This window comes from Zosterops lateralis (genome assembly GCF_965231275.1).
Source record: "Zosterops lateralis genome assembly, chromosome: 3".
Classification (NCBI taxonomy): domain Eukaryota; kingdom Metazoa; phylum Chordata; class Aves; order Passeriformes; family Zosteropidae; genus Zosterops; species Zosterops lateralis.
In genome coordinates this window covers 6,183,551-6,255,639 of record NC_139764.1, presented here as the reverse complement: position 1 = coordinate 6,255,639, position 72,089 = coordinate 6,183,551, and the positions used below count along the sequence as shown (strand labels likewise).

Genomic DNA, 72,089 nt, shown 5'->3' with positions numbered 1-72,089 from the left:
GATATAAAGAAGCGTAATGGAAAGGAAAGAAAACTTGTTTCATGTAAGGACTTACCAATGCATTCTGAACAAGATCTGATGAAGATAGATTAACTTGGTTTCTTTGTTTGTTTGAGGTGTTCTTCACAGTCACTCCAGGCATGGTGTCCTCTCCAGAGGTATGAGAAGACCTAAGAGCTGGAAGTTTCTTTCTGTGAAAGTAACAGAGAAAATACACTTTTAAACATGGGAAACTATCTGAGCATCCTGATGACTTTGAATGTTTAGCAGATATTGCATCATGCATATACTCTATCATGTCATTCTGCTTTTCTGTTTTTATTAGGGCAGAAAGTTGAGTAGTTCGTTGCATGATAGTGCTGGAAATAAATGGAACAAAACACCCTAAAAATAGCTTTGATTTTCTGTGTAAATGTGAGCATTTTTAAAATGTAGTTCTTTCCATAGATAAAACACATTATCAAGGAATAAAAAAACTTGGTGAAGAATAAATCAATGGGAGTTTTTAATAACACACTCTGTTACTCACTGAAACATGGCACCTCATTTTGGGCACACATGCAACACGCACAAGATGGTGCTGATAGGGAACACCTATTTTTCACTAAGAGTAAATTCAGACAGGCTGTGCTGTCCAAAGCACCAACCTTAGTGACATAGAAGTAGGGCATCTCTAAAAATAAACCTTTCTTAAGGAAGAGGAAAAAAAAATATGAGTCACATCATCAATAAAGGATTACTAAAGAAAAAAATCCTCTGAAATTTAAAAAACAAGCTTATAACTAGACCCCTCTTAGTTAATGTTTTTGTTTTCCAAGGAAAGCTACTGAGGTAAAAGGAGTATCACTACAGAAGAGATTATTTTATTAGTTTATCTGCCTAATTAGAGGTCTAAGCCATGTGGACCAGCCACGTTCTGGCTTGAAAGGTCAAATGTGAAGCTCATGAGTAATTAGATTTGAGAAATCAGGCCAAAAGAAGTTCCAAAATTAGAAAGTGTTTTGATCAAAACTTTAAAGTATCTCTCAAGTAAAGCAAAGTTAATTAAATAAAATGTTTCATGACTGATTAGAGTGTACATTTGACCATCAGTTTCATCTCACATTCTGCTATGCACCAGCTGGAAAGCTGAAGCGCCTTTTTATAACTTCATTAGAGCTACCTTGTGGAACAATTTAATCATATAAAACCTTATAATGCAGATGCACAAATACAGCAGTACCAGCTGCTGGCTTCTATTCCTCTCTCCCTTTCCCTCTCCCCGTGCCATACACACTCCTCCACTGCCTGGGGATTGCCTTGAAGGAGGCTTAGCTGCAGGAGCAAGCAGAGTTTTCCTGCCTAACAACCAAAATGCAGAGTTGCTGAAGGAGCAGGAAAGTCACAGGGCTTCCTAGGCCCAGATCCCACTGAGGGAACCTCCTGGGTAAAGTGCTTATCTGACAATGAAGAGAATATTTTGGGGAGTGGGGAATAGGTGAGTTAATGCTGAGAGGACAAAAACCCACCTATCTAACTCCTTGAAATGATTATTTTGATTCTCTTTCTCAAAGAACTTCCAGGCTCTGGCACAGCACTTCCCTCTCTAGCGAAAAAGAGGAAAAAGCCTTGGCTAAATCAAGCATTTGGATTTTCAGGATGAAATAGCTCAGTGCCATCTTTTTGATTGGCTCCACAGTGAAGCAATGGAAGAAGAATGAGAAGAATTGCAGAAAAGTGAGGTGACACAGCTCATCAACATGCAGCACTTCATGCCATGCAGCACACTTGCAAGTGCATCACATTTGAATGCTATAATTTATCTTTATAAGCTTTTTATTTTTTGCTAGACTGCATTTCATTTCTTTCTTTGTCTGGCCTCCAACTCCTCTGTCAGAGGTGGTACAGAGAATATGCAGCAAGAGCAGGGGCAGAGAGAAGTATCAATTTATATCTCAGTCTTTGTGACTAATCACTGAGTAGCATATCTTCAGAACTAACAATCTCAGAAAAGTTCCCATATGTTCAAGGCTGACTCTGTGCATGTTTGCTAATCAGCTTCAAATTATAATCAGGCTATTAGAACACAACTTTGCAAAGCAACTGGCTGAGAAGATCAGCAAATACTCACCAGTGAGAAGAAAATAGAGCTTTGGAGGGGGGACTCTGATTCCCATCAGCTTCTGACTGATCATTCAGAATGATCTGGCTAATCATTCACACAGCCTGGGAAGGGACAGAGCCCTTGCAGAGGGACCACACTGAAGGGATTTCTCCCTCATGACTGAGAAGAGGAGCAGCCAGGCTGTGTCTCTCCTGTTTCCCTCCAAAAATAACCCTAAAATAATTACCTGCAATGCAGAATGGATGTTTTCCAGACAAAGTCCCCTTGCCATGACTGGTGAAAGGGATATATTTTTTTCTTCTGTGAGTAGCCTCACAGAGCAGCAGGGTGCTGAGTGATTCAGCTTTGCTGCACAGCAACAGCAGCACAATGTGCTTCAGTCCTGCCAGGCTGGCATCAAGCTGCCTTCTCCCCCTGCAGACCCACAGGGTCTGCCACAGGACTCCTCCAGCAGTCCCAAAGTGAAGCCCATGGTGCCATGGGCAGGCAGTGGCACAGATGGAGGGCAGGCACTCTGGGCTCTGTGGGCAGCAGCCTCTCCCACGTGTGCATTCCTAACAGGGCTGATGCTTTAAACCTCTCATTTCCTCCTGCTCTCAACTTGGTGCCCTGGTTTTGGTGCATCATGGAGGCCTCTGCACAGGGAAAAGCAGGTATAAAAGTAGCTTACAAGATCCTCACGAAGACCAGATTTTGATAGAGATGACAAGCCAAATCACTCCCAAACTTCTGCTTCTCAGCATTCAGCTTTAAGGATCACTTGATTTACTGCCAGATAAACTACCTGCAGTGATATTTCTGGGAAGCTAGAGCCTCCAGACATATTTAGTTTCCATTTCAGCTACTCTGCATTGAATATTCCCCTTGGAAATTCAGAGGGTAACTACGCTGTCTGTTACATGTGTTATATAAAGACAATCAGAATAAGCTATTTGGGCACTGACCTGCTTGATTTTATTTTCAGCATTTTCTCTTTCCCACCCCCCACATACATTTGTGAAGCATGAAATAAATTCAACCCTCCTGACTCAGTTCTATTCTTTTTCAATGACAGAACATCTGAGGTTGGTAAGCGAACTGTGCTGGGCTGGGTCATGTTTTCAAATGAAGAAAAAAACGCCTCACAACCCTGAAGCAGATTGATGTAATTTTGGTTTCATAGCTGACAATCATTTTTCATCATTGTTTCAAGCATGAAGGATTTAGCAATGGCTGCATAAAACTTCAGTGGCACAAACCTTTGATGTTCTGTCAAGCAGCTTTGCTTTTCTCCCTGTCAGACAGACTGCAGTCACAAATTACTCCCTGGCAATCCTAGGTGAGGATTATGAAGATTATTAGAAAAAGATGAGGTTTAAAACGTTATTGGAAGTACCTTTGGGTTTCAGCAACACGTGAACACGCAATTATATCCTTCACAAAAAAATCCTGATTTCCTTATTTTAATGTGCTGCTGTTTTTTCTCTCTCAACTGATCTCTTTGGTTGGGCATTTTCACCTCAGATTCCAAGTAATCAAACTGTCAGCAGCATCACCACCTAAGAGAAAGCAGTGAAACAAACAAAAAGACCCCACATTAGCAATCTGCTTGTGAGCTGCAAACACATGCACAGAAACTGAGCACAGCACAGATCTCTCTGAAAGGACAGTTGTGCTGCTTGGAGTGTGACTGCAGGATGAAACTGTGTGGCAATATAGAATTTGAATATAAATTCTATTTTATTTGAATCTACTGTCTTCACAAATGATATGCTGTCTGTTTCCTTAGTTAGGAATTCAGGATGATTTTTTGCCCTGGCTAGAGTTCCATTGGGCTGTCCTGAGTTTTCTCGTGGACACCCATTTAAATTAAGCAGGTCAAAATGCAACTGTTCTGTCACAAGGGCCAGTGCTTAAAAATCCACATATTATCCACTAAAGTCTTTCACCTAAACAATGTGTTCTCTTAGTTGGTTTTTTTTTTTTTTTTTTTTTTTTTTTTTTTGACTGGCAGTTTTACTCCATCAACAGCATCTACAGTTTGCTGTATTCTGTATCTTGTGACGCTGGATTCTTTAGATCCTTGGAGCATTCCCCTCACTACTACTGTAGTTTTGGGGATGCAGCTCTCAGATCTTTGCTCCATCATCCAAATGGGCTTTAGCTGTAAATTGGGGATAACAAAACTTCTCCAAGTAATTTATCTGCCCAAGGTTATACAAGGAGTGGACATTAAACATCAGCATCTTCCTCAGAGCTCTGGAAATTAATACTACAGATCACTACTGAGGTATTTGAATTTTAGAATGATGCTTAGGCTCTATTGCAAATAATTTACAGGAAACTGCCCTATTTCAGTAATCCCAAATGTGATGTGGAAAGAGCACAGAAGTTTAATGAAGGGAAGAGAAGGAAGAAGGGCAGTAAATAGTAATAAGTCAAGAAATAGGCTTAGTTGTTTGCATGAGATTTGCAGATGAGTGTTTCCTAAGTATAATCATGTACAGACAGATAGGTATGGAGATCCTCAAAACTGGGTAATTCACTCCAAATACCTCAGATTTCACACCTTACAAGATTTAAAGTGACCTCTTCAAAGACTAGGCAGTGATGAAAGTTCAAATCAAAGAAACTTTCCTTTACACCTTAAGAATTCATTGAGACTATACAAGCACCATTTAAGTGATTAGCTTTTGGTGTGCTAGAACTCTCACTTATTTCTCAGTATTTAATTATCAAATACCTCAATGAACTCCTCAGGATACAGCTACAACTCAAAAATTATTCACTGAAAAGAGCTGTTGAATAACATTTGACACACACAGGAATCCATTTGTAGATAATCCTCGATCAGCAAAATTCATTGACTAAATTATATGTGGTTAATTATTCACCCATCTCTCACCACACAACTTTCCCTCCTCCCCTTTGATAAATTCCTAAAATGATCAAAATGCTGATCACAGCCCAACAGTTTATGCAGCCTCTCGCCTCTGTCTCCTTTCCAGTTCCTTCCCTCCAGCCCTTTAGTAAGCAAATCCTTCTGGTTCAGCAATTTGGCAAAACAGGGAAATTTTGACTTGCAATTATATAAGTGCTGCAAGGCACTCCAGTCAGCAGGAATGCCATCCAGGGGATTCACAGCTGTAAAAGTGCAGAAACAGCCATCCTTCTCTACCATAGGACTTCTATTGGAAGTGCAGCCCTCAGTTCTGAATGCTTTGATTTATTGGAGGGAGAAGCAGTGTGAAAACACTGTCAGGCTTCTGCAGCCACTGAGATATGAGACTGATCCATTCCTGTACATCACGCTCAGGAAAAATGCAGGAATCTGGAAGGCTATAAATTAGGAGATCCTGGAGGTATGGGGTGGGAGGAGGAATCAGAAGGGTAAATTTAGCTTGTGATTAGCTTTAAATCCTGAGAAACATTAAACAAATTCTGGCTGCCTCATGAATTACACCTTGCCTTTCCCAATTGTTCCTTTATTTGTAATTCTCCAGCACAAGTGCAGACCCATACTCCCCCTGCTCCTGGCTTGCAGCCACCTGGGCCAGCAGGATCTGCCTGCTTTGTTGTGCTCCATTTCCCACGTATCTTCTTTAGAAACCCCTTATTAAGATCTTAGACCTGATGTATTTTTAATTCTGCTGTGAAATCCTTAGTTAGGGAAGATGCTGCTTTGGCTGACAAGACCTTTCACCCGCCTGTGGCCCAGATTGTGCTCTTTCCTTCCTTTCTCCTCCCATAATCCCACTTTTTAAGGGATCTCTTTTAGACTACAGAAAGAAACTCTCTTTTCCCACCCCATCTGCGCAGCGCCTTATACTATTTATAAACAGCTCTCTAACTATTAAAGGGTAAAACTGCAGCTACGAAATTCATGCTGCACAAATTTCTAAACCTGAATTAGCCTTCCCTTTCTGGTGACAATTTTTATTAAATTCCATGGTCCAAGGCTTTGCTGACCAGTCTCAGCCCTGAACTAGAACCATAACTTACTTCACATCTGATTCCTGAAGTACAAGATGCTGTGTGATATTATGTATCCTATCCTAATCCTGTTTGCAGGTGATCTTCCTCTGCATTGACTGATCACAATTAGCCTGAAAAGGTCTTCCTTTTGCTACTGTCCTGCGCATGAGCACAGAATCTCTGAAATTCCCTGGAAAAATATCACCATTCATACCTGTGGCTCCTCAGACAAAAAGGTTCCTCTGCCCAGCAGAGTACATTGGACTAGACCTTACAGAGTTGTCCTTCCAAGGCATTTTCTAGAGCTTTTTCCCAGGGCATTTCCTGGGTTGATGTGGGGAAGAGATGACAGGAGAGCCTCCAGTTTTGGGAGGGGCTATTGGCTGCAGCCCTTAACTAGTCATTTTGCAGCTCACCCTCTGTAAGGCAGCTCTGTTCCATGTGGTAAACAGGCTTATTTATTCTTCTCACATCTCATTACTAATGCTTTCAATGTATCCTAAGTAGACAAGCAACCAGCTTCTGTCCTTGGATACCAGCCCAGTTCTCCTTGACTTCACCAGCACTCACAGACTGTGTGAGGAAAGAATTCAGCTCAGTGTAGCACTTGCACTGCATGCTGGTTAATAAAACAGCCACTGGCTCCTGTTTCATAAGCAAAGATATAAATTTCAGGCTGTTACATAAAATGACTTTACAGAGCATTTACTTAGTTACAGCTACAACTTGCAGACCTCTGCCTTGGAGGAGGAACAGGGACAGCCCTGCTCCCCTCTCCTGTAGAGGTGCTGGTACAAACTAGGAGAAACATTGCACATCCCACTCACTGCCTGGGCCCCCGTGGGAACTTGAGCTAAATTCTGTGGGCAGCAGGTGAGGGGAGATTCTGCCCCTCTGGTGTGACCCCACCTGCAGTGCTGTGTCCAGATCTGGGGTCCCAGCACAGGAAGGAGTGAGGCCAGAAGAAGCCACCAAGATGATCAGAGGGATGGAGCAGCTCTCCTCAAGGAAAGGCTGAGAGAGTTGGGGTTGTTCAGCCTGGAGGAGAGAAGGCTCAGGGGTGACCTAATTGTGGCCTTTCAGTACCTGAAGGGAGCCCACAAGAAAGATGGAGAAAAATTCACTAGAGTGTGGAGTGACAGGACAAGGGGGAATGGATCCAAACTGACAGAGAATAGGTTCAGATTAGATATTAGGAGAAAGCTCTTCCCAGTGAGACACTGGCACAGGTTGCCCAGAAAAGCTGTGGATGCCCCTGGATTCCTGGAAGTGTTCAAGGCCAGGTTGGATGGGGCTCTGAGCAACCTGGGACAGGGGAAGGTGTCCCTACTCACATTTGGGGGATTGGAACTGGATGATCTTTGAGATCCCTTCCCACCTAAAGGATTCTGTGGCATGTCAGGAAAACCAATCAGAGATCTTGCAGCTGATCCAACTAACATGAAAAGGTGAGATGGTGCCTTCTTGTAAGACTGTGCTACAGAGCAGAGCAATTTCCAGGCCTCTCTCAGGTGTCCTGTGCCTCATTTCTTCATCTGTAAAACAGGGCTAATACTTTCCTTACACACAGGTGATAGGGAGATGAAAGATGCTCAAGGATTAACTATAGTCCATAAAAACACGACAAGCTTGATTCAGTATAAGCTGGCAACCACTGTAAGTTTCAAAGGCAATTCCATTCACAGATTTTAGTGTTGTTTTGGAACATTAATGTCTACTCTGCTACTGCAGTTTGCTTTGCAAACCCACAGCTGTCAAATAGAAGTCATTAGGGGAAGTGGGGAGAAGCCAGAGTTTTTGTAAGGAGTGATCAGGAGCAAATTAATTCATGTTGGCTATGAATTTTGCATCAGTAGATTTCAGTGTCAATCCAGTTGTTATAAACAGTTTATATTCCCCCTCTGGCTATTGTTTTGAGCTGTCTTCAGATGCATACTGACCTCCCTAAATTGCTTTACAGGCTGTTAACATTGCAGAGATCTTCTTTGCAGCAGATAACCCAAGGCTGGAACCTTCAGGCTAAAAGCTGACACAAGGGAGTTCATGTGTACCAGCTCACTGGAGCTGTGCTGATGGATAGCTGAGGTCTGATTTGTAATTAAAGAACAAAAAAATTGACTCCTGAAAAACACTTGTGGGATGAAGGTGGAGTCTGCTATGAACTCGATGGCCCTGGAGTTTCATCAACAGCTTTTAAATTTTTCTGTGCAGGGAAGCAGCCTGTCAGAGGTGTGTGCTTCCATCACCTACCAGTCACAACCCATTGCCCACACAGTTGTATCAACAAACAGAGCACAATATTCCAGGCTGAATTTAAAAGAAATTAATTCTAGCTAATTTACCTAATCCAGTCACAGCATGACAGCACGGCTCCAGAGACAATTTCATGAGCACAGTCAAAGGAACAGGAGTGTGTGAACATCCCTAAAACTGAGGATTATCTGAGGAAACAAACCCACTTCTGGTGGCTTTCCCAGCAACTAGCCCTCGCAGAAATCACCCTCACCTGATACCACCAAAAAGCAAATTATGAGAGCCCTTAGACTAAAAGTCAGTTGTAAAGAAAAAAACAAAAAGAAAAGGCAGATAGAGGCCCTCCTGACACTCACTGTACAGGGCTCCATGTCCATTGGTAGTAGCCAATAAAAAATTTCTTCCAGAAATTCTTTGTTCTATTTCCAGTGCCCTTCATACTGCTGGTTGGTGGCATGCTGCAAACCTCTTCCTGCCAGAGCTTTAAACAATGCACACAACTGACTCCAACTTAGACTTGACACTTTTCCTCAAGATTAAATGGACTAGCAGAGACAGACGACTCGGGAACTTCAAAGCTCCATGCCTGAGCTAACAAGCAACAAATTGCTTCCCCAGCGATGCCTCCCGAGGGAGTAAGGCAGGATAAACCTGTGATATTTGCATTAATTCATCTTTAAAGCAGAATAGATTCTATTTCTTTAATAAATTTTCACATTATTTAAATGTTATTGTTTTAAAAGCCAATAACATGCTAGCTTTGGGAATATTTTACATTTATATTTACCTCTTGGCTGTCAGCTCATTATCTGTTAGAACTAAAGCAGTTGAAGATTATAGCGATTCTAGAAAGGATTTACATCTGAGGCCCCTTTGTGATTTTCAGCAATGTTACTTTTCCCCATTTAGTGACATTTAAGGATACTGGGAATCTTTTGGTGACAGAGGGCACCAGCAATCCTTGGCTCCCGAGGAGAGAGGGGCTTTGCTGCACCTGTCCTGATTCCTGCTGCCTACAGAGCGGGTTTGATCAGCAGGTAACAAAGCACTGGTGAGGGCTGGGATTTCGTCCTCCCCTTTTTGCAGTGGGGGAAATAGGGATATGGAAGAGTGAAGGGAACAGCAGAAGAAGGGTAATTTTTTTCTTGTTTGCTCACAAGGAACACCACAGATAACAAGGTGCTCACTCATTCTGTCCTCTCCAGTCACGTCCAAGTGCTTTGAGACCATTTTTGGGGTATTCCTGCGATATCAAGTCTTGCTTTAGGATTCGTTATCCAGCTACCTACTCTTCCCTCTGCTGCCAGAGGAGCTCTGCAGCAGAGCAGGTGTGGAAGGGGTCACTCTTCTACACCTGCTTCTACACTCTTCTATGAAGGGACCATGTATGAGGGGACTCCCTCTATGGACCCCAGTGCACTGTCAGCATTTTAGTTTAACCTGACAGTAAAAGTGGACTTCAGTAAAATGCTGTCAGTGGAAACACCTGAGGCACAACCCAGTTCTGGATGGAAGAATGGATGCATTCACAAATCTGTGAGGCTGTGTAAGCTCAGATATCCATTAAAGTCAAGGAAACCCTTTCTGGGGCTCAGCTCCTCTTGAGCCCAAAGAGCTCCCCGGCACTGAGAGTGTTTGCTGTCCTGAGAAAACAGAGCTGCTGTGCTGCTCTCACTGTTGACCCAGCCCACAGCAGCGAGCGGTGTCACACGGCGTCAGTGGTGATACCCCACAGCTGTGTCACTCCCAGCCTTTGTTTCAGCCTCTTATTAGCTGCAAGAAATTAGCTGTCACAGAGAAATCCCACTGACTCACAATCCACGGCTTGGGAATGGTATTTGTGCAAAGATTCTCCTAAGGCAGACATGAGGGTCAGTATTTTTTAATAAAGTTCTGAATATTATGAAGTGGTGGGGGAAATCAATACTTTGGTCACTGGGTAAATACTTTTGAGTTCTTTACTGGCTTTAAGATTTACTGTTTAGTCATTCCAATTCCTATCATGTGCAAATGTTTCCTATATTAACAGGAGAAGAGTGATTTGTGGGCAGTAAATGGGAAACAGGACATCAGTTTAATGGGGCCATTTGGGGTTAGCATAAAATGACAGAACGGCAGGAAGCAGTTAAAAGCTTCCCTCCCAGCAATCAAAGCCCTGCAATTTTGAGTCTTTTTGTCCAATCAAGTAGAGTATTGATGAGAAACCAGTCCTGATAATGACCTTTGAAAGACCTCATTCTGGCCTTCTGGTAAGTAATTTCTCTAACTATGGTGTCCTAACAGGAGCTCAGCAAATTCATGTCATCTACACAATCACTTGAGATGCATGGGAAATGGCAGAAACCAAGGGTAAGAGATTTCTTTTCCCTTAACTCGGCTGATTTTTTTTCCCTTTGAAGGCTCCTGATCTCAGCCTGAGTTACTGGTGTTGCTTTTCCTGTGTGCTGCTTCCTCTCCTGTCCGCCCCAGCTCATCAAAATTATGGATAGACCATCCTTACTAATTCATCAGTCCTCCTGTGACTCAATACATGAGTTCCTTCCTGTGCTGCATATTTTTAAATCTCATTCTGTAAGGCTGCTCCTAGATCAAGTCACATTCACATTTCATTCCAAGCTTCATTTCAATTAATATCACTTTTTTGGTAGTGCTGGAAAGAAACTCTCATTTTTCTTTCAAAGGCAGACATGGAGTGCGGAATGCCAGATTTCCTAGATGGGAAATGGTAGGTGTTTGCTCCAGTCCTGCTAGTGTCAGGAGATGTATTTCATTACACAAAAATACACCTTCAACCAGTGACAACAAACCTGCCAGCACAGACCATGCTACTGGAAAATCAGAACAACACAGTAGCTTCCAGCTGATATTCCTGACCATTCCACAACCTGCTTTTAGAGCTCCATTTTTCAGTTGTGAGCCTCTGCCTTTTCCCATGATACCAGAGCCAGTGATACCCATGATCACCGTGACTGCTCTGCTGGGGAGTTCTGGCTGTAAAATGGGATGAAAAATGACTGCCATCAGCTGGTAGGAACCCCAACTTCTAAATATCTCATGTTGCACTTCAGTGGTTTTTAAAGCTCCTAATACCCGCTGAGAAATGCCGTGAAATGCTGACCTGGTATGAACTCCCTCTGTCAGTTCACATTTGTCCAAACCCTCAGCAGGCATTATGCCGGATCTGGGATCATCCATCCCCCCGCAGCTGGCATAAGGGTGACACAGAAATCAGAGGCCATCCCGTGTGCCACAGATAATTCACCACAAAGGCAGCGTGGTGAGCCTGTGCCTGGCTCACACTAAGTCACGACAAGTGTTTGATAAGGGAACACAGCACCCTGCTACTGCCATCCTGGAAACACAGCAGGGTGCAGGGAAAGCTTCCTCTCCCAGCTGTGTCTCAGCACTCCTGCCCTTTGCCATCTTATTCTGAGCCAACAAAGACCCTTTGTAGAGGGGTGAAGCAGAAGTGCTCAATAGGATAATTACAGACTGTAGCTGGAAACTATTTTCCAAAGTGGGGTCAACCAACCTGCTCATCCCCAGGCACTGAGGAGGAAAAACATCTTATGTAGCACATATTGTAAAGAAACTATCGAATGAAGCATGGAGGACAAGGGCAAAAACATGCATGAACTGTATACTAAGGCAGCAAAATAAATTCTCCCTTTGTAGGGTCTAGGGAAGTCTTGAACATAATCAACTTTTGAAAATCATTTAAATAGTTGTCATGACTCTATTCTTACCTTCTGTCTGTTGATTTGGCTCCCATGATGCCTGAATAGCTCTCCTGAAGCCAGTTTACTGTCTATTGTCTGTGCCTGATGAGAGCTGTTATTTCTGATTAGATACTTTCCCTCTGTATTCCAGATCTCTGCCCTTCATTTCTCTCGCTCAGCACATTTATCCCTCAGCACTAGTGGTGTCTGATGTGACTACCACTCCTGGCATGCCCTGGTGGGTAAGAACAAAATCAAGAACATGTCACACTTTAGCCTAAGGCTGCAACCAAGGGACCATAACCTCACATCTGGAAGTGCCTTTATGTTGTGCTACTCCCATGTTCTGGAAGTTCTGCGGGATTTAGTATTTCTAAGATAAATACATTTTCATCATTCTTTTATTCATAAAACGTCCCACTACAAAAACAAGCCAGACATGCCAGGCACCAGCTCTCTGTGAATTTATTTCATGGCATCACAACTTCCTACAAACAGGGCAGTAAAGAAAGAGATGGTTCCATGTATGTTCTTAAGGTAAACGTGACCCTTGTCTCCCAACATCTCCCCTGAGCCCACTGGGACTATTGACTCTGGAAAGGCAGAGGCATAAATTAGCCTTTGCAGAATCACAACTGTTATATCCTACCAAAAACCTGAATTAATGCTCATTTTCCCTTCTAAGCATAACCAGCAATTGGCTGGAGAAAACCAAAATACATTTGTACTCACAAAAGAATTATCCTGCTTCTCCTGCCATGCTAGGCCAGCATTCAGCACATCCAGGGCAGCTTGCAAGCAAATGCACAAAACACTGGGGTGTCCCACCCTCCCTCAGCCAGTCTTTTTCCACCAGGTGTTTCCAGCACCCCCAGTCTCAGCAAAAAGGGAATCTCTGGGCTTTGAGCTCATGGAAGCCTCTGGCACACAGCAGGAATAGGCAGCTCAGGGGAAAAAAAGAGCTGGAGAATCACCCAGAACAACAAGAAAGCAAAATGGGTTTCTCAACTGTGAAAAATCACAATCACATGCCATTCAGCAGCCCAGCCATAGCTCTCCATCACCGAGGGTGTTGTGATACAGGATCCCAGTTCTTTGGCTCACAAAATCACCTTGCTCACCACAGCTCCGTATCTGGGAGCCTCCACCACTGACTTCACAGAGGGGGTCCCCAGGGCACTTCAAGGCTCCAATCCCTCTCAGCTGCTCAAGTGTCTGACACCATGCTCAGCACGTGGCTGCTGCCAGCACGAGGCAACACAAGGTGCTCTGCCCTCAGGGAAGTGGAAACCCTTCCTCTCTACACAACCACAGCAGCCCCACTCAGATTCCTCTCCATGCAAGTCCCTGGTTGTTGTCAGGCCAAACCCAGCCATGGCTGTTTACGAAACGCTGGTGCTCCCCAAGCAGCACTTAACATCCCTGTGAAGCTTTAAAATGAGATCTAGAAAATTGCACTTGCTGCTATCTGTTCAAGTGTAAACCCCATTGGACCAGGGTGAAGGATCCCTGAAGGCCAACTATGTTATCTTTTTCTATAGAAAACAATTAGAAAGCTGATTTTAAAATGCTACAATTAAAGGCTTAATATAAATGCATTTCTGATGCTATCAGTGAGTGCACAGACTTCAAGAAGCTCTTTCAAAATACCAATGTCTTCAAGCAAAAAAGCTAGTTTTGTTTTTTCTTCATGGTGAAGGGACTATGGGCAATTTGCACACACTTTCTAATCTTAAAAGTACTTTATCTGTGCTATGCATCTCATGTGCTATGAATTCTATACACAGATTGTAAAAGTATACATAAAGCCTTGTACAAATTTACTGTTCTGTCTATAGATTCATGGCTGAAAATAAAGCATTCTAGCAGAAAAGCTTGGGGGCAGGCACACAAAATCTGATGAGCAGGAGTTCTGTAAAATTTAATGGAAACATTTCTACCTTTATTTTAGATAATCAGATTACAGTGGGATTTAAAAATTAATTTCCCTTTCTTTGGCAGTTTTATGTTGTGTTTTGGGAATAATCATACAAAATGAACACTACAAATGAAAACCCTGGGTTTTATTGAGGTCACTAGGGCAACTCCTACTGATTTCAATTGGGCCAGGGCCTCATTTTATGAGGAAGTCTTGGGGAGAAAATAAATTCAGACTTCTAGAAACAGAGCAGCATGCCAAAAAGCCTTTTCTTAATTTTATTTTGAACATGGTCACACTGCCATCTGAGAAAGCAGCTCCTTTCATTGCCTTCAGGAAATCAGCAGGTACTCCTGCTGCCACTGATTCCCTGCAAGCATGGAAGGACAGGCTGGCTTTCAAAACCACAGCTTTTTACTGTGGCCAAATACTGCTGGTGGGCTCAATTCCCCATCGTGTCTCACCCTGGGCCAGGATCTCAGCTTCCTCCAACTGCTGAGCTTGGGAGGTCCCAAAGGCTCTCTGAGCTTCCTTAAGCTTCTCCTGTGCTGTAGGATAGCTACTGTTGCTAGGCCAGGAAATACTAGGTTCCTACACTTGAGAGTATTCAGAGCCTGTTTTAGAGAGGAACTTGCCCTCATGAGAAGCAGCAGCCATGTGTTCCTGAGGAGTTTCCAGCTACATGGGAGCAGGGAACCTTCTCCACCAAGCAGGATATTACCTGTAAGACAAAACAACTGAGTGCACCTCTTGGGGTCTAATTCCTCTCAAGCCCAGAAAAATCCCAGACTTTTTCCTTCCATTTCAAGCTTCTTTTTTTGCTGGCACAAATACACATGTGATTCTCTGCCTCACTCTATCTGCAATAGATTGACACTGCTGTCCCTAAAATCCATTTCCAAAGCAAGTGTCCTATCACTCCTGTCATATTTCAGGCAGAAGCAAAGGAGAATGTCCCTTTGGATGAGATAGGCCATCCTTTATTCATCTTGTCCACTGAGTTCTGGCCTGCTTACCAAAGCATCTGAGGCTGCCAGCAGCACCAATCTCCTCTGCTGCACCGAGCTAGGCTGCTGCTGCCAGTGTGGTCCTTGCTGCACCAAATCACACTGATATCTACCACACATTTAAGAGCTGGTGTCATTAGTACAGTACAAGGTACAGGACAGTTCCTGCTTGGAGTCAGTTCCAAATGAGAAGTGCTGGGCATGTAAGAGAACTTGGATCAAGAATGGAGCAGGGTGATGCCGAGTATTGAAGTCAGAATTCTAGAAAGACTTACTTACCCAAAATGGCAAATTTGATGCCTGCAAACATGTTTCAGTCAGAATTTTGGATGAACTCTGAAGGTATTGATTTTTTCTGGGGTAGACTTCCTCAAATTTCCATCTCTCTCTATCAGACTGTATTTTTTTATCATTAGCCAGTCTCGGAGATGGACATGATGGAAGCGATGCTTCAGCTTCACTGACCTTAAAAGTCAGTGAAGTAATTTAAAATGAAGTCTCAAATCTCCTGGAAGAAAACTGTTAATACTCAGAATTCTCAATAATATTATATAATTAACTTTTCAGCAGAGAACAGCCTCTTGGCACTAACCATGTCCTTTCTGATACATCAGAGACTGAAAGCATGGCCTTTCCTGTGCCAACTGTCTTTTAGAAAAAACAAGAGACTCTCCCCCTTCATCTCCGCATGCTTAATAATATTAACAGAACATGAAAATATTAATGCTAGTAGACAAGGTCTTTCATAAAGCACATAAATGAATTCATTCACTCTAGCTCATTAGCTTAATCGTCAACCTTTTTACAATGTAACTGATTAACATTTTCATTGTTCTCCCTTGGTTTTTCCTTAGACTTCTGCTTCTTTGGGGATCAAAAGATCTCTGAATGCATAAGCTCAACAAATATCCCTGCACAACTGTACAACAATAGGAACTGTTAGAAGAGATAACTAAGGGCTTTCACAGCTCATGCTTCAAAGTTACTGCAGGAAACAACCATTTAAGAATCATTTTTATTTTTATGTTTAACGTGATTATACACATTCATGAGTCCAACAAGATCTGCACTGTGACATTGAAGATACAGTACAATAACATTCAACATGAGGTACTTCATATATTTATATATATCTGTCCTTTATAAATAATGCTGTAAGCCTGCTAAGGTTGAACACTGCTTCAGCACAAATGGGTGCTGGGACCTGAAGTGAGACGAGTTTATCACAACAAAAAACTCCAAACCAGTTCAGTGCAATAAGTGTGTAGAAATCAAAAAGGTTTACTTAAATACTATTTTAGATATGCAGAAAGTATATTACATCATACCCTCTTATCACAGATTTCTCTCACCAGTAAGTCAAAGATACAAGTAGCAAAGACAGCCAGGAACAATTTAGACAGAATCTGCGAGGTGATCTCTATTGATATAACATTTACATTCCAGGCTGATACGGCTGATGCTTGCAAAACATCAATCCATGTATTCAAGCTTGGGTGCTTCTGCTAAACCAACCAAATCCACATTCAGACACCGACTGAAGTGCCCTGATGTCCCAAGGTGAGTGGCACTGGTCACCTTCTTACATCCCAGTTCTTGTTAGCATCACAAAGTGCTCAGTTGTGCTGTGAGCATCAAAAGGTGTTTTGGGTGCCTTTGTTTGATCACCTGCAGTAGAAACCTTTCCCTGCACCAGCTCCTAAAACCTGGAACAGACTCGGGGGAATTAAGCTAGAGGTTGCTTTCATCCTACTTTGTCAAAAAGACTTCATAACAGAATCAAATAAGAACAATAATTAAATAATAGCTCATTTTCTACATATGACAGCTACAGAGTATTCTGATCTCTGAACTTCTCTCCCAGCCAGTGAACCTAGCAGATACGTCACCTTTATTTGCAGGTAAGTCAAAACAAATAATAAATTAAAAGTGAGAACCCGAGACTAGTTAAACCAATGCAGCACTCTCTGACTTGTCCCACCAGCTGTGGCACATTTTTTTTTTTTTAAATTAGAATGCAGCTCGCTGCTCACTACAAACAACCTGTCAATCTGCTCATCACTCAGAGTAATTACATCTGCATCAGCCACTTGCTGTATGAAAACTTAATCAGCTGATTACCATCTTTCTCTGCTTTGAAATGTATCTAAATAAATGGAACTGCTGCTCAGATGTTGTCTAGAAGTAGATGACTGTTACCTCACCACAATCTCAGATTCCTTTTTACGATCTCTTCGGCAACTCTTTCTCCACTCCACACCATCTATACTCTTGTCTATTTTCAGCTGCAGATCTAAATATAAATAACTGGAGGTTTTTTTAAAATCTCTCCCTGGGAGTTTTCCATGGAGCATTCTGTTTAGATTTCATGAACAGTCTGGATTATGTACATCTGTTACAAAAAACAAAACACTTTATGTCTTTTGAGGGTATTTACATTTCAGAAAGAGCGCTGCTTACACACACACGTATGGATGTATACAAAACATTAAACGCCAAGATGGATAAAAGGCATAAATCCTGTGGGGTACTTTTTTACCTGGCTCTCCTTTTATTACCTAGAGAGAAGATCTGGGCTTTGGCCATAAAGCGTCTGATGACTACACTCCTGTTGCTCTTAATTCAGATGGTATTTTGGACAGTGCAAAGATGAATTTTGGCACTTTCCGATGGCCGGGGGCCAGGATTCCAAACGTCAAGCAACACTTAGAGTAATAGTATAAAACCGGTAAGAAATCATATCAGAAAAACATTTTTATTACAGAACTGACAAGTGAATTTAGAGTTATGCTACATTAATGTGTTGATATAGTGTAACATTCAGCTTCAGCCGGTCTAAAGAATCACTTGGTCCTCTCAATTTGTTGGCAGGTACGCAACAAACAGAACCCACTTTGGAGGTGAAGCAACAAGGAGATGCTTTACAACAGGCAGTGTAGCCTTTGAGGAACAATTGAACCAGTGCAGTGATGAAGGATTTGCTCATGTTTCAATAGTACCAATTAGTACTTCTAATTCATGCTGATCTCCTTCCCCGATACAAGGAGTATCCCTCATAATTTCGCAAAAATGATACAGACATGTAACAGGAAGTTTGGGTGAAAAAACTCAGGCAAGGAAAAGGTTCTGTACCATATAATCCTCTGACTGATGTGTAGCCATAAGCAGTTGCAAGAGCTCCAGTAATAACCCATTAGAGGAGACTTCCCCTCACTGCTGTCTGATAGTATACACTAAGTGTAATTTGATCACAGTTGGGAATCTTCTGTCTTTGTCTAAATTTCAACTGGTAATAAAAAGAAAAAAAATCTTGTATTACAGAAAAAATAAAAGTCAAGATTGATACATTCTTTTGTTCCTCTAAAGTCTGCCTCTATCATGTTTAGGAAGAAGAAAAAAACCCATCCAAAACAAAGAAAAAATTATCCTGCGTCAGATGATTTATATAAATTCCCATTTATTTAGCAAGGGTTCAAAGAAATGCCATTTAAAGAGCAGATCAACTCCAATCCAACAAAACCTGGGTCATGGGAGTAGAGTTTCAAGAGCTGCACACACAATTTGAACACATGTAAGTACTTCCTTGCCTTCAAGGTGGAATTCCTAGAAAATCATCTCCAAGGGTAACTTGCCAAGCCCACATCCCTTCCTCCCTGTGAACATGTCCATGCACTGGGGACATGATCAGTGTGCCCTGGAGCTTCCTCAAAGATGCTTCCCACTCCCCATCTTCCCCTGGAGCCATCCCAAACAGTTGGCTGCAGGAGAATCTCACAGGGTGAAGGTTGAAACTTGTGCTTTTTCTGCTTATAACTGAAGGACTTCTTTCAGCCCCCATGGTCAAAAGCAGCTTGATTTAATGGAGTCTCTAAACTCTGCAGAGCAGACAGCAGAGACAGCTATAAAACAAGGCTCTTCATTTTCTATCCCTACCTCCCCAATACAAGCAGAAAGCAGAAAATGGAGAAAGAGAAAATGGATCAATGAAGACGGTGTTTAGTGAGATACAAGAGGGGGACATCCTCTAGTGATTCACAGGTGCATCAAAGAAAGAGTCAGCATCACCAGCAAACAGGCACCCCTCTTACAAAAGCCTTTAAAACTCGCTTGTTTCTATGAGCTTCCAGTTTAAATATTACACTTAATCACCAACGATGCTACAAGTACAGCAAGCCAGGAACTTGCCCACAGCATTTAGTTACATATTCCCTGTACTGATCACATATCTGCAGATAAAAAGCTAAGTGTCAGTAGGCCTGAACCAGACAGGTTCTTCATAGCAAAATGCTTTGTATCCACACACTCCCAATTCAAGCGTAAAATATGAGTTCGGGAATTTGTCCTCCCTGTACCCCCGTGCCATTTGTACTGTCCGAGGAGCACTGGAACTGAACAGTCACCTTCCCACACTGAACTTCTGTCATTCCTTCTTGCCCAAAATAGCTGAGTTCGTTACCATCCAGAATCACGCTCGCCGTGTAAAAGGTGTCGGGCTCGATCTGCACCGGGTACTCAAACCACACGGGAAAAGTGTTACTAGAACCATCCGAGAAGTATTTACTCAAGTTCTGGCCCAAGATAACCCCTTGGCGCTTCAGTTCAATCTTGGCACTGTACTCTGCTGACCCACAGCTGGAGCCGTAGAGCCCGAAGCCAGCGATAAACACCCTCTTATCCACGGCAAACTGGATGCTGTCGCAGCGGCCCCGGTAGCGCCACTGGTTGCTGCGGTAGGCGCAGGACTGGAAGCGGTGGCAGCGCTGAGGGACGAGGCCTTTCCGGGGCTTGCTGACAAACTGCAGCTCTGGCTTTTTGGCGGCCGTGTACCAGAGGAAGATGTCGTTGGTCTCGTTGAGGGTCAGAATCCCCGACTGAGCGGCGCCGTTGGCGAAGTCGTCGAGGGCCATGGTGGGGATGCGGATCAGGTAGAGAGCCTTGCCCAGCACCTTGCGCTTGTTCTCTATGGTGGCCGTCAGCTCTTGTCGCTGGCACTCCACTTCAGCCCAGTTCAGAGCCGCCTCGAAAACAACTATTTCTTTGGCATTCAGAGTCTCCCTTCGGAGAATGCTTTCGAGTGTCTGAAAATCAATGTCACAGAAGCCCTCAGACTTCAAAGCGAGCTCAGCTTGGGCATCAATCACTTCCCAGCAGCGCTGGGTCAGGTCGGGTTCCTCGAATAAGCAGCTCTGGGAGAGCAGCACGCAGGCATTCTTTGCACTCAGGCTTGTCTCGAGGAAGTTGACGCAGGCACGGGCCAGGTGAGGGACAATGTATTTCTTGGCAGCATAAAGAGTGGCCAGGACGGTGTCTGCAGCCAAATCGATCTCGTCACAATAGATGTACCTGAAATAAAGCACACGGGTGTAATGCTGCTGCTTAATGCAACACCAGCTTGTCGACAACAAACTCATACAAAATCAGAAACAAAGAATATTTAAATGGCTCCATATTAAAACCAAGCGGTGCTTTGGGGAGTATTGATTAAGCCCAGAAAGAAAGCACAAAAAAAAAAAAAAAAATCAGCACTTTTGTTAAGACCATGGAAGAGAACAGGCTCTGTGCTCCTTCCACACAGGCCTTGGCTCCCAGGCAGAAGCTCCTGCAGGGCTGTCTCACTCAGCTACCACAGGAGTCTGGAATATGTGTTATCAAGGCTCCCTGGACTGCATGTCCCCTGATGGTGAACTGTGGTTTGCTGAGGTGCATGCACAAACACAGGAATGATAACAAGTTTGTAGGGAGTAACTAGGTAATCTAAGAAGAGAAATGCTATTCAAATATATCAGGTGCTATCTATTTCTGTAACTACTGGGCCAGGTGTTTTTCAGAGGTGGCTTTTTTGTTTGGGCTCGTGTTTTTCATTGGTTTTTTCAAAGGGTGATGAAGCATATTAGAAATGGAAGATTTTCAGGTTTTTAATGCTCAAAACATTCTAACTCAACTAGCACAGCATTTTCACTCAGTCGCACTGCATAAGGATGAAAAAAGCTTTACTGCTCTGGTAGTGTGGTGGAAGAGATGAAGGTGAAATTCTATTTATGTGACTAAACTGCTGGGATTCATTGCTCAGAGAAATGAAGCATTGTACAGTTTGTTCTTTTCAATATCTCATGCTTCAGGGCCCCATTTGCAGCTGGTGAATGCAATGTGCTAAAGCCATGCCAAATGCAATTTCACTCTTCACAGGGACAAGCAAGTCTTGATGGTTATGGCTGATAAAAGCGTCTTCCTCCAGAAAAGCTAAAGTTGTATGCAACCCTGTACTAATTAAAATTTTCTAGTTAACAGGTTTCCCTACACAATGAGTTTTCTGCAGAACAGATGTGCCTATAAAGAGGAATTAGTACCTACACTGATCTGATTATAGTTGTAAGTAACTATTTGCATTTTTGCAGCTGTAAGATAGTATCCTCCATGCCACACTTGGAAAACACGCACAGAGGAGATACTGCTCCAGCAACATAAAATCTAAGAGGTTACAGAGAAAAAAACATACATAGAGCCAAGATTATTTTAGTCTTTACTACTTGGTTTCAGCTTATTTTTGAAACCAAAGAATCCATCTGTATATCAACAGTTACAGGCTTAGCTCCCTTATCGCCCAAAAAAATTCCATTTTCAATGAATTTGTTTTTATGATTCTCCTCATTGCTCTCCAACTCTTTCCTCCCGTCTATTACTTCTCTTTGCCTTCTAGTACAGCAGAGAGTGATGACATCTGTTTTAAATAGAAATAGTACAAAAGTTGCTATTTTAATATTCCTGAAAATAAAGAACTAATATCACTGATGTACAGCAGAGACAGCACAGATTGGCTGTCAGCAATACTCCACACCTCTCACTCTGCCAGTGCACCTCAGCTCTGGTCTGCAATTACTGATATTCTAGTTTCACCCTGTTCTCAAACACAGGATTCTGCCAGACCACAGGGTTTGATGGTTTAGTAACACATTCAGCCTGGGATGAGATGAAATCACAGTTCTAACTTGAACAGTCAAGACTGAGATAAGATACAATACATTAATGCACCAATTCAGTTTGGCAGCTAGACTGTGAGTTTAACCCTGTTTTTAAAACTGTAGAGACCAGTCAAAGCAGTTTTACTGGGAGAATAATTAATGTCTACCAGTCCTGGTATTTCCTATTTACACCTGGCAATAACTTGTTTATTCTCAGAACACCCACTGTGTAATAAAACACAAAAAAAATATTTATGCTATCAGAATTCATTGGCCCAAGGGAAGAAAAAAACCAAAAACACACCAAAACAGCAAGATGTCAAAACCAAAAAACCCAAGCTAAATGTATTTCCTGACAAAGTTTATGATACAGAAAGAAGTGTATGAAGGAGAGACTGCTTTGGCATAGCTAAAGCCTTTCCCTCTGTAGCAACAGAGCCTTGTGCCATGCATGGCTCACAGCAGTAGCAAGAAACACTCACAAGGATGGATTCCCAGAGTGAAGGGGATGCTGGCTCCCCCTAAGCTCCACATGCAGTGGATCTCATGATTGGGGGAGGCTGCACTGCTGAGCACCACCCCTGTGCCTTCCCTGCACCATCCCGGTGTCCGCAGACACCGGGGCACTGCAGCCTCAGGCACGCTGCATCAGGGAAGGCAGCACTGGTGGCAAGGTTACCTCAACAGCCACACACACCACAGACTTTTCCTACTCTTTTGAGTTTTTTTTAATAAAAGCTGAGTAGGTGAAGAATCCCACAGTTCTGGCCATGCTCTCTTAGATAGTTTCCTAAATTGCCATGGGCTAAATAATACGTCAAGACCTAGATGTCAGTATTGATACTCTCTTTTCTAGGCTTGCTTTCTACACACATTTCTTAATGATAAATTCAGAGAGCATTCAGTTTTTATATGGCATATCATGTTTAGCCACAGTGAAATAGATTTGCTGTTCAAAAAGCAAGGGAGGGCTGGAAGAATTCAAGTAACTTGTATTTGTGATTTGTAAAATTCAGCATGAAAGTAAAGCATAAGTCTGAGCTCTGCCACAAAATCAAGAAGGCCCAAAGCAAAGATCCATACCACACTTCCTTACATGTCATACCTTAACTTTATATTCCAAGTCTACAGAACATCTGTGGGGCTCTCCTGGCAGCTGCCAATATTTGCACAGAACACTCCTGATATTGATGATAACCTATAAAAACTCTATATGCAACTTTGAATGCTCATCTATGGTGCCAGTGAAATATTAAAAATGAAAAAGAAACTGTTCTGTAATCACAAGCTAATCAAAACAATCTATGAAATACAATAAATTGCTAGCTGGTGATTATATCATTACATGCAAGAAAACCTGCAGCATATTAAAGGGATCACTACCAGATACTGATGTATTTTCTCTACAGGAAAGCAACAGCATTTATTTAAGCTATAGGAAAAAGAAAAAAAAACCTCAGAGCCATAGCATTTCTGTGACAGAGCATTTCTTTTTGACAATCAGAGTTTATAGATACATTCAAGGACAATTCAGCAGGGAAGCTGCTTCATTATGCCCATTTAGGAAAAGAGAGCATTTCTTAGGCAGTTTGCAAGAAGAAAAATAATGACCATGTAAACTGACTCGTTTTCCTTGTTAGATAATGTTCATGTAAACAGCCTTTTATCACTTTCCAAACACATCAATATGATACATTAGGAGAAATTTATTTTTCAGAAGCTATACTGAATAACTTAGGGTCATTTTTCTAAGACAAGACCTGCATACTGCAGGTTTGTAAAAGAGCTGGAACCATGTCAATCTACAAACCCAGCAATTTACTGGGTCTGGGGGGGGAGTGCTTTGTGCATGCATTTTTAACTTTTCTCTATGCTTACAAAGTAGTTGGGGTTTTTTTGTTGCAGCTGACAAACCTTTTTAGTAACTCCATTCCTTTGTGTAACGTGTAGTGACAAATCAGATCGATAGGCATTACAGTACACAATGTGCCCAAAGATCCCCTGTCAAAGTCATTATTTACAACTGCCTACATTAGTCTAATACGTGTGTGCCTGGGAGGATGGGGGGAGAGCAAAACGAGCCGAAAGTTTAAAACACAAAAAGAGGAATATTTCAAGCGACTGCTCTCTTTCTGTTTATATGCAAGTCTAATACTTCAGCTGTGATACTGGCAGGGTATGTATACATCAGACAGGAACACGTATCCAGCAGATGAATGATGCTTACTTCAGCATTGCAAGAAAGGCAGCAGGCTCAACATCTGGTATACGGATCTCATCTTTGTCCTCAGCAAGCTCTCCATAAAACATCGCATGGAATACAGAGCTCCCAACAGCCAGGACATACTGTTGAGAAAGGGAAATCTTATTTCATGCTTTGAACTCAAAACACTGCCAACACAAACAATGTGGGAGAGCCACTCTGAGCATACTGGGCTGCACTAACAGGCTCTACAGACACAATTCAGTAAGAAATGAAGTCCAAGTTCAGAACAAATCACACATTTTCCTTGTATTTTACTCTCCTGGGCGTAGATGCATTAGCTACTGGAAAACACTCATCTCCACCACAGAAGTTAACAATTTCTAGGAAATCTCAAGAGCAGTATTAATCAACAGCACAAAGCAGTACTGCTAACTTTACTGCCTTAGCCCAGCAAGCGTGCTGTTTAACCCAAAACACAAAGAAAGGCCAGGGACAGATTATCCCACTGCATGTGGCCTTTTCAAACACAGACTGCTGCCTGTCCTAGAAGAGCTGAGCCTCCCACGCTCTGTCCTGCTGGAACCGTGGGAGCTCTCCCCGGCTCTCCCCGCCCCAGAGGATCGTGCAGCTGTTGCTTACTTTGTGTCCTGGCAGCCGCTGGGTCCCACCTGGTGGCCCGACCACAAAATGAACATCTGCCATCAAGTCATTGTTGAACATCACTGCATTTCTACAAACAGAGGTTGTATGTTAATTTGTGGCACCCAGGAACTCTCTCTGCATGCCCCCAGACCCAAGAAATTTGATTTTTTAAACAACTTCAAGTTGCTTGTTAGCAAAGAGTAGCAGGTCACGCTTTGCTTCAAGCTACTTTACAGATCATTGCACAGATATACCAGAGAAAATACTAAGGAGGAAAAAGTGTGTGTGGTGTCTGAGTGTGCAATAAAACAAACCCCCAAACTTCTGAGAACTTTCCAAGAAGTGGAAATCGAAGTCCAGAGCATGTATCACTGAAAATCCCCACTGAGGTCTAAAAGGAAACCTTTACAGATATGCTGCAGCTTTAAGCAACATTTTTATTAACTCAAACAGATGCACTGACTGGAAAAGAGATATTAAAATACTTTCCCATTACCAAAATTCTTATTTCACAGCCACAGGGAGAAAAAAAGCCCAAACAAATAAAACGTAATTGTGTTTTCTTAAGCAAATAAATGCATTCAGGACATTTTGCTACTTTTCACCTCTCCATTCAAACATCAAAAAAAGTGCTCTGAACTTACCTCTCTCTGATGGTTGGATAAAGTCCTTGCCAATTAGGTGCAGGAATAGTGTTGTTGTTATTGAGATTTTGCTGATGGTACTGCTGGACAGCAGTTGTATTAGTGTTAGCTGGTTTCTTTCGGGGAAAAATATCAGCAGCCATCTTCTTCTTCTTTTTGGTCTTCAGGGTAATGATTTCATAGCAAACTGGAGGCAATTTGCTGTTGCTACTGCTGCTGCTATTTCCTTTCTTAGAGCTCTTCTTAGACCTGTTCTTGACCGTCTCTGGAAGCATCAAGAAGAAGGTGAGACATTTCATGTTCTTTCCTTTCTCATCTACCATGAGTATACCCGTGTGTAAAGCCCGACAGCCTAACTAGCTAGGAACATTTAGGAATGTACGTGGAAGCTGTCACACCGAAAGCAGCAGAGCTGAGAGTTTGCTTCTTTTTTCCAGCAAGACAAGGTGACCTTCCCAGCGCACCGAGCAAGAAACTGACTTTAAGTTTGATCCAGTACTTGAATCGTTAAATACATCCCCATCATTCCTGCCAGCTTTCTCGATCAGGGCCCGCCTGGCAGCGCTACATGCCGGGCAGAAGGGCAGGAGGAGCTGCCGGCGAGCCCAAGTTGTGCGGGCAGGGCTGGCAGTGGGGCTGCGAGCGGAGCGGGACTGCCGGAGCCGGCAGCGCGGAGCCAATGGCTGCAGCCACCGAGCGCGATTGGGCTCGCACACAGTGACACCTATTGTAGCCTGCGCCGCTCCCACGTTAAAGCCACAGCGGCGCTCCCGCAGCTCCCACGCAGCCGGCGTGGGAATGAAGGAATAAATGGCACAGGCGGCTGCGTAAGCGCACGGCTGGCCGCGGGTGCGTATGTATTGTTCTGCGTGCGAGCTCTCCCCGGTGCCGCCTCGGTTTCCACAGGCGAAGCGGTAACAAGTTGAAATCAGGTAGAAAGATCTGAGTCTATTGCCGTGGGAGCTGTTTCCACGGGCACTCGATATTAGCACAGCTTCCTTTGCCTCTAGCACTCCCACAAATCCCCACTGTAAGAGTTGTTCAGCGAGTGTATGACAGATATCGGAACCGAATTAAAACGATCAAGCAGCAGCGCAGACAGCGATGCAGCCAAACAATCCCTCAGCGCAGCTCCTACTCCAGTGTAACATGAACAGGGATGAGGTCACAGCTTCAGCTTTAACTCCTTCTGTTTCCAGATAACATAACAGCCTTTGACAGGGGTCCCAAATCACCAAGCAGTGCTAATTAAGCCAGCTTACACCAGACATGGCTGCACCACATCAGAAGAAAATTTCTAGATGTGCAATCACATTAAAGCAAATCAGAGTGAATATATTTAATCAATATTTCAAAGCATTAAATGAAAAGGTCTGAATGATTTAGAGAGTCTTGGGCAAAAATCACTCCTTGACATGCAAACACAGTACGATTTTATCCACAAATACTTCCTGAAATAAACAGGATATAAGTTATGCCAACCAAGCCATTTAAATAGGAAAGAAATCTAATTTTTAGTCATTAGTTTATTCAGAACTTAAATTTATCAGATTTCTTTAATAGCAAGTTCAAATGTATAGAAGAACGACCAAGTAAGCATAGCCACTTAAAAACAAAAGCAGGGCACTAAAAAATACTTGGTATGTGTCAACATATCACACCTTAAAAACTGGGGAGCACATAATTAGAATATGATTTCATAATTACTTTCAGTTTTAAAGAAAAAACCCTCTGCTTTCAAAGCTAATTTAGCCACATTTTGCCTTAATTAGTTTTGCTGGACAAGAGCACAGTGGAGAAATTAAAGTGATAAAAGGTTAGCGAAGAAATCTCATTGAAGCCCCTGACAGAAACCTGCCACTGACTCAAACAGAAATATTACTCAGACTATTTATTCAACCTCCATCCCAACCACCTGAATCACAGCTGTGGCTGTGTAACACACACTCAGAATATCTTTAACCTGAGGAGTGTGCAGGTGTTTCAGAGATTACCAGGTCTCCTTGGGAGATGCTCCACACGAAGCACTCACTGCATGCCCCAGCCATCCAGAGGCTTTGCTGCACTGGTTGGGGACGATGCCATTCCCAGACACATCTGTCCTCTCCGTCTGAAAGCACTGCTCATGGAAGGGGGAAACACAGGGAGATGTGTCCATGCCTCAGCTGCTGCATCTCACAATCCAACACCTCAGTGCAAAATCTGCTGCTTTAAAGGAAGATGGTGGGTTATGCTTGGTGCAGCTGAAAGGCAGAGACACGTTCCTAAATACATTGAGGGGAGATTATGTAACTTCCAAAGAAATTATTTCTAGCAACCTTCTCTTTCTCCTCCCTGCTTTTTCTTTAGCTGCAATAGATTGATTAGAAGGGAAACTAAAAACCCAAACCATATTGAACTGTAGAGAGGGAAAAGAAGGGGTAAAGGAGAAGAAAGTCAGCCCACAGATGGGATGTTATAACTGCTCACAGCTATGTTTATAACGGGAACACAGCAGGTATTCCCAGCACAGAATTTGAGTTTGTTGAGTTTGTGTAAGTTTTTTTTTTTTCCTCTCCTTATGTAAATTTCCAGCCTTTCCAGTTACAAAAATAACCCTTTTGCCACTGCACAGGACAAACATTTCAAAAGGAAGAAATCTTAAAAAAAACCCTCTTAAAGATACAGAAAACCACAGACTCCAGAAAATCTGGTTCTCAGCATTGCAGTTGGCAGAAGGCAAAAGATAGCAGGGGTTGTGAGATTTGACTGTCGTTCCACAAACCCATTTTATAGACTCTCAAACTACATAAAAATCTCTGCACATTTCTTCAAACCAATGATCAGGACAAATCCAAAGATTTTTACACACACACAGCAGATAAGGTCACTGGGAAGCTACAGGAGACAAAGAGAATGAGGGATAGACTGACCAGTTAACCCCATGTGGGAAAGACAGATTGCAAATGCGAATCCACAGGAATCCACCAACCTTTGAGTTCAGGAACACATCACGCATGCACAGCATGTTGTGCTTTCTGGGAAAGGAGAGAGAAGCTGCAGCTGAAGCATGTTCTGCCTGAACTCAGAAATCAGAGAGACCTCAGTGGATGAGAATTATCTGCCTGACAGGATAAAAATCCAGCCCAGTAAATAAAAAAGCCAAACTGCCATCTTTGCCTGCTCTTAAGCCACACACCAAAACCCAGCCTGCTCTAACTGCAAAATAGCACTGATTCCAGAAGAGAGTGTAAATAGATTTAGATTTTCATAGAATTCTCATTAAAAACTACAAACCTCTTACAGGTTCATACCATCTTCCACTGCACTTCATCACCTCAGGAACTAAGTCTCATAAACCACTCATTAGATGGATGTGAAATGGGAAAAACAACCCCCAAAGAATCAGTGCTATTCTCACTCCCTATTCTTTCTATTTCGGCAGCAGCTTCCACTTATTTTCATACAATGGTGTTTTGTTCTTTTACTCTACAAAGACTGTTAATGAATTTAGAAATCAATACACTGGCAGTCAAGTAAAATCTCATGAACTGTTGCCTGTTGAAAGACCAGCCAAAATCCCCAGTTTAGATCAGTCTGTCTCCAACAAGAGGATCAAGTAAATTGACCTTTTCTGATGCACAGATCTATCCATTTCTGAAATCTTATTACAATGTGCTCCCAATCTTCTTCAGCAAGTCTCATTTTTCTTCATTAATTATATATTAACAGAACTAAACTTGATATCAACAACTGAGAAAAAGGGAAATACAGTTCTTCAAAGGCAGATTAATTTTTATTTTACAAGCAACGTAGTCAGACCAGAAATACTTCAAATTAAAGGGTGTAGGAAATTCCATGCTTAAATCTTAACACTGGCCTAATGGGTATTCAAAATGGCAGAAAAGAAGAATTAAGCAAAAGACAATATTCCCAGTCTGAGATACTACACACCAAATTACATGCCCCTTCCAAAACATTAGGAGCAGGTTATGAGCCCTTGAAAATCAGCTCCTGACTAAACATTGTGAACTGAAGCAGCAATTTTGCTGTTCAAACCCAAGTGTGTGCAACACACCTGCCATCCCAGCTTACTTATTCTTTAAGAACATGATATACCTTGTGCAGCACAGGAGTCACAGTAAAGCCCAGCTCTTGGTACAACTTTTAATAGCATGTTACTACTATAATTACACTTTTCTAAAGGTAACTTCCAATGGAGAAATCAATTTAATTTCCAGGGCTGATGGGAGTATTCTTCCTCATACTTCATCAGTCTCTGCTGCTGCAATAGCAAGGATACCAAAGAGTTTCTATTGTTTTTCTCCTAATAAGCTGAGTTTTTGTACATCGCTCATTTACAGGCCTGTTCCTCATGTAGTAACATGAGCTAGACAAATCTATGAAAAACAAGCTTTCAGCAAAATTCCCAAATGTTTGTTACAACCACATCATGAATAAAGGAAAGAATTCTTAGTAAGCAATGAGGAAATGCATACATTTCTTTTTCTGTAAAGTTGCCAAATATCTTCTTTGGCAGTTACTATGCCTATGCATTATTAACATTGTTTAAATTCTGAACTTCCCCCTACAGAAAAACAAATTTCATTTGACACATCTTGATTAACCAAAATAAATACACAATGTTACTGTTTAACAAATCTACCTGTCTGTCCACTGCTAGCTTTCACTGAATTTAACTTTAAGCACTCATTTAAAAATGGAATATACATGTTCAAAAACTAACTAAACAAACAGAAAACCTCAATAAACCCAACCCACACAGCTGCAGTGTCTTGTTCTGTTTACCTATCTATAAATTATTCAGTTACTTGGAAGAGTCCTTCCCAATCACCCAATCCATTCCAACCCTTCTGTTTGTAAAATCAAATTTGCAAAGGGGACTGATAGCTCTACCCCTCATTTCCTCAAGTAAGAAAGTGCATTGCAGTGGATAAAAACTTCCAATCTCCTCTCCCCTAAGTTTCTTATTGGAAGCACAGGAAAAACCAAGATGGCATCTACTTCTGTCTGCTGCATGGAAGAGCTGGCAATGAAGTCTTAGTAAGGAAAAAAAAAACCAACCAACCAAAACCAGGAAGAAAGATGGGCAAAATTGTAAAGACTCTCAAAGAAGCCAAAATAGAAGCAAAAAAAGGGCATTTAAATGCCAGAATAGCCAAGAGCTGCGAGACAGTAGAACAGTATCAGGATAGAATTGCAACTTGAACCAAGACCAGAAGCTTCAAAACAAAGTCCAAAAGAGTTGCATTGTATTTTTCTATAGAACTCATGCTAACTAGCAACATACTTGTTACCAAATATTCTTATCGGATAAGTGTTTATTAGGATTTAAACACTTTGCATAACATTATCCACTAAGATAGCTTTTACTTTTTTTCCCCCTAAATGTCCTTAATGCTTTAAAGAAAACAAAAGCAGAAAGTCCTGAGCAGGCTAGTCAAAAGGTAAACACAAACTCATATAAAATAGAAACCCAAAGAATGAGTATTCACAACTATTTTTTACTCCTGTAGTATTTGCTAGCACACAGGCTACACATGGCATTTGTTTTTAGTCTCTCTACCAAAGCAGCCTTTGTATTAAATCTTTCTAATAAGTAATTTTTGTAATTTAAAATACTTATTTTTGTTTATCTTTTAAGCAATATCCACTTTGAGACAAAGCAATCACAACAAAACATTTAAGATTAATATCTACTCCTATGTTTATTTGCAAATAAATGTGCACTTTCTTTCTGTGGATTTCAAGCCACTTTCCATGAACTTCTTCCAAATTCAACTGCAACATCTCCTCATTTTTTCTTGTTACTTTTCCTGCTTAGCTGCTTGAAGCCTGCAATTTACCTTCAGTGAGAGGCTGAATAACTTAATATTTATGCCCCAAACACTTTGCTATGCTGGGTTTTTTTCCTTTTAAAGTTTTGTTCCCTGGTGGATCAAAATAAATATAGCTAATGTATCAGAGTGAGAAAAGAAAAAGTTCAAAATTTTCTTTTATTTTCATTCTGATTTGAAGACCATTCCTACTGCAGGAATGACGGTCCACATAAACCACAACTGTGGCAAGGAAAGCCTACATTTAAACAACTTGCAGTGAACAATATACTTAATCCTGTTACAGTGAATTACCCCACGGACATTCTCTTCCAGGCATATGGTACAAAATAGTGTCAAATACTTCATTACAATGTAAAATATCTGATTTTACAAACCTGCTAAAACATATTCCCCAATATCATAGTTTGGGAGATGCAGGAAGAAAATATCCCAGACTAAAATCTGCAATGCATTCTGTGGGCATTAACTTGTTTCTTGATAGTTCAAAGTAAAACCAAGAATTATAAATGAACTCTCTGAAGAGAAAACCTGCAACCACAAAATGATAATTCAATTCAAGGTTACAGGAGATAAACTGTTTTGCTACTAATTTAAAAGAGACAAATTATGCATTTGTTCCCCATCGTGGCTACTCGAGCTTGTCCATTTCATTTCACGTAGAGCTTTGCTCTTGACAGTCTCTGGGGTCAAAAAATGAGTTCTTTCTTAGTGGCTGCCACTTATTTATTTATTTACAAACATGATATTGCAAACCTGAAAGCACTCAACCCTTTTTCTAAGGCAAAGGTCAACTTTAATTCTACTCTGCCTCTTACCAAAACTGACTCACAAAGGAAAGATCAGATAGCTCAGGAAATTGGTAATGAGATACAGTGGTTTTCGTCTCTAGGTCACTAATTCTAAATTGACCAAGGTCAACAGTAATCAAAAGTCATTAGCATTTAATGATCCTTCGGTGCCCTGTGAGAAAGAAGCTACTGATCTTAGTGCACTTCAGAAAAACTACCACTACAATCAGCACTCACATGCTGCCTGCTTCAAGGGAGAGGTCAGATCAGATGACTACAGACAGAACTTCCAACCTTGCAGACAGATCTCGCCTCTGTAGACAAACCTTTTACTAATTTTAACTTGGCTCACAAACCATTATTTTCAAACTGAATAGTTAAATTAATACGGGCTCTCTGAAGGGCAGGCTGTGAACTGCCTGCTCCTGCACATCACTGCTTCACAAATGTCTTTGCTGCCCTACACACAGAAAGTCTGAAAAATGCAAATGCAAACAGGCCCTTCCTCAGAGAGAAGGCTCTCACTTGTGAGAACCAATGTTACCACTCTATGAGTATCCACAGGGGAACTGCACCACAGCTGATTATGTTGGTGTACACTACACATTCATGTGCAGGTAACCTACACTCACCATGTCACAGCGCTGTGTTGAAGCTCCCAGTGGGACAGGAAAGGGGGAGAGGATATTGCTACAGTGCACAACCACACCTGCTCTGTGGCCTGCACACCCCTGGGACTGTCATGGCAACAGCACCTTCAACGAGGGTGAGGAACACAGAGGGGATTTTGGGAAAGCTTGGTTAGGTGCTGTAATGTACAGGTCTGTCATGGAATACCACATCGTGCCAATCTGTAGTTTTACATCTAGGCAAAGAATATTTAGCTTAAAACCTCACAGCAGATCAGCAACCTGTGTGTTTACAGCAGAGCATCACAGCTGGTGGCATTCAGTGTGTTAGATGGGAAAAGTCTGATACAGCTTCTTGGTCCCATTGCATTTTAAATTACAGAAGAGGAAGATCATGCCAGTGAAAGAGGAACAGGTCAGTGCATTGGTAAACCAAGCCTTTGATAAAGACATACATTCTCAGCCACAGAGGCTCTCACTTCTCAAAAGTGAGAGTAAAACCCGATGATTAACAATGCTTGCAGTGATTTTAGAATTGTCTATTAACCCCAATTTTCAGATATGAGAGACAGATTACTGCAAACTTGAGCCTAACCCAAACAGTTCAAGGAATGGAACCAGGCATGACATCCATTATACTGCACTGTCCTGAATGATTCTCCCCTTGCCACATGTTAGAAGCCATGGATTTTGCCCTTAACTGATTCCAGACTCTCTCAGCATGTGCAGCCTCTGTTTGAATCCACATGGAGATATGGATGTTCCAATTTTTTCCCCTATCCACTGCTTTAGAAAAACAGATTTATTTTCCTTTGCTGCCAATGGTTCAGTCATACTTGCCTTCCTTAGCAGTCAGTTATGCTTCAGTATTTCCATCAGCTTCTCCTCATCTTTACAAGTGAATGGTGGCTACTGCACCATCATGAATTTTCAAGAGAAACATGTACATACTGCTCAAATTCCAGTTTCAGAATATATTTTTGTGCTTTAATATGTATTTATCTATCAATATTAGGACATCTTAAATGTTCTTTACAGTAACTGTGACACATCAGGCTGTATAGATAAACTGCAGCAGATAAAGAAACAAAGGAAGGGGCAAGCAAACAAACAGAACAGCATAATTAAGAGAAATACCCATTAGTTTTACATATTATGAACTTTTAAATAAAATGAAAACCCTCACTTTTTCTTGGCATACATGGGGTAGTATCATTTGGTCTCGTAGAGGTGTAAAGGCAAAGAGCTCTAAGGAATCCTCACACCTCTCAGACAGGCAAACATGCCACCTGCCTGAAGAGCTGCTTTCTTTTCATACTCTCAGAAAACCCTTGCAACCCAGCAGAGACACAGGACAGCTCTAACTCCAGAGAATGCAGTTTTTAAAGAAAATTACTCCTTTAAATTGCTTTGGATGTGGAGAGGAGAAAGCGTAGCTAGGGTGGTTATGGAGTGTAACCTGGTACATAAATATCCTGTCACAGAAGGATGTTATCAGCAGGTCATTCAGCCTGGTATTGAAGTGGTACATAATCCTCTAGTGAAATATTTATTCAGGATATCAGATTATCTTAAGGTACAGGCAACAGGGTGATGTCTCAAGATACCTCCCAAACCTGTTTGTTGCCAGTCGGCACCCCACAGAGCCAGGACAGACAGCAGATACCCCAGACTGCCAACCAGCTCCCCAGTGTTTTAAAATGCAAACACTTCCCAGACACTGGACTTGCTTGATTTTCACAGCAGCTTGCAGAGATATCAAACTCAGAGAGGGCAGCAGGATCAGAAAACAGATGAGCCAGGCCCCTAAAAATGGGAAGTTTTCAAATCTGAATGATGTCTTACTTAAGCCTCCCTGCTCAGTTTTCTGACACACACATAAAAAGTGCTTTTGTAACCAAGGTAGGGGATTGGAATTTAACCTAATGGCAGAAAACACAACCTATGACAACTTCCACCACAAAAAGCTTGTAATCTTTTCCCTCTGATATTCTCATCTCTTACTTCCCTCTTTTGCCTCATCTCTCAGCCCTTTGAGATAGATACTGGTGCTTTATCCCTCATTTCAGTGCCTCACAAAACAGAGCTTCCACATCAGCTCAGGGACCTGAACATTTGTAAAGCAGAACAGCAGCCAGCCAAGTCTGAGGAGTTACCAGAGACAGTATCAGGGTAAAACCATTTTGAATTATCAGAGAGAGCTAATGCTGGGCATAAACAACATTCTGCTGCAAAACTTCTTTGCACAAGTTTCTACAACAGGTGATCTAAATTTCTTCTGACAACATAACACATGGCCTATCATCATCAGATCTCTGTTTTAAGTGAGTCTACCCTAGCACTGCTGCTTTCATTTTAACTGTTTGATAAATTTAGAAAATAAATTTTTTAAAAAATTGCTCACAAGCTCTAAAGAGCAAGTGCAAGTCCCATGTTGCTTCTGGAAGGTGTTTCCTCTGGGGCAGAGCTGAGGATCACTGGCAGGGAAACACAAGGGAAGTTATTGTGTAGTTAGCTGCAGTGTACTTACTGTGGGGGATTAAAAAAAAAAAAAAAAAAAAAAAAAAAAAAAAAGTAAGTACTGCAGTCAGCATTCAACTTCAACTTTGGGAATCCTGCAGAACTTACTTCAAATGAAAGGCCCTAAGAGATTTGATTTGCAAAACTAAATTACTGAGTAAACCCCAGACACTGTGCACTGTGACATCCTACACATACATTCTATAGGAAATGGTGAGACCAGTTCTCTCCCACTAAAATAAAAGCTATTTTGAGTCTCACTCTGGCATAAAAGTTTAAGCAATGCCAACTAAAGTATTGTACACCTAAAGTATTGTACACCTAAAACCCTCTATTAAAAAAAAAAAACAAAAAAAAACCCCAAAAAAACCCACTAAAAAAACCCCGAGTGAAGATTAAAATTTAACACTCACATCACACACTGAAAACAAAGTATGGCAAGGACTAAGTACAAGGCAAAAAACCTGAACCAGCACTTCTCAGATGAGAAAGCCTGTTGAGTTAGGCATGTTAGTAAACACAGGTTAGGAACACTTAGGTATGCCAACCTCAAACTTTTCCTCCAACTCAGAACAGCCCATTACTCCCTCCTGTTCTAAAATGCTTCAGCACTCAGGAAACACCAGGACGAACCGAATTTATAAACCTCCAAGTTCATGGGTGGCTTTCTCCAAACAAACAGGAAAATGGTGAATTGCAAAGGCGGGTGAAACTGCCGAACCTTCAGAGACAGGTACATCAGGAAGTTCGGCCAACAGCGTGGGGAAGGGAGGAAATATTTAATGCCAAACTGGGCGCAACTATTAATTGTGCCTCCGGGAAGTTTACCGAATTAATGCTTTTTACAAAAGAAGCTTTACTTTAAGCAGGAGAAAAGCCTCAAACCCTAACTTTTGGGCTGCCTCCCGGTGGAGGCTCCAGCCTGGGCACAGACGGGTCCCGGGGCTCCTTCCGAGCCCGCTCCGTGGGGATCACCGTGGGGATCACCGTGGGGATCACCGCGGGCACCGCCGCGAACCCACCGCACAAAGGGAGGGCGACCGAGGGGACACCGACACCCGCCTGCGGACACGCACCGCGACTCCGACCAGGCAAAGGCCGTGCCCGGGGGGCGCTCTTTGTGCAGACGAGCCGGACAGCTCCGCTCCGCTCCGCTCTGCTCTGCTCCCCTCCCCTCACCCGCTCCGCCGGCTCCGCGGCGCTGCCGGAGCCCAGGTGCGGCCGCCCGGCCCCGCCCCGCCCCGCCCCGCCCCTCACGGCGGCGGCTCCGCGGGTGCGCCCAGAGCCCATTCCCCGCCGGCACCGCCGCAGCCGGGGAGGGGAGCAGGATCCGCCGCCGCATCCCGGAGGGTGGCGGGTGTTTCCCCGGAGGCTGTTCCCGTGGCGGGTGTTCGCTCCCCCCGGGCGGGCGGCCCCTCCGCGCCCCCCCGCCCCGCACTGACCTGAGGGCGCTCCCGGGGCGGCGCGCGCGCGGCCCCTCCTCGCGCCGGCGAAGCGCGCGCGCCGCCCCACCCCGCCGAGGCGCGCGCGCGGCCCCGCCCCCGGCCCCGCCCCCTCCCCTCCAGGCCACGCCCCCCGCCTGTGCCGGGGCCGCGCCGGGAGGGATTCCCTCCCCAAAAACGGGGTTCAGGCGTGCCAGGGTCACTGCAGTCACCCCACACACACCAGCACAGGAGCCCGGCGGCAGCGGAGAGTTGGGATTTCACCTGCGAAATCCAACAACTTTTTTTTTTTTTTTTCCCCAGTTAGAAATCCCATTGGTGCCCGAAGTTGTAGCATATTCATCCAGCCCAGACTTATGATTTCACCTCGGAACTAAGCTGGGAGACAAGCTAACTACGCCTTTAATAAAAGTCAAAATCCGCTTTTTAATTTTTTTTTTTAAATTAAAAATTCCGTCAGTGCCTGAATTGAAGCATATTCACACTGCTTGTATGAGAGGAAATAATTTAGGGGACAACCTAACAACATCCTCTTTAAAAAAAATAAATTCAAAATGACCTTTTTTTAAAATTACGAATCCCATTAAAGTTCAAGCATATTCATGGCTTATCTTATTATCTTATTATCTTATATAATTATTATATATTATATATTATTATCATATTCATGGCAACCTCTTTGAGGATTTCCCTTCTAAGAAAAATTATTTGTTTTTCTATATATGCACCAATATCTCTGAAGAAGAGAGCTCAGCCTTCCCTATAGACAGCTGCTTAGTCAGATTAAAAGTTACAAGGAAAAATAATTGGTAGCTGAAATCTTTGTGCTTGTTCATCCGCTCTTATTCACAACCTCCAAGCAAAAAAACACCAAAAAACAACCAACCAAAAAGGCCCACCAAAACCCCCCCAAACAAAAAACCAAACCCCAAGCACCGAAACATTTTAATTTTGAGCTGCTGAAAAAATCATCAAGAGGGATGATGGAGCATTTTCAGGACCAGCACCCAAGATTGTCCAGGAGCTTCATAAATAAGGGATTTCTCATCATGCCAGTGTATGTAGCCACGTGGGAAATTAAAATGCATTGCTAGCATTTATTTTTAAAAGCATAAGCAAAAGGCTTTGCTTGAAGCTCTAGGGCAAGTTTGGGTTTGGGGTTTTTTTATTATTATTTTTCCTCTGAAGAAACAATTATTTCTGGAATTGCTGCTGTGTTCCAGCTTTAGTCTCTCATGAACACTCATTGCCTATATTATATACACATTATTCTAGCAGATACCTTCACAATGTGAAATTAGGCATATCTGTGGGTAATCAGCACTTTGCTTTTCCCGTTTTAATATTTTAGCTATTAAAATAGAGAAGGAACCAAAGAGCAACAATAATGACTGTACACATACACATACTCACTTTGTAGCTATATGGATTTTACCTGCAAAGCATACACTTTAAATTACAGTGTGTAAATGATCATTTAATTGAGACTTGGGAAGCCAACAAAATAATCATTGTCTGAAAGGAAAACACTGCAATTTTCCATCCTTTTTGCAGACTGAAGGTAAAAGGCCACTTTGCAATGGAGGTAATTTAGGTAGGTAAGTTATGGGGAGAGGCCTTTTCCTCCGAGTTAGAGGAGGTTATTCTGCAGCCTGAATTCAAAATCCAGTAGGAAAACATACTCTGGCTTTAATTCCAGCACACACAGGAGTTAAAAGGTAAAGTTCTGGAACTAGATAATCTTTAAGGTCCTTTCCAACTCAAGCCTTTCTTTGGTTCTAAGATTTTTCTGCACATACACTTCTGATTGAGAGGCAGTAAGGAGGCCCAAATTGGGGGCTCCACTCAATAACATTTGTTTTGATTTTTTTTGGACTCCTCCTGCATTTCCAGTCCAGTTTTTTGGCTGTCCCCAGTGATTTGGACCATGACTACCTAGCTTAGAGAGCCCCAGGCCCTGGTTTAATACCAGTATCAACATGGAATTGCAGTCACCACCAGCCTGTCTTGTTACCTGTCTGGATTAAACACACCTCACTGCATTTCTCAGGGATATCTTTAGTTCCAAGCACTGCAGTCTGCTGACAAGTTTCAGCTCAACTTCAGAGCAAATGAGCCACCAGATAAGCCAGACCTGGCCAGAGCTGCAGCACTGGGGCACCAAAACCATCTTCCAACAGAGGAGTTAATGTGCCAAGCTGATGGTGCTGCTGAGGGTTTGATCTCTCCTTGTGCTCTCACCCTCCAGGGTGACTGTATATACAGAACCTATATAAAACAGCTCATGAGGAAGAGGAGCCACAGCCCAAGAGCAGCTGCAGAAAAGGCCTTTGGGACACTCCTTCAGAGCTTTGGGGTCTTGCCTCCTCCCAGCCCAGGTTTCTGGACAAGATCCAGCATTGCCTATGGCAAACCAACGGCTGCACTACCAGGGAAGGTAAAATTCAACCAGCTGCGTGTTGGGGAGAGCTGATCAAAGGATTTTAGCTGGTGTTTCCAGAGCCATTTAACTGGGATAGGTTCTGCTCCGTGGTGGTGGTGGTGAAAAAAATGAAGTATTTGCATTGAGTCACATTCAGCCTCATCCGTTCTTGTGTCTCGGGTCTATTTTCCAGGTATTGAGCAGTGCTTTCCAAAGACTTACTCCCTTGAAGAGCCGTTTAAATATTCATTTTTCCGGTTGAACTTGCAGCCTGGGTGGGTTCTTCCGAGTGCTCCTGGGCATAATTAGTTCCTCCAAAAGCATCTTCCTACCAGACACTTTGCTAACGCTGACCACGTTTCCCCTCCACTCTCTCCCCTCCTCCCCAACCTCTTAAAGCCTTGCTGAATTTCTGTGCACAGCCTCCCACAAAGGTTATCATCTCATGTTAAATAGTGGGGAAAAAGACAGCGCATGAGATTTACTGCAAATGGAAGCCATTACTGGAGCAGTTATCAAATGAAAGAACAATATAATAATGTCTAGTCATAAAGATGTGAAGAGTTGCCTGTCAAAGGCAAACACCTGACTTGTAAAATGAGCCTGTGCAGCTGCTGGAAGCTTTTGGCAGGCAGGATGAGATCCTTGCAGCACATGGCTAAGCACCCAGGTGTTTTGCAGCTATGTGGGCTGGAAACTGGGCACCCAAACTGGGGCCATCTGGAGAGAGATGTATGACATCCCAAGGCCACAGGACATTTGCATTAAGCAGAGCCAGAGGGATCATCCCAGCACAACCTCAGTGGAGTTATAACATACTCTGGGTTGATTCAGGCATTGGATGCCTCTCAAAGCCAAATCTGTTATCTCCAGCTCCAGCTGTAGCTCATTGAGGCTGTTGACCCCAATTTTTTGCTTAAGTATTAACTAACTAATAGCAGATGGTGTTGAATTTTTTCTGCCCCTTGACCCATAAGGTCAGGTTACACAGGCTGTGAAAGTGCAGCTAGAAGATGCTGATTTCCAGTTTAGTATATTGTGACACAGATGATTTTCATCATCTTTCCCTATCCTGTCCTTCTGCCAAGATTTGGGGCAGAAACCCTTTCAGGCTTAACCAAACGGTCATTAACCTTTCCAAAATTAAAATCCATGGACAAGTGGGTACCAGTGTCCGTCACAAGGAAGGAAAGTGTTATAATAGTAGAGGGATGTTGACTCTCATGTGAGTGCTGACATCTCCTGTCAAGGACTATCCAGCCTGTCTCACCACACACACTCAGTTCTTTCCCCATCCCCCCAAAAAATCACTTACTTTCAGCAGCACAGCCAGTTCTCACAAGGTCTTTTCCAACTGACACAGTTTCTGTATCAGCTCCTGGACTCCATTAGAAGGACTTGTGCTTCTCCTGGAGCCTTTATAGCTGGAATTTGTCATCCTTAGGCTCCAGGTGCGACACTCCAGGTGCTTTTTAACATTTTCTCATCTACATCAGGAGGGTTGGTGATACCTGTGGCAGCCAGAGGTGCTGCCTCTCTATTTGGAGAGTGCAGTGCCACTTCCTTTGGTGTCTGGATGTGAAAGTGTTGGCCACTGTGACTTGTAAAACAGTTTCAGACATGGTAAAAAAGCCTGGCGGGAGCTGTCCCGGTGCTGGCTGCTAATGGAGATGGTCAGCTTAGCCTGACCACAGAGAAAATCCCATCACAGCCTTGCTAGCAAAACTTGCTTTTAGGCAGCATAAAAAGTGATTCCTGCTGTCTATAACCAAAGCTGGAGAGCTTGAGAAAGAGATGAAGTCCCTGTAGTAATTTCAGGAGCACCTGCATTTCTCAAACATGCCAGGCTAAGGTGTTTGGTGAAAGTCAAAGGGTACAAAACCCAAAAATATCTGCTTTTTGGCTTCATCTTTTGGAGACAGAGGTCAAAGTTTGTCTCAGAGAGAGTCTCCATGTCCCCAGAGACTAAAAAGCATGGAGGAAAGCTTCCCTTAACTTGTAACTTTGTCTCAACCATCCAAACTACAGAGAGACGCCATTGTCTGAATGCCAGGTGAACAAACTTCTGCTTCCATCAGTAAAAAATATAAATAAAAAGATGAGACACTTTTGGTTTTTGTTGTTGCCATGATTAAGGAACCACAATCTGTGGTCATGTTTTTTTTCTTTCTAGCAGGGCTGTTCATCACAAAGGGGAAGATGGGAACCTGAGGTTTTCCAGATATGGATGGGCTGCAGCACACCTGTGGTTTTTCCCCCTGACCTTGGGAACACAGAGAATTGAAATATCTGCTCCAGTCCTTGATGAGTTATGCCTCCCAAAATCTGTGGCTGTTCAAGCCTGCCTCAAAGTCCTCAGAAATACTCTTAATAACTGGGAAGGTCTCTGCAAGCAGCTGCTTGTGGGATGTGATGAAAGAGCTGCACAAGTTCCCCCAGTTTCTGGCTGGTCCAGCCCACGGAGGCATAACTTGCTTCTGAGCTCTGATGATGAAATAAGCTGGTGCTTAATAGAAAAACTAGAAAGGAAAATGATTATTGAATTTTACTGCAAAACCACAAGGCAGGATGAGGAGTAGGATGCAAAACTGTTAGAGGAAATTAAACCAGCAATAGGGAAGGGCAGAGTGTTAATAGCAGCAGCCTTAATTATCCCAACTTACAATGGGTGCACCCTGTAATAATTTTCAAGTATCATTCAAGTGATCACAACAAGCTTGACCCACCTCTTCTTAAATACAGTGCTGTCATTATTAATACCCCTGTGTTATCAGGAGCTGCTGGAAATAACAGATCAAGTCTGTAACTGCAGAGCAAAAGGCTTGCACAGAAATTTTGCCCTTGGTCATTTTGTGCACGTGGGTTCTGAACCAAGCAGGTGGCAGAGGGTGTACGAGAGGGTGCACACAGCACCTGCACATGCATGTGGGAGGGGGCATGGATGAATCTTAACCTCCTGCAAAGTGATTTGAGATCATGTGTGCCTTGATTGTCCACCAGAGATATCCACTCACTTCCCCATCCATCCATTTGCGTGTTTTTTGATGACAGTGTTTTAATGGGGTGGGTAGTCCGACCTCAGCTCCATGGGGAGAGCTGGTGGCAGTGATATTCACTGGGTTTTCCTCCTGCTGAGTAAGTGTGTGTTTTTTAATCCCATCCTTTCGGTGCCTGGAGGAAGAGAACAGGCTCCCTCTGCTCCTGTGCAAGAGGGATGGATTAGCCCTGAGTGAGGCATCTTGAGAGCTGTGACCATCTGGCTGTCATTAGTTTGACTTGATTTGATGGAAATGGACAAATGGAACGATTAGTATAGCAAAAAACTCCTAATTAAAAGAAAAAAGATGATGGTGATCGAGGGTAGATTTTTAAAAAATTTTTACATGACTTGAAAAACCCTGTTAATTAAAATCACAGCATTTTTTGATTCATAGAATCATGAATTATTTAGGTTGGAAAAGATCCTTACAACCATAAAGTCCAACCACTAACAAAATATGGCCAAGTCCACCACTAAACCAAGTTCCCAAGCTCCTCATCTACATGTCTTTTAAATCCCTCCAGGGATGGTGACTCCACCTCTCCCCTGGGTAGCGTGTTCCATGCTCAGCAACCCTTTTGATGGAAAAATATTTCCTAATACCCAATCTTATCCTCCCCTGGTATGACCTGAGGCCATTTCCTCTTGTCCTATCACTTGTTACCTGGGAAAAGAGGCAGAATTATTTTCAGGCAGTTGTAGAGAGTGGTAAGATCTCCCCTGGGCATCCTTTACTCCAGGGGCTGAATGCTCTCACCTCCCTCAGCTTCTCCTCACAAGATTTGTTCTCCAGACCCTTCACCAGCTTTGTTGCCCTTCTCTGAACACGCTCTATCAGGTCCTCAATGTCTTTCTGCTTTGTATTTTTATTTTTGCATTGGTTATCTTATTCTTGCACCACAGAGTCCTCCTGTTAATATTATTTCCTACAGAATCCTCGTTCCTGTTAGTCTCATTTTGTAGCAAGCTGCTCCATGGTCCCTGAACCTGCTGACCTGTCCTCCACTCTCTGTTCCTCTCTTCTCTCCTGCTGGTTTGGGGAGCCACTGGATACCAAATTCTATGACTGTGATGGTGCTGTTGTAGCACCCCCAGCTCGTGGTGGATGAGGCTGCCACCAGCCCTGGCTTGGGAGGAAGAAGGGAGACCACCTTTTTGTCCACTTCATAATAAAACCCACAAAATTAGTTTTAAAAGGCCATGTAACAAAGAGGATTAATGAACCTGAAAATGAAACCAAATGGTTTATGGGGATTTTTTTCTTTTTTTCCTCCGGTCTCCTCCGGTTCAGGCAGCGAACCAAAACTCCCAATTATTTATGGAGCTGAACTGACTTACACCAGCACTCAAGAATTAAATGCAATTAAATATGTGTATGCAGCCCAAGAGCAAGGTGATTTCTCTGCGAGTTGTCTTGCTGTGTATTAAGAGTTGCTGCTGGTGGGCTTGTCGCCGAGTTACATTATTTCCCCTGAGATCAAAACAAATCAACATTTCCCTGCTTGGTGTTTTTGAAGACGATGCTTCAGTAACAGCTGAACAGCAGGGGCTGGAAGAGAACAGGATTATAGACAGAATATTAAAGGAGGAAAAATTCAAAGGCTATAAGAGCTCAAGGAGAGGAGATGGAACAAATTATTACTATTATTATTATGTTATTTGGTTTAAAATGATGCCATGTGTGGTTTCTTTCTCATGGTCAGAATTTTAATACAACTGCACCATTCCCTTGCAAATTATCAACCCAAAGTAATTTGATAAAACCTGACCAGAATATGGCCAGGGAGATGGGAGAAAAGAAGAGCAGGAGATTCAGAAATAAGGGGACCAACCTCTTAACCAGATTCCTTGTTCTGAAGGAAAAACCACAAGAAAAAAATATAACTGTAGGCTCTCAGATAGGATAGCTTACAGCTTACACAGTTATTTCATTTAGGGAATAACCAGGACATTATATTGCTGTTTTTTTCTTTGATTATACATGCCTCTGTAAGAGGTCAACATCTTAAGATTATCTTTTTTGTACAATGTTCTGGGAGCACTTTTGCTATGTCTTTTCTCTGTCAATCTTCAGTGTTCCTCTCCTGACAGCTGCTGGCTTCCCTAAATGAAGGACAGGCTTTTCTGCAGTGAAAGATGCTTTTCCCTTTAGAAAAGAAAAGACAAAACACAGAACCAGCAGGGGGGATATAATTGTACTCATCACCTGCAGACAGATATATTGCAATTTTTATTTGGTGTTTCAAGGATATCATGAAAAGTCCAGTTTGCTTATCTGGGTTTAGTGGAAGAAATTGAGCTGGTTTACTGCAGGTGCATGAGAAACTGTGGGAATAAGGATCCCCACGGTCTCTGGCTGGACTGATACCCACAGGGGACATCCCTCCTCAGCCAGGACAGTCTCCCATCTCTTTCACTGCCTAGTCCCCATAATCAGTGTGCTTCCAGGGTTTTACAGGACTGGAAACCACTGAAGGAGATGGGGAAGGCTCTTTGCTGGTGCAAACAATGGGGCCCCCTCTCAATTTTTAGAGGGATCACTGCTCAAACCACAAAAATATCAGCTCTGTTTTATCTCACTGGGAGCAGGACAGGTCTTGGGGTCACCTTCAGCCTGGGGGGGGTACTGTGCTGGCATGGCAAGCCTAATTAATTATTTAATAATAAGTGGCTGTATGCATTTACTTTTATCATCCTTAATGTTCCTCTTAGCAAACCTCTCGGTCAGATTTGGTGTGAGATGCAAATATCCTTTAATTTCATCAAATAAGCAATGAACCCCATGTGGCTCAGCTGGCTGGAGCACCCTCCAGCCAGAGCAGCTGCACTGCTTTACAGCTGCACAGATTCTGGCTCACATTTTGCTGTAGCTGAGTCCCAGATAGTAAAAGCTAACACTGATTTTCATTTCTCCTAGTAACAAAAAATGGATTTTTTTTTTTCCCATGCAGGCAGGTGGAAGAATGATACCACCAGAACAGCTTTTATAAGTGTGGAATTGGGCTGCTCACCCTCTGGCAGCCTGCATGGTAAAGAGCAGAAATGTGGGAACAAACCCCAAACTCACATTCAATAGAAATGTTTCCTCATATGTACAAATGCCATTGATTTGTATCTTGGACATACCTGAGAAGAAATGAACTCTACCCTAGCTGAAACCAGGATGGATATAATTCCTCACAAATGTTTTCCTGCCATGACAGAGACTGCATTTCAAGCTATTTTCCCACTATATATGCATAATGTAATATGTCCCACCTGGAACATATAGAAAATTAGTTACCTGTCTTTCCATGTTTCTGTCAGAAGAATCTTAAAATTTTTAAAACTTAAAGATGGCTGAGATCCAGAACAACAGCAGAAAATACCAGAGAGGATCAGAATGCCCAAACTTATGTGTTTTATGATAAGCAAATCTATTTAATTAAAACTCCCTCCTCAGCTCTCATTGTCAGGATACTTATAGCTTGTGGGCAAAGGAGAAACTCCTCTGACAATCCTGTGCCTCTCTTTTGCTTTTTCAAGATTTCTCCACAAACAGTCATCCTGGTGTGTGTTGAAGGAGCCTATTTTTGATCACTTCTCATAGTAGGGTCTTATTAATTTATTTCAAAGAGTGCAATAAATAATATTAATGAGCACCATCAGCTAACTTCTGCTTCACAGGACCCAGTCACCAGGTCCAGACTGCAAGTGGGAAACTGAGGTGAAAGCTGATAAAAGATGGTGGAAGCAGGGCAGAAAGCAGACCTGAGGGAAGTGCTGGAGCCTTGCAATTATAAGCTGCCTCTGCCTGTGGATGACAACTCCAGTCAGCTGGGGAGTGGCTTCCTTCCTGGACAGCAAGATCTTCAAGCTTTGTGTGAATTCAGTTAGAAAAATCAGTTACATAAAGAGTCACTTGCTCACACCAAATTTGTCTTAGAGGTCTCCCAGCAGATCACTGATATAGTTCTTCTCCTAAATTAGCCAGATCTGAAAAGGGCAAAGCCCTGCTGTGTACAGCTGTGAGTGTGGCAGTAGACAACTTGTGCATCTCCAGGAAAGAATATTTTCCTTAGGATTATTCACATAATCAAAACATCTTTAGTGATTCACTTCCCATCATTCCTGCACAGTACTCAGGCTATGAATAGCTGTGTTTTAGGTATAAAAGACTTGCAGACCATCCTCCCCACAGTCTTCAGTGTGACAGAACAGCTCCAGCAGGGTTAGTGGCTGCTGAGTATAAAGGGAATATCAGTCATACTTCATTTGTCATCAGGTATTCGGGCTGGATGGACCTGTCAGGATACATGGGGATCAGTACCAAGAGGGTCCCCTTCATCCTGCAGTGAGGCATTTAGGGTGAAGACAGATGACTGGTGGAGTATTTCCTAGCTGGTCAACCGAGGACAAGGAGCATTTGAAAGGGAGATGGTGCTTTCCTTGGCCAAATACTCATTAGAAGGAATGAAGAAAAATAAATGTCCAGTGAAAAACCTTTTCTGAAATAGTGATGGAGGCTGCATAATCTTTATAAATGCACTGGCTAAGAAAACTGATTTCCTCTAAGTGTTTGATAATGGAAAAGTACCAGAGGTTTCAGATGAAGGTCAGGTGAGTTCTGGTTTGGGGGAAGATTAACTCCCACTAGAGTTGGGAGTCTTTAATGAAATATCTTCCATTAAAGCCAGCAGACACAGGGCTCAGCAGCAGCTTTGCCATCCCAGTTGCTTTGGATATGAGCCTGAGCATGCAACACAAATCCTGATATCCCTGAGACAACCCCTTATACATCCACAGCAAACAGTCCTGTGGGCCAAGTCCTTGGTTTAAGGACTTGCTGCTGTGGAAGTTACCATAGGATCAAGGAAGATCCTGAGCTGAAAGGGATCATCAAACCAACTCCTGTTCTGGGAAGGGTGAAAGGTGGCACCAAGGTGCTGCTGCTTCCCAAGGGATAGCTGTGGGAGTGGGACCAGAAGAAAATACAAAGCCTCGTGGAGGGTCAAGGAATGTGCTGATGGTTGTGACAGCCAGATGTCTGTGGTGCTGCCACGGACAAAGCACAGCCACAGCACAGCCACAGCACTAAGTCATGCTCTTGAGCAGAGGACATCAGAACCCAAAACATTGTGATTGCTGTAGTGCCCATGTTGGACCTTGGCCTTATTCTCATGTATTGCTCACCCTTCATGAGTTTTCCAGCTTGAGCCTCCTGGAGTAAAAATAATCCAGGACTTGATTCCTAGATGTAAAGCAGATGCTCTGCAGGGCTTAAACAGAAGGCAGCTGCAGCAGACTAGTTTATCCCTGTCCTGGGTGGTCTGGAAACAGTGCAGTCACACTCAGCATGCACAGCACCTGCTGGAGAGTGTGTGCTGGCCAGATTTCTAAATGCTTCCTCTGTGCTTTTAGCTCTTAATTACTGGTGTTTTGAAGAAAACTGCTGGATAAGATAAAGATTCATCTCTTCTGGGAAAAAAAAAAAAATAAATCACAATATAATTTGGGTGATGGCAGTGTTCAGGAAGGCTTCAAAGGGCAGTTTATCCCCTTTAGTGTGGACATCCCATTGCCACCCACCATCCAGGTCTCTCCCAAGATGCTGGGAATGGTCATGGGAATGGAGCCAGCACTTGCACTCTGCCTGACGAGTGTCCATCAGCAGCAGATTGATAGGAAGGAGAAATCTGCCGGGAGATCAGCAAACTGGACACAGGACCAGGCACCCACAGCCACTCTTTGAGGAACACATCTGTACATGAGCTAACAACTCTGCTACGCTTTCATACGTCATTAGGCTAATGTGCTGTTTAAACAGAGTCATCAATCATTTTGTTATTAAACCCCTTTGTGCCTGGCAACAAATTGATGGGAAACGAAAGCATTAGCAGGTTGTTTGAGGATTATAAAACAGTACTTGTAAAGCTCCCACTGCTTCAGTGGAAGGTGAAAAAGCACAGAGGAGCTAATTGATTGTGCCAAAACAAGCTTCTGAAAGTGCTTCGACTTAAATGGAAATAACCAATTGAGTTGCCTTTTATTTGTTCTGACATGCTCAGACTTCCAAGCATGCATTTGTAGCTTTTTTTCCTGCAAATCCTGAAACTTACAAGTCTTAAAAATAAAAAAAACCCAAACCTGAAAAAGGAAAACTGAGTCTCATGAAACCTATCGTTCCAGCAGCTTATACCTTAAGAAGTATGAACTAGTCTTCTTATTTCAGAATTAAAACACTATATTCCTGCTCAGAACTTACTAAGTATTTAAAAAAATTATATAATTTCTGCTTTTGGGTATCTTTATTTCAGTAACCAGTTGCAGGGAGCTACTCTAATAGTGCCCCGCTTAATTCTGTGTTGAAGCTTTGCACTTAAACCACAAATAAAACCCTTCTGTCTCACAATCACACTGTTAAGTTCAACTTCCATATTATGGTCTTGGGTTTTTCAAGGAAACCACACTTTGTGCATCACATCCTGTATGAAACACATTTTGGCTTTTCCCAGGAAGCAGTTAAAAATCACATTTATTAGCCCTGTCAACAGCAGCTGTTGGAATACTATAGCCCAGCTCGTTCATTCCCACAGCTGTAGCTCCTCAAGGAGAACAATGAAAGGTCAAAGGCAAAGGCTGCCCATTTTCCTGCACTGAGATCTAAGTCATTCCTCAAGCCTTGCCAACTACAATGGGAGAGCACAGCCCTGAACAGGTGAAGACATCAGTTGCTCACTCTCTCTTCCAGCATAAAGGAAATGTCTCAAAATGGCCCGAGCTTGAGCTGCATTCAAAAAGAGGCAAGAAGTGATCTCAGAATCTTGGAATATTCTGAGTTGGAAGGGACCCATAAGCATCAGTGAGTCCAGCTCTTAAGTGAATAGCCTGTACTCACAACCTTGAAGTTATTAGCACCAGGCTCCAGCCAACTGAGCTGGGGAGAAGAGCTGGGGCCTCCCTGCCCAAGGATGCCAACACCTAGGTGCTCACTAAGATTCAGGAGCAGCACTCAGACTGCACAAGCATTTGGAAATCTCATGGAAGCTACCAGAAAGGTGAAACATTTTAGGCTATGAAGCTCTTGGGGTTGAGGGAAGAGAGCTTCATTCCTGCCCACAGGCTTTGGTGCATGGAGCACAGAACCATGAACTGGTCTGATTTGGAAGGAACCTGAAAGGTCATCTGGTTCCAATCTTGCTGTCATGGGCAGGGACACCTTCCATTAGACTAAGCTGCTCAGATCCCAATCCAGCCTGGCCTTGAGCACCTCCAGGGACAGGGACAAACTGCAAGGTAGAAAGAGACTCCTGCTTTCTTGTGCCAAGCAAATTTTGAATACCCACCTTTTGTTTGACTCTGGTCCAAAAGCCAACTGGATCAGCTCTCTGACTATCAAGGGGCTCTTCTACTTACAGAGCAGCTTCAATTATATAAATAGGGGAATATGGGAAGCAAAAGGCTTTTGAAACTTGATTGTCTCACTCCAGCAGATGAGAAACTGCAGACCTGTCTGCTTCCGAAGCCCCACCAAATGAATCTCTTTTGCCCTCAGCATGGGCTGGCCCTCTGGCAGAGTGTCTGGGGAGGGTTAGAGCTGGTCACCTTGCTGTGACACACCCCAGCCAGTGGCCCTGCAGAGAAAACAGACCTTCATTTCACACTGAGGGGACAGCAGAGCAAATTGAAAAGCTCTGGGAAGCAATGCAGGCAGCATAATTCTTCTGCCTGCCTGTTGTATGTGCTAAAGACAAAACAGCTCCCTAATCCTCGGCATGCTATAAAAGTGCCAAAAGCAGAAAGAAGAAGAGACAACTATTGCACTGTTATCCATAACAATTTTATGTCTCGGAATCCTCTGTGTATGAATTTTTCATTTTTTCCTTTAATAAGTACTAGCATGCCAGAAAGTACAATAAAAGAGAAAGAGAGCATCAGGGGTAATACAGTGCTGAGGAGAGGAATGAGTAAGAGTGAGAAGGACCCACTCTTCTGGAAAGGGAGCTTGTTCTCAAATACTTGAGGGTGGAAACCACTTTTATTTTAATTTCCTGATTGAAGCCAACAGCCCTAATTCTCCCTTCATCACTAATTAGCAAGTAACCATGACTATGTCAAGTTGGTTGGAGACTAACTAATGAAAGAGAAAAATCCCAAATCAACATTTCCACTTGTAACATTAATTCAGGGAAAAATTAAGGGGACTCGTGTGCTTACTTTTGCATTTCTACATCTTAACAACTTTGAGCTTCTCTTTAAAATGTAACTTAAACTTAGGTTTGAACTTAATTTCCTGAGTGTGTGTTTTCTTGGGGCTGGAGCATCCCTGTGGTGTGCTTTACCCATAAGCTCAACCCTAATTCTCTCCGTGTTGCTTTCTAGAGCTGTAACCAAATAGATGGTGTTAATAATACATGCTCAGGCCACACATTGTGCCCAGCCTTGCCTCCTAACTTCCAATGCAAATAAGTGTAATAGCAAATTGATACATTTCTTCATTTATTTTGGTTTTGAGAGGATGCACAAACGTCACAGGAGCACGTGGGACACTGGCTGGTATAATCCACCACAAAGTCACCACTCACTTGTGTCCTCTAAAATATTAATCAGCTGCTGTGCTGGCAGTGCCATTGCTGCCTCCACACTGAGCTCATTCCTGCTCTATTCCTTGAGAAGGTGGCTGTTCCTTGCTGGAGCTGCTCCATGATGTGGCACCAGGGGTGAGCTGTGTCTGACACCGAAGCAGATATGAATTTATTAAGTTCTTTTTCTCCTGGAGTCTTTAAGCACAAATATAATTAGCTAAAAGCTTTTCTTAATACCATCATCCTCCTGACAGGGTGCCTTTCTGGGAGATCAAGGTAAAACTTTAGCTGATAAAGGACTCAAAGTACAGCCAGAGTGAAGCATAGGGAAGGTGGATGCTACAGCCAACAACTAAACCCTCCTCCCCTTCCCAGCTGTGCTCCTGCCCCTCCTGAATCCCCAAGCTCAGGATTCTTCCACAGTTTTCAAACATGGATCAGCTTCACAATGGGGATGTGTAGTTACAGACCTGATTTTGAACACACTCTGTGTGTGACACAGGCATTAAATCCTCAATTCTGGAGACACCAGCTCCATGACACCCTTGCTCTGCCAGCTGTGCCTTGATGATTTAACACTGCTGAAAATCTCAAAGTAAAAAGGCAGGAATATACCACAGCTCTGCAGGCTACTTTTAGCCAGACAGCTGAACTCCTCACACTCTAGCACTATTATTTTTGTTAGCAATATAAAGGATGGTAGTGTGAGAGCAGGGCCTGGGGCTGGTCTGCAAAGGGCACTCTGATCACCTGCAGGGGACTTATCTCTGTAATGCAGCAAGTCAAAATTCTGGTGCCTGTGCTTCTGTTAAAGGTGGATGAGAAAAAGTCCCCTTAGAGTAGAGCGCCATCAACCAGCTTTCTGAATGGGCAGTCATGTACTTAGCCAAGCTCCCATCTGTGGAAAAGTCTCTCTACAGACCTCCTTTGTGCTCATTCCCTGTTCCCACACCTGCATCTCAACAGTATGGACACCTCCAGGTAAAAAGGCAGGACATCTTTAGAAGCTTGCTTAGAGGTCAGAAAGCTCCAGCAGCCCAGCCCAGCCATCAGGACATCACCAAGAGCAGGAGAGATCCCAGCAGAAACCTCCCAGGGAACTTCCATCCACCACTCCAAGCTGCAGAATATTTGGGATAGGAGAAGACTCTGCTGTTTAAGCTTTTCCATTCTGTATAGCACAATTAAGGGTTTGTTGCACCACAAAGAGAGGGAAAATATGCACAAAGTTCTGCAGCTTTGGTGCACCATAGATAGATAGCTCCAAGGTATAATAATACTGTGTAAAATATTTCAAAAAACCCCAAAACATTAATGAAACCTGAGATCCAGAGCTTCTGAATTTCTGAGGAGTGCTCCAACCAGCAGAGGTCCCATGCTAAAAAAATGGATTTAGCAGCAGTTCCACCACCCCTGGCCAGAATTGTGAAGATACTTTGGGGGCTCATGTATGGGTCTGAGGCAGTTTTTGGTGCCTCAAGGTCAACAGCCCTTTGGTGCATTTGCACAGAGATTCCTGATCCCCTGAAACTACAGCACTGAGGCTTGCAAGCTTTATAGAACAGAATTAAGAACCTGAATGTCACCAAGATGCTGCAGCATCTCCAGGAGTCCAGGATAACAGGAATCCTCCACCACTGCTGTTTCAGGCACTAAAACCTCAGAACCAGTACAACTGCTCTAGCAAAATGCATATTAAAAATATTTTTAAGAATATTGTGCCCTCAAAAGAAATTATAGCAAATAAACGACAACTGAATTTACTGCCTAATGAAGTCATTGCTGGAGATACCTTACAGCAGAGAAACTAAATCCTTATGTTCCTTTGGCCAAATTTGAAAGGGAAAGTCTTTAGTTTTTCAACTAAGAATAGCCTAAAATTAATTCAACTCTCAGCCTTTGACACTGCCCAACAGACTTTTTCAAGGGCAAGGTTAAACATGGGGATACCCCCTGGAAATGTTCAAGGTCAGGTTGGATGGGGGTCTGAGCAACCTGGTCTAGTGGGAGGTGTCCCTGCCCATGGCAGAAGGAATGAAACCAGACCATCCTTAAGGTCCCTGCCAAGCCTTCTATAGTTCCATTCTGTAGTTCTCTGATTTAAAAAGCCTGCAAAGAACTCAAACATAACTTCCCAAAAGTGCACAAGCAATCAGATAAATAAAAAATTAAGAGGCAACAAAAAAGAGCACAAGGGAGATCTGTGGTGTTTTGGGAAGAACTGACCTCCTGGAGGACTTGGGGCACATATCTCACTGCAGACAGTGTTTTGCCTGCTGAAGTCCAGAGCCTGCAGTGCTCTTGTCAGTGCCATCAGGGCACTTTCTTATGGCAGACAACTGGGTTGGAGCACCTGTGTGCTCTGCAAAATACAAATGGATATGATAATTCAGAAAAATTACACTTTGCATCCATGCAGCACTTATAGGAACAAAAGCTGCTTGTCCAAAGAAGCTGGGAGTGGGCCAGCTTACCTATTATTTATAAAAGCAGCAATTCTGGTGAACCCTGTGTAAATAAGGGGTTGTTTATTCCTTGCTGATAATCCAATAAAGGGATGTGTGCCACATGCCAGAGAGCCCCAAGCTTGGTGCTGTGAGCCCTCCTCATTATGGATCAGGGCCAGGAGTAATATATGAGAGTTCCCAGACTGTTTTCAGGGGTTGTCAGCAACCCACTGCTGAGTTGAAAAAAAAACCAAAAAGAAAGCTGGGTTTGAAAAGCAAAAAAAGTCCCAATTGTCTTACTATGCAGTGGAAATCTACTGCAGCCAGTGAACTCCAGAGAATTACTAAATTACTAAAATAATTACTAAATTACTAAAATTATTATTATTACTACTAAAATTAAAGTTATTTTAAACTGAAATTAAAGTAGAAATAGATTTGAAAGCATGTCTTGGAAGCTTACAGAGACCTCCCAAACAACAATGAAGTGAGAGGAAAAACTGAGATCAGTATTTTTATGGTACCTGTGAAAATGAATAGGAATCAGGGATCCTGCCCCCACTCATCCCACCACAACCAGGGTTTTCAAGACATCCAACACTACCCTGGGAGTCTCCAATAGCCCCAGCTAGTGATGGAAGATGCTAGGAGGGCTTAATAAATTACTCAATCCAACTAAATGCTTTAACAAGGAAGATTAGTTTGGTTTTAAAAATATTTCTGCCTCGGACTGGGAAGAGTTAAACCCCTCAAGTCTGCACAACAGCACAGGATTTTTTAATGATTTGCTTTTTTTTTTTTTTCTTTCTTTTTTTTTTTTTTTTTTTCCCTTCCTTTTAATGGGTTTTTTTGTTTCCCCTTGGAGGCTGCAGTCACATACAATAGGCAGATTTTTCAATTAAGCCATCTTTTTCCACTTTTAGTTTTCAATGGAGCCCAGGTGCCAATTGTTTGCTGTTTGGTTTCTGCCTTCCCTTTCCTGCCTACAGCTTAACCCCTTTCTCTCCTTCCTGCTTTTGGGGCTGTCGTTGGTCATGCAGATGATGCTGATGCAGATAGCTGGTAAATAATTATCAAACAGCTTAGGAATGGTCTGTATCAGGTATCAGTTACATTTTAAAGTGCAGTATATGGACAATCTACCAATGAATTTAGCAACAGTTGGATAGTAACTAATCATCTTTCCTCTGAGGCTCTCTTCAGAGCATATTTATTTATAAAGTGAAACATTTGGCTTTTATTAAAAAAAAAAAAAAAGCCACAAATCACCAATAGTCAGCTTAAGTGAGCATGCCCTGATTTATTTCAGGAAGGCTGGCAAAGACACTGTAATGACTTTTCTTTAAATCCCTCACCACCCCATCACTTACTGGAGAGGCAGCTCAGCAAGTTTGAGCACACAGCTGCCATCCTGTGCTCGTGCAGAGCAACCTCTCCAGCTCTCCCAGCCTCTGGAAAGCACAGAGGAGGGCTTGACACAGATCAGGGATTAAGCTAGGCCCAGGCTGGGCTCAGCTCAGCTGCTGGAGGTCTCAAACTCTTCCTTCCATCGGGCTGATCGTGGTTGTCGTGCAGCCCCTTGTGCCGCTGTCATCGCGCTCTGCTGTGGCCAAGCCTGACACGCTGATCCAGTGCTGGGGGTTCTGCCTCGTGTTAAACATCAAACCAGAGGAGCAGATAAAATCCCTGCCCTGAAATGTGCCTCACCCTGCACCACTGCTGCCAGAGGAGGGTGAGTGACTCGGCCAGTTTGAGCTCTGTGGAGAAGTCATAGCACAGTGATGAGCGCCTGGACCGTGTTGCCTGCAGCCATCAGGGGAGTGAGGGCAGGGAAAAGGGAGGAGAAAGGGAGGGAAATAAAAAACCAGCTGAACCACCAAGACTGGAGAATGTGAAGATAAATCTAAAACTATACTCTCCAATAGCTGAAAGAACACACTTTTAAGAACAAGACACTCCACCTGGGATGAGGGACTTGTGCTCTTTCCAGATCTTCTCAGCACCATAACTCATTAAAAGAAAATGAAAAGCCATCTGTGGAAATGGGATGCTCCTTTAAGCCTTGCAGAGACTTTCTCCAGCACCACAAACCAGCCTTCCTGTTGCTCTTCCTGTACCACTCAGGTTTGAGCCATGGACACCTGTTTCTTTGTGTGTGTGTATATTTCAGGGGTTTTTTTTAACCAAGAAAAATTCAATATCAAAATTTTAAAAAGAACCCCCAGAGATTTGTGGAAAGTGGGCATAAATATCAAACAAAACACAAAATGAGACCGAGCTACTAAAAGATCATACTTAGAGCAGCAGTGGTGGGGTGGGAGGGAAGAAATATAGCAGACAAATTTAACAGCATTTGGGAGGGTTTATACACAATGTTTACATCCCAAGCAGCATTTAGAAGTGACAATTCAGTGATTTATCATATCCCAGTTCACTCCTTCCCCATTGAAGTGATAGGCAGAACCAGCAGAGCATCTCTGAACACACTGTTCGCTACCACCCACAAACCCAGAACAGCTTCACCCTTGTCCCCGTGGGCCTTCTGAGGAGCTGGGATTTAGGAGAAGGCTTTTCAGGGGAACAGAGATTCAAAGGATTTAAAAATATATGAGGCTATGAAACCTGATGGAAGAACCTGAAAGAATTGAAAGAGAAGAAATCTTAGCAGAGCATCTTTGGCCAGCGAAGCCAAATAACCTTCAAATTCATTAATGGAGGAGCTGGGAGCAAAGCCCAGCAGGAGATGCTGGCAACATGAACTCCTGCCCCACACAAGAGGATCCCCAGAGAGCCCAAAAATCTATGCCAAGCAGACAGGATCTGACCTCAACACCTGCCTTTAGCCAAGCCTGCTCTTTATTTGTCATGAGTCACACAGAAACACAGCGTATTTATGATCACTTCTTTCACCAGGCTTGGTTGAAATCTGCACTGGATCCCAAAAACTGAAAGAGCAGCTTGTATAGACAATTCCTTCAAGGCTCAGCTCCAGTACCAGGCTCAAGATCTGGCATGCCTACCCATTTGGCAGGGAGTAGTAAATCAAGTGAAAGAACATTTCAGGGTTTTTTTTCAGCTGATTGTTTAGTAATTTTCTTGGAATAAGCTTCCTCCCCAAGACGGATTTCAATTCTACCCATGCACAAAGAGGAGAAAACATTAATGCAGTGTTAAGGCAGCTCGGTGCTGAGAGCAGCACGCACAGGCTGAGCAGAAGGCCACTGAAGTTATGTGGCACCCCAAACCAGGTATTAAGCAACTTTTCAAGGACAAAGTTATGAAGTTCCCAATGACAACAGCAATCTTTTACCCCATACAAATTGGCCCAGATGACACAAAACCCCCTGAGACTCAACCATGTCACAGGGCAGGGCTCCTTGTCCCTTGGAGAGGAGGGACTGGAATCCTGCTGGTGGCATCAAGGCACACACTCACACCAGGTCCTCCCTGGGAGCTCCAAGTGATATGAATTGTTTCTCTTAAAGGCACACTTCAAAGATTGTACTTTGCAAAATAAAACTATAAAAAACCCCAACTCAACCACTGTGGCATCCTAAGAACAGGCAATATGCAGGTGAGACTTACCCTCTGGCTCTGCTTTCCATGCAGGTTTCAGGCTGGCTTTGGTTTCAGATTCCTGCCTGGTTCCAGGCACTACACAGCTGTAGTGATTAATTACAGGATGTTACACCTGAGATATAAGCTTCTGTTGAATTTGTGATTTTTATTTACCCACCCTGACCAACTTGTGCAATCCATGGTCTTGGGAGTCACCAGTAAAATATTTCATAAAATATTAAAGGTGCTGCTTCCCAATAACATGGGAGAACTGTGGGAATTGAACTGGTACCAGGGTATAATTAACCCAGGGTGAGGTTAGATCATTATGTTTCCAAGCAAAAAGGGTGCATAAAAGCATTGGGTCTTCAGTGGACGATGCATTTTGGAAATAGGCTGACATATGTAGTCATTCTGAAGACTCTGAATCCAAATCCATGTGTGGATGTAATTTAATGCACAGTGCTTTATGCAATTATACCTACAGATGCCTAAGTGAGAATTTAAATTAGCATTAACTTGATAGCTTTTGCTGAAGGCAGACAAATGCAAACGGGTGCTGGGCAGATTTTCCTGTGAAGCTCTGCTGATCCCCATCAGTTCCCCAGGCACTGTTCCAAATGTAAACCCTGGGGATCTTTTCAGCAATTAGGCCCACTCCAGCAAGAGCCTCTCTGCTCAAGTGGCTTCAGAAATGAGACCCCATCTCTGTACAAACCACATCTCCACTGTGCAAAGTGCCATCATTTGGGCAACAGAGAGAATGATGCTCAAAAAGGAGGATCCCACCTCCTGGGTTCATATAAGAGCAATCTTTACCCATAAATTCTTACAAATCCATACATACCCCTCTTCTGACCCCTCTTCTGCCCAGAGGCCCTAAAGACAAATTATCAAGTAACACATGGGCAATGGTCAGTGTTTCTTGATTCTTCTCCATTGAATCACAACACATCTCTTTCCCTTAATGCTTCTTGGATGGTCAGCATCCAAACCCCAGCAGGACTAAAGGACTTAATAGAATGTCTCTTTTAAACACTGAGAATTGCAGACAGGGCTTGTTGCAACTTCAAAGCTGCCTATACCCCCAAAAGCAACCTTTGCTCTGATCTCAACAAACCACTACCCATAGGAATTTCAGATTCCTCCAAACTAAATAATTAGGTTTTTTGGTGTGTTTTTTTTTTTTTTTTTTTTTTTTTTTTCCTGGCTGTGGTGACTACAGAAGCCTGCAGTGGCAGAGAGGTTTTGTCCCTGTCACTAATGAGCATTAGGAGGGCTGGCTTCCTCATGAGCCAGAAGTGTTGGCAGCAAAAACACAAAAACACACAGCATAAAAATGATTGAGAAGCAGCCTGATACCCTAATTTTATGAAAAAACCCCAAAACACAAGACATATAATCAGCTATGGGAGGGAAATTATCAGCTGGGGAGAGCAGCATTTGTTTGCTGCAGAAGCAGCAGGAGAATTGGATTCTTCCCTTCAGGAAGCAGGTGCAGGTCAAGCAAACTGAGATATGCCAGGGCATTGCACCTCTTGGGCATGTCCCCACAGGGCAGAAGGCAGACTGGCATCAAAGGGTTGCATGTCACCTGTTAAACAGCAGATTTCATCTTCCCCACTCTGCTGCAAGGAAACATCTGATGAGCTGACTCAATCCACAGCTGCACACGTCACCTTGGTAATCTACTACTTGGAGCAGTTTCTCCCTTCAGCAGCTCTCAGAATTGGGACTGGAAGGCTGATAGGTTTCTAAAACACCTGGGAAGCATTTCTGGACCTCTCCTCTGTCTGAGGAATGGCATATCTCAGTGAGCACACACCACTGCTTCCATAATCCAGAGGCTGAATTTTCCCACTTAGCACAGATCAGGTAAAGAGGAACAATGGCTTTGTACTGAAAACAGGTGGTGAATGATTTTTAAAGGAGTGATATTAAGACAAGCCTTACTCTTGTATCCAGAGAAGGAACATAGGATGTTCTCTCCTTTGCTGGGATCCTCTATAACTATAGGACATTCTGCAGTTTGGGTGGGCCAGGTTGCAACTCCTGTGGAGAAGCTCAAGCAGCAGCTACGTGTCCTTCAGCAAGACTCTCACCTCAAGGCAGCAAAGCTCATATCCCAAAACTCACCACGGTAAATTCTCAAGCTCACTAAAATGCTTCAAACCTCTTCATTTCCCCCCTGTAAAGGAATAACAGGACCTTGGAGTGCTGCTTTGTAGTTTGATTTTCTTTTTTTTTTTTTTTTTTTTTTTTTTTTTTTTTTTGCTGAACAACAAGGGAACAGCTGTTCAGATTTTTTTGTTGCTATTGTCTTTCGTGGCAGGAACGTGTGTACTGAATATTTAGGGCACATTATCTGAAAATGAAAGTGTTACTAAAGCAGCTCATGAGCAAACACATGATGCCTCCCACAGCGAGTTCCCAATTCCCATTATGGTGTGACCAGGAAAGTGGGATGGTGTTGTCCCAGGCAGCATCAGGGAGGCAAGGGGATTGTTGCAGGAAGGTGCTGCAGTGGTCAGCTGGATGGAAATCCCCTGCTCAGGAGCACAAGAGTGACACAATTTCCTTAATTCTGACACTGTGGGAGAGCATAAGCAACAGCTCACTCAGTGCTCCACCACAGATCATACTAGTTTTCCTGAATATTTCATTTCTTTCATCATTAAATTCCCAGACAGGAAAGCATTAACAGCAAAATGGACTTGTGCCTGCTGCTCCTGATCCTGACCGAGTCTCATCCTCAGGCTCTGCTCTGTCCATCAGCTCAATTCACCTTCTCTAGTATGATTCACTGAAGGTTATATTCCTATACCAGGACAGAGGGAGAAAGCAGAGAAAGCCTCACACTAAAGTACTTCAGGTAAGACAAATCCAGACTCTTCTCCAAGTCTGGGAGGATGCACAGCTGATGTTTCAATGCCATGTGGTTTATGGCTAGCAGGGAGGAGGCACATGGCCACAAAGCCTCTCCTGGGAATTCCTGCTGGTTTAAAAAGCAGACAGGAACCTGGTTCCAGTGTAATCACAATTAATTAATCAATCAGCTGAAAATGCTCTGTAAGAATTTTAATAGGTCTCCCAAGAGACAGGTCACCAACCTCAGCCGAACTTTTGCTACCTAAATTGGAAGTCCCAGATCAGTTCAAGTGCCCACACAACTCACCCTGAGGAGCTGGGTAGGAAACTTGGTTTGAAAGGCTCTCAGTAGCAGAACAGTGTTGTTTGCTCACATTCCTGCTGTTCTCCATGCCCCCAGTGAAAAGCCACCACTGTGTGACAGGCTGTAGTTGCAGCTACAAAGTGTGTGTACTCTGTTGTGGGGGAAAAGCCAACCAGAACCTGCACAGGAAGAACACCTATGTGATAAATGTGGCATTGGGTAAAAATTTGTGATAAAAGAATATAGCAATATATGTTAGATTGGTGTTAATATAAAGTGTGAAAAGGGTATAGTCCGTAGAAACTTTTCCCCAGCCAGGTTTCGACCGTCCCCAGTCCTGGGACAAAAGAACAGGACAGGAGCCATCAGGAGGAACAAAGACACTAGCCAACCCAGATAAGAATCGGCATTGCACCCAGACAGAGGAATTCCTCTCCGAACGAAAAGAGAATTCTCCGCTGAGGAATACACATTGAAATAACCATGGGCCGGCGGGCTCCATCCGCATGTGAAAAGAATCTTCCCGGAATACTATCTGCAAAGTTTGACAAATGCGGGAAGCCCATCCGAAAATTATTTGGACTATTTGCTGGACTATCTCAGGCACCTGTTTCACCTCGGGACATGAAAGCCCCTATAAAACCCCGAGCTAGGATCTGTTCCGTGTGGATTTGGGAAAACCGTGCCTTAGAGTGCGGTCTTCTCATCCACCCGGCGCTGCGCTGCAAATCCTATTTGTGGTTTTCTCTTTTTATTGGTGATTGGGATTGTTTTATTGATAAATTGTTTCTTTGTTAATCCGATTTTTGCCATTGCATTTATAACAGATTTGATGCCGTGACTCGGATTCGAAGGAGTTGCGGGGACCTGCTGTCCAGGAGGGTACCCCCACTGATTTCGGTGGCCTGGTGAGTCGGGAAACCCCGTAGCTCCCTCCGAACACCCGAACCAAATTTAGGAATGAGAAAACCACAAAAGGACAGAGGGAAAACGGATCCAGGGGCAAAGAGAGCTCGAGAAAGGCAGAGGGCCTTCAAAAGCTGTGGCTGATATTGCTCGTAAAACATCTAAGTGCACGAAGACATCCACGCAGGAAAAGGAGCTGTAAGTACTGCTGGTTGAGTGGGTGATCAGGCGAGTGTGTGAGATGTGATCTGATCACGAAGCGAGTGTGGACTTCAAGGTCGCAGTTCTGTGTTCTCGCAAGAGAAGCAGTCGGCCGCGAAGGAAGCGATTCTGTGTGAAAGTTGTCTCTCATATCACTCGTCAAGCCTGGGACTAGGGAAAGTCACAGGGGACCGATCACGAGGGGCTAAAAGGGGAAGGGTACATCCTAGTGAGTTCGGGAATTGGTAAACCCTTTTAGCCAATGGACCAAGGTAAGGGTCCAGGTAAAAATCCGTAAGGAGATAGAATGCCGATCAGGGGACCCCTCGGCACAGCTCGCTGGAGGGGCGATAATCGGCAAAAAGCCCCAAATCCCTCAGAGAAAGTCAAAACACAACGCAAAGGCAGAGAACTGACTCAGGAAGGAGTCGAAGACTGGTAAGAAATCACATTACACAAAAAGCATGGGACAGAGAAAGAGTAAATCTCAGAAAAAGACCTCAGGAAGATCTCTCTCCGAAAAGGAGGAGGGAACGCTTGACATCCCTCGAAATAGCCCCTTGGGCTGGATGTTAGAGCATTGGGGAGATTGTCCCCAGAGGAGAGAAAAATCCAGAGAAAAGATGATATATTATTGTGTTGATATGTGGGGAGGCAAAGAGTTGAGGAGCCACCTTACGTGGCCGGTGTTAGGAACATTTGAAAAATGGACGTGTAATGAATTAAATCTCTATGTAGAAAACAAAAGCCCCTCAGACCCTGAGGAGAGGGAATATGCTCGGCTCTGGCTGAATACCCGAGCAGGATTGTGCCCAATAAAACAGAAAGGGCGGCCCGAAACTGGGACCGAGCCCTGGGAACCTCTAGACCATCTCCCACCCCCTTACAATGGGCCGGACTCACCGCCCTTGCTGGATCAAGTGGTGCCTACGGCTCCCTTGGACCCCCAAAACCAACCTATGAGGGCACAAGTATCCCAAGTGGGAAGCCCTGTGTTCATAACGACACAGGCTTCCCGTCCCTTGTCCCCACTGGCAGTTTCCCTGCTGCCACCCCCTCTCCTTCCCCTTCCATCCGGTCTGGGTCCATCGGCAGCACCCCCGCTGGTGGATGTCATGACCACTGGAGTCCCCTCCGAGATCCCGTCTGCGCAAAGATGGGAACAGCCTTACTCACCCTTGCCGGCACTGCCGCCGCAACCAGGGTCCGCCCGAGCGGAGGAGAGAATCCCCTCTGCCCCACAAACGGCGGTTCCACCACCACAGCCCACAAAAGGGAGACAACCCACGGCCATCAGTTCCCCTCCTGCTAGCAGAACACGTTTGAAAGCGAGGCTGATGGGTGATGAATGGGGAGAGAGTGAAAATGAGGGACACAGTTTACTTCCGTTAAGGGAAGTTCCAACGGCCCCCGGGGTTATCAGGTTTGTGAATGTTCCTCTCAATACAGGAGATGTGAGAGCTTTTAAAAAGGAGATGGGACGGTTGTTGGATGATCCTTTTGGTGTGGCAGAGAGGTTGGATGAGTTCTTAGGAAGTAGTATCTATACCTATGACGATCTCATGGCAATCCTAAGGTCTTTGTTTAACACCGAGGAGAGAGAAATGATAAAGCAGGCGGGTATTAGAGACTGGGACCGGCGCAATCCACAGGGGACGCCAGGCGACCAAAAGTGGCCCAGCACTAGTCCAAGTTGGAATGCGCAAACAGAGGATGGGAGGCGGAATATGGTAGACTTGAGAAATATCATAATTCAAGGTATAAGAGAAGCGGTTCCAAAGGGCCAAAACATTAGCAAAGTTTTTGGTGAATGTCAAGGGAAAGACGAATCTCCCACTGAACGGATTGAGAGATTGCGGCGAAGTTTACAGATGTACTCTGGAACCGATCCGAACTCTCTGGTGGGGGAGGTTCTGTTAAAAACTCAGTTTGTTGCTAAATTCTGGGAGGACATTAGGAGAAAACTAGAAAAGATAGATGGGTGGCAAGACAAAACCTTGCAGGAACTCCTAAAAGAGGCCCAGAAGGTATACATGAGAAGGGAAGAGGAGGTACAGAAATTACAGGCTAAGTCCTAGTGGCTGCAGTAAAGGAGGTTCAGAAGCAAGAACAGACACAGGGTAAGTATAGAACGATGCCCCGAAAGCCTCAGGGTTTTCGCAAAGTAACCCTGGCCACTCCGAAGGAACTTCCAGAATGTTATTATTGTAAAAAGACAGGACACCTTTGGTGGGACTGCCAAAAAAGGATAAAGGATGAGAAAATCTTTCAGGAGGACTAGGGGTGTCAGGGGCTCTTCACTTTGGGGACCAGAACATCCAGAGAGCCCCTGGTAAAATTAAAAGTGGGCCCCCAACGACAAGAGGTGATTTTTTTGGTAGACACTGGGGCAGAAAGAAGTACTTTGCAGAATTTGCTATGTGGATGTGAGACTAGTCAGGAGAGAGTGTTGGTGATTGGTGCTAAGGGGGATCCCTTTAAAGTACCTGTAATAAAGAATGTGGAAATTGAGTCTGGAAATAAAATTTACTTGGGAGATTTGTTGCTGGTAGAAGAAGCTGATTATAATTTATTAGGAAAAGATATGATCATTGCATTAGGAATTAATGTGATTGCAAAAAGCTCAGAACTAGTGGTAAAAATGTTTAGGCTCACTGCGAAGGATGAGGAAGAAAATCTGGAGGTTTGGCACTCGAAAGGAGAGGTGGGGAGGTTGGAAATCGAATCTATTCACATTGAGATTGAAAACCTGGATGACCCCATAAGGGTCAAACAGTATCCCATCCCGATGGAAGGGAGAAAGGGGTTGAAACAAGTAATAGATGATCTCCTGAAGGGAGGTACTCTAGAGCCGAGCATGTCTCAACATAACACCCTGTCCTGGGTTGCAGTGTAGGATGTACACAAAGTATTTATTCTATCACCATCTTCATGAACTTTTGAAACCAGGTGGGGAAGTGTTTTCCCAAGCCCCCTGCCTCTTCTGCTAATGGCCTTTGGGGTGTCTTCTGCTAATGACCCATCAACGCCTGGCCCATGACTCACAGGTAACTCCCTCCAGGAGTTATCTCTGTTTAATGGGCCATCAAGGACCCACTTCACACTCCTCATCCCATTGTGAGATGCTTTGCCCAGGGGGAGGAGCCAAGTAGTCTCACCTGGGTATAAGCTGGTATGTGGGATGGTGCAAGCAGCCCTGACCCACTGGATTCCCAGAGGACCAGAGCTACCAGACCTTTCTACAGGATCACTGCTTCAGGAAGACCATCTCATCTGGACTGCTTCCACTACCCTGCTCAGGTTGTATTCTGACTCTGTCAGTGGTCCTTTGTGTTATTGCATTTATTTTATTTTTACCTTTTTTCCCTTTTTTCTTATTAAATTATATTTCTGACTTGGACCCTCTCACTCGTTTTGCTTTCAAACCACGACACACTCCCATACTGGTGAGAAAAACCGACGGAAGTTTTCGACTGGTGCAGGATTTAAGAGCTGTGAATGCCAGAACCCGAACTAGATTCCTGGTGGCAACAAATCCCTATACCCTGCTGAATAGACTCTCTCCCAAGGATGTATGGTACAGTGTGATAGATTTAAAGGACGCCTTTTGGACTTGCCCTTTGGACAAGAGAAGTAGAAATTACTTTGCTTTTCAGTGGGAGGACCCGGATACAAGCAGAAAACAGCAGTTAAGGTGGACAGTCCTCCCCCAGGGATTTGTAGAATCCCTTAACCTTTTCGGACAAGCGTTAGAACAATTGCTCACCCAATTCATCCCGAGGGAAGGGACAAAGCTTTTGCAGTATGTGGATGACTTGTTAATAGCTGGACCCACCGAAGAAAGTGTGAGGGAATGTACTGTAGCTTTGTTGAATTTTTTGGGAAAGAAGGGTTTGAAGGTCTCAAAATCCAAGCTGCAATTCACAGAGCCTGAAGTAAAATATTTAGGACATTGGTTAACCAGAGGGAAAAAGAAATTGGACCCTGAAAGGGTGGCAGGTATCATCGCATTACCTGCACCAAAAACCAAAAGACAAATCAGACAGATTCTGGGGCTCTTGGGATATTGCAGACAATGGATTGAGCGATTCAGTGAAAAGGTAAAATTTTTGTATGAGAGGTTAAACACTGACAGAGTGAAGTGGACTGAGCAGAACGAATCAGATTTTCAGAAATTAAAGAATATCCTCATGACTGCTCCGGTGCTGACGTTACCAGACATAAATAAAGAATTTCAGTTATTTGTGGATGTGAGTGGACAGACAGCACAAGGAGTCTTAACCCAAGAATGGGCAGGAAAAAGGAAACCTATAAGTTTTGTGTCCAAAATTTTGGATCCTGTCAGTCAAGGGTGGCCAACATGCCTTGCAGGCGATTATGGCAGTCACTCTTTTGGTTGAGGAGGCGAAGAAGGTAACCTTTGGAGCGCCTTTGGTAGTTTATACCCCTCATGATGTGAGAAATATCTTGCAACAAAAAGCAGAGAAGTGGTTAACTGATCCCAGGCTTCTGAAATATGAAGCCATTCTAATCAGCTCTCCGGGTTTGGAGCTAAAAACTACCTCTGCACAGAACCCGGCTCAGTTTCTATTCGGAGAAGCCTCGGAAAAATTATTACATGATTGTATTGAGATTGTGGAGCTTCAGACGAAAGTAAGACCTGATTTGGAAGATCAGGAATTGGAAGGAGGAGAGAAGTGGTTCATAGATGGTTCTGCAAAGGTAGTGGAAGGAAAAAGGAAGTTGGGGTATGCGGTTGTGGATGGTAAATCGGGAGAGGTGGTGGAATCAGGCCCCCTAGAAGCGGGTTGGTCAGCCCAAGCCTGTGAGCTTTATGCTCTTCTAAGGGCCCTTCGGCGGCTAAAAGGAAGAAGGGGAACTATCTATACCGACTCCCGGTATGCCTTTGGAGTGGTACATACTTTTGAGAAAATTTGGGAAGAAAGAGGGCTGATAAATACGAAGGGAAGAGGCTTAATCCATGGAGAAATAATTAAACAAATCCTAGAGGCCATTCGAGAACCGAAAGAAATCTCTGTGGTCCATGTAAGGGGGCATCAAACCGGACTCCAATTCCAAAGCCGTGGTAACAATCTAGCTGACAGGGAAGCAAAAAGAGCAGCTCTGCTTATGGTGAGTGCCCCTGAGGTGACAATAGAGGAAGCCCCAGAATTTCCTCTACCCCCATCAGAAAAGGAAACCAAGGAATTCAAGAAGATCAGAAGGGTCCTAGAAAGGGGGAAGTGGAGACTGCCCGACGGGAGGGAATTAATATCAAGGGAAGCAGTGAGAAAAATCTTGCAGAGATTGCACAGACAAACACACTGGGGAACCTGGGCGTTGACAGAACAGTTCCTGAAGTTTTTCGGGTGCAAAGGGATTTTTGAACTTGCCAAACAAGAGGTACAAGGGTGTGTCGTCTGCCAAAAGGTAAATCGATCCAGATGCAGACAAATTGCCTGGGGGGGCCGTCCTCTCTCATATAGGCCATTTGAAAGGATCCAGCTAGATTTCACGGAATTACCAAAAATTGGGAGATACAAATTTCTATTGGTGATAGTGGACAAATTGACTCATTGGGTGGAAGCTTACCCCAGGGCAAAAGCCACTGCACAGACTATGTCAAAAATTTTACTAGAGGAACTTATCCCTCGGTATGGAATAATTGACTATATTGATTCAGATCAAGGGACACATTTTACTTCAAAAGTCATCAAACAAACCTCAGAAGCCTTGGGCATCAGATGGCAGTACCACACCCCTTGGCATCCTCAGAGCTCAGGACAGGTGGAAAGGATGAATCAAACCCTAAAGTCTCAATTGTCTAAACTTATGTTGGAAACAAAAATGTCTTGGATCAAATGTCTCCCTCTCGCTTTGCTCAACATAAGAACTATGCCACACTCTGAGACCGGGTTGTCCCCCTTTGAAACGTTGTATGGAATGCCCTACAAACATGGAATGCCAGTGGGACACTCTCAAGTCGAAGATGCACAATTACAACCTTATCTCATTGCTGTAAACAAAAATTTACAGGATCTCTAAAGGCGTGGACTTATTCCCCAAAGTGCCCCTCTGGGATTCGCAATCCATCAGATACAGCTGGGAGATAAAGCATTAATCAAAGCCTGGAAAGAACTTCCCCTCACCCCACACTGGGAAGGACCCTTCCTTGTTCTCCTCACTGATACTGCGGTCCGAACTGCGGAAAAAGGCTGGACTCATTCATCGAGGTTAAAAAAGTTTGAGGACTCAAATACCTCGGATTGGAGGATCACCACTCCTCCAGGAGAGCTGAAAATTAGGCTTCAGTGTCACCATAAATGACAAATCAGATAAGTTGTACCACCCCTAACTGTGATTGCTTTCCTTTTATTCATTTCAAATGTGTCTATTGTAAACAGGTTTGGGTAACTCATTGTTGGGGAGGGAACAGACCGAAGGGACTGTGTACCAATTGTCTAGCCGAAGAACAGGAGAATACTGGCCGTCTCTTAATACTTGCCACATGGGCCGGATTTGGAACTTGACTCTCCTGAGTGGTACAAAATTTACAAAAAGGGGATAAAAGGGAAATTGGATGCCAAGGCAGAGATTTTGGCAATTGAGTGCCGAAAGACTATCAAAGTACCGTGCAGAAGTGATACGATTAAGCTGTCTTGGTGGGCGATCTATAAAAGGAGATTCGCTATCAGGACAACAAGGGCCCCTGAAGCTTATCCTTGCTGCCGAGAAGATGGTCTTCCCCGCCATATGTTCACATATGGGCGAAGGGTGAGGCAGAGGGATACCTCTGTGGGGAATCCTGACTGTCCTGAGTCTAGCCGTGTGCTTGACCAAGGGGGCCATCCCCGAGGTGCCTCTGGGGGTGAGTTCCCCAGGGAAGTGTGAGCAGTGCCTGACTGCCACATTAACCGGACAGATAATCAACTGCCCTCCAGGGCAACAAAGAGGTTATTGTTGGTCTAATGGCACTCGATTCAGTCTCTGCGAATTGGAGGGGGAGGTCCGGTGCCGACACTCAGGGGTAAGTTTTAAGGACGGTCAGTCAGGAATTCATGTTGTGGGAGGGGAAAAAGCTCCACATGTCATACGTAAACGGAGAGTCAGGATGCTTCCTCCAATCCCAGTTTGTGCACGAAGCAACAAAACTGTATGGGTGAGAGGAAAAAGACAATCAACCTCCTTGGTAAACCCTTTTTTGGTACTCTTCATAGCCTGTTCTGTTGCAGGTATTATTATTCTTCTTTGCTTAATCCCTTGCTTTATTAGAAACTAGAAGGAGGGAGGAGGGAGCGGAAGAGCAGCCAGGACCTTGAAAATATTTGAAGGGAAAATAAATGAAGAAAGTGAAACACTTCAGGGATGTGGTGAGATTTCTCAAGAGGACTATGATCCCAATTGGTATTAATAGTCTTCTTCACAGGAAACAAATATAATGAAGAAGCACGAATTTTTAATTTAATAAAATTATTAGGTGGGGGACTGTGATAAATGTGGCATTGGGTAAAAATTTGTGATAAAAGAATATAGCAATATATGTTAGATTGGTGTTAATATAAAATGTGAAAAGGGTATAGTCCGTAGAAACTTTTCCCCAGCCAGGTTTCAACCGTCCCCAGTCCTGGGACAAAAGAACAGGACAGGAGCCATCAGGAGGAACAAAGACACTAGCCAACCCAGATAAGAATCGGCATCGCACCCAAACAGAGAAATTCCTCTCCAAACAAAAAGAGAATTCTCCGCCGAGGAATACACATTGAAATAAACACGGACCTGTGAGCCCCATCCACATGTGAAAGGATCTTCCTGGAATACTATCTGCAAAGTTTGACAAATGCGGGAAGCCCATCCGAAAATTATTTGGACTATTTGCTGGACTATCCCGGGCACCTGTTTCACCTCGGGACATGAAAACCCCTATAAAACCCCGAGCTGCGATCTGCTCCGTGTGGATTTGGGAAAACCGTGCCTTAGAGTGCGGTCTTCTCTCCCACCCAGCGCTGTGCTGCGAATCCTATTTGTGATTTTCTCTTTTTATTGGTGATTGGGATTGTTTTATTGATAAATTGTTTCTTTGTTAATCCGATTTTTGCCGTTGCATTTATAACACTTATACACTGAATTCTTACACAGCCAATGAATTAGGGCTCCAGAAAAACATGGTCAAAAGATCATAATTTTGACTTTTAAAATCTAAATTTATATGTATAAAAGAAAACTTTCAAATACTGACGGCACCCAAAATGTACTTTGGGCAACCACAACTTCTAAGGCTCTTATCTGGAATTGCACAAAGCAAAGAGAAGCTGAGGATGACTGGAAAATAGAAACCAATTCTGGGGAGTCCAGGATCCCAGTGGCTTTACTGCATTCAGCAGCTGCTTATCAAGAACTGGATGAAACTAATTTTGAAACTTAGACTTTGAGGTATTCAAGACAACTTGCTCTTCACTTCCTAAACTCTCATTTCTCAAAAGTTTTCATTGCTATTTAAATAAAAATATTAAACTGATCCTGGTTTGAATTACTGCTTAAGCCACTTGGGGGAATTAATTTAAACAAAATCCATTTGTTGAAATTCCATTTTGTTTATCTCAAAAATATCTGCAGCAGTCAGAGAGAATTTACACTGCAGCCGATGAAGGTTTGAATGAAACATCCCTCTATTCAAAACATGGCCAGACTAGACCACAGTGGAGCACATGACAAGATGGGGCCCCAGTGAGGGCTACAGAAGGAAAGTCCTCTGCTTTAGCATTTTCCCATTTTTCTGCATTCCAATGCTTAGCTCCATCAGCAGAGCTCATGCATGTGGGCTTTACGGAAGATGAAAGAAAAAAACAATTTTCAAGAGGTGACATTGCTGGTGCTCTCTCTGAGGCAGCTCTGAGGAGTGCTGCTCCCCATCCACTGCTTCAGCACTGTAATGTCCCAGTGCACACCTAAACCCTTAAAGCAGCTCCCCCTGCAGTTAAACAAATGAGAGTGAGAACCCTGACAGCTGATTTGGGTCTGCTGCCTTTGTTCCAAGCACAATTACAGGCTGGGCCGAGGATGGATTGAGAGCAGCCCTGAGGAGAAGCCCAAACATGACCTGGAAAAGGGCACTAGGAGCCCAGCAAGCACCTCTGCCCTGGGCTGCATCCAAAGCACTGTGGGCAGCAGGTGAAGGGGGTGGTTCTGCCCCTCTGTGCCCCTCTGGTGTGACTCCCACCTGCAGTGCTGTGTCCAGATCTTGGCTCCCCAGCATAGGAAGGACATGGAGTTGTTGATGTGAGGCCAGTCAAGGCCACTAAATTGATTAGAGAGAAGAAGCACCTCTGCTGTGGGCAAAGGCGGAGAGAGTTGGGGTTGTTCAGTCTGGAAAAGAGAAGGATCAGGGGTGACCTAATTGTGGCCTTCCTGTACCTAAAGATGGTTACAAGGACTTTTGACAAGGGCCTGGAGTGACAGGACAAGGGGGAATGGCTTTAAACTGACAAAAGGCAGGGTCAGATTAGGTGTTAGGAGGAAATTCCTCACTGTGAGGGTGCTGAGGCACTGGCACAGGTTGCCCAGAGAAGCTGTGACTGCCCCATCTCTGAAAGTGTTCAAGGCCGGGCTGGATGGGGCTCTGAGCAACCTGGGATAGGGGAAGGTGTCCCTGCCCATGGCAGAAGGGTTGGAACTGGTTCATTTTTAGCTTCCCTTCTGACCCAACCCACTCTACACTATCCTCAATTTCTATTTGATGTACACCACTTCTAACCAGGGAATGGCAGCCTGGAACTTCGAGGCAGCAGATGAAGTTTTACCCAGACTGACACATGCAGGGCTTTGCTTTTCACTTGCACAGACCAGATTTTAGCGAGGTGATGGCTTCTCTCCCAGCCTATATATTTCTCCTGACTGTAATGCACAGCACAACAATACAGCAGAACATTTCTGCCTTTTTTTTAATTTTTTTTTTTTTCTTCAGTCAAGATGGAAAGCTGAGAGTGTTTTGCCAGGTGAGGGAAGGAGCATTTCACTGCTGGTTTTAGAAGCCCAAGAGCCTCACACGACCTTTGCCTTCTGGGAGCTGCCATGAGTTATCCAACCTGTCACCAGAGCTGGAGGCTGCAGCACAGCCCTGCCTCTGCCCCTGAGGAAAGGAGGCCTCACATCTGAGTACACAGCACAGAAAAGCTCAAAAATCCTTTTGGGAGGGAAAATAACAGAGGAAAGGAAAAAGGCAGAGGGAGAAATGTGCACAACAGACACTACCTGCAAGCAGGCTCAGAGCTCCCGCTCCTCCTCCTTTGGAAAAGCTCTCCTCAAAAGGTGAAAAACATCTTTCTATATTTATCTCACTCACTGAACAGGAAAATATGCCCCTGACCCAGCTTTATTTACCCAGGACATGCTACTGAGGGAGGTTTTAATTCAAACACGGTGCTCAAAATAGGATGGATGACTAAAACACTGACATAGCTCCCCATTTGTGTCTCTAAAGGTGGAGTATAATTTCTGGCCTTTTGTAATTGCTCTGTCTACCCCTTTCTGCCTTTGCAGAGCATTTGCTCTTCCTAATCTGGCCTCAGCTTTCTAAATAAGGCTTTTTATTGATTCTAGACTTTCTGTTCCCTCCAGATGAGCATCACTAAGGCTGAGAAATCAGTCAGCACTGCTTTGTCCCTGCTATTTATATATATATATAATTTTTTTTCAGTTTTGACACATACCATAAGCACAGGATGGAAACCTAATCCCTGCTGCCTGGCACGCAATGGTGGCACCTCTGGTCTGATCCAAACAAACACACACACACCAAGAAATGGGTCCTGACAGCCTCCTGCTCAGTGCAGAACTACACATCCTTAGAATAAAAACCAGGCCACCCTTTAAGTCCTGTTGGGGCTACACTGGGGGCTCAGCTCCCCTGAACAGCAGGTATCAGTAAGACACTGCTGTGGATGTTATATTTTAGATCCTTGCTGATTCAGAAGTATAAATACGGTTGACCACATCCATATCCCAGCTGCCTTCCCTTGGACCAGCTATCCTGCACTTTTTGCCTGATCAAATCCCTGTGTCTGCTGTAAAAACACCATATTGTGTGAGTTTACAGACACAAAATACCTTCAGGTGTCTTCTGCTCTTTCTAACCAGGGTGCAAGCTTGCCCCCAGGT

General features: G+C 43.6%; 1 protein-coding gene across 5 annotated transcripts; it reads right to left on the bottom strand.

The window, feature by feature from the left end:
* Nucleotides 1-15,978: 15,978 nt before the first annotated feature.
* On the bottom strand, nucleotides 15,979-36,801 carry BTBD3 (BTB domain containing 3). Of its 5 annotated transcripts, none has more exons than XM_083857239.1 (6): nucleotides 36,626-36,667; nucleotides 27,401-27,614; nucleotides 25,407-25,671; nucleotides 24,760-24,850; nucleotides 24,142-24,260; nucleotides 15,979-20,298 (listed from the first exon to the last, which is right to left on the bottom strand). In XM_083857239.1, the coding sequence occupies exons 3-6, from the start codon at nucleotides 25,547-25,549 to the stop codon at nucleotides 19,266-19,268; spliced, it is 1,386 nt and encodes a 461-aa protein (XP_083713365.1). In that variant the 5' UTR covers nucleotides 25,550-25,671; nucleotides 27,401-27,614; nucleotides 36,626-36,667; the 3' UTR covers nucleotides 15,979-19,265. The 5 variants fall into 5 exon arrangements, with proteins under 5 accessions (XP_083713365.1, XP_083713366.1, XP_083713367.1 ...); XM_083857240.1 differs by having other exon boundaries at nucleotides 27,401-27,611; XM_083857241.1 differs by lacking the exon at nucleotides 36,626-36,667 and adding an exon at nucleotides 31,621-31,937 and having other exon boundaries at nucleotides 27,401-27,611.
* Nucleotides 36,802-72,089: the final 35,288 nt, after the last annotated feature.

What these genes read in the sequence shown, in the direction of transcription:
- BTBD3 (XM_083857238.1), bottom strand. Translation starts at nt 25,729, where the DNA reads ATGGTAGATGAGAAAGGAAAGAACATGAAATGTCTCACCTTCTTCTTG. An exon ending in TATCCAACCATCAGAGAGAG is followed by an intron (nt 24,851 to 25,406) that starts GTAAGTTCAGAG and finishes CTCTGTTTGTAG; the next exon opens with AAATGCAGTGATGTTCAACA. An exon ending in AGCGGCTGCCAGGACACAAA is followed by an intron (nt 24,261 to 24,759) that starts GTAAGCAACAGC and finishes CTTTCTCAACAG; the next exon opens with TATGTCCTGGCTGTTGGGAG.